At 37.9% G+C, this 72089-nt stretch overlaps 3 long non-coding RNA genes across 3 annotated transcripts; all 3 read right to left on the bottom strand.

The window, feature by feature from the left end:
- Positions 1 to 35833: 35833 nt before the first annotated feature.
- On the bottom strand, positions 35834 to 37565 carry LOC129145041 (uncharacterized). Its single transcript, XR_008550047.1, has 3 exons — positions 37530 to 37565; positions 37234 to 37349; positions 35834 to 35951 (listed from the first exon to the last, which is right to left on the bottom strand). It is a non-coding gene; the product is annotated as an uncharacterized LOC129145041 (long non-coding RNA).
- Positions 37566 to 38117: 552 nt separating this feature from the next.
- LOC129145042 (uncharacterized) lies at positions 38118 to 42938 on the bottom strand. Its single transcript, XR_008550048.1, has 3 exons — positions 42902 to 42938; positions 39887 to 40004; positions 38118 to 38227 (listed from the first exon to the last, which is right to left on the bottom strand). It is a non-coding gene; the product is annotated as an uncharacterized LOC129145042 (long non-coding RNA).
- Positions 42939 to 47535: 4597 nt separating this feature from the next.
- Positions 47536 to 54498, bottom strand: LOC129145031 (uncharacterized). The gene is made up of 3 exons (XR_008550019.1): positions 54367 to 54498; positions 54077 to 54169; positions 47536 to 47822 (listed from the first exon to the last, which is right to left on the bottom strand). It is a non-coding gene; the product is annotated as an uncharacterized LOC129145031 (long non-coding RNA).
- Positions 54499 to 72089: the final 17591 nt, after the last annotated feature.

Below are 72089 nucleotides of genomic sequence, written 5' to 3'. Positions count from 1 at the left end.
AGGCCGCCTGCCTGTGACCATGCAGGCCTTTCTTAGCAAACCTGTCCCTTCAGGGCAGCTCTTTCTGCCCACTTGTGTCCATGCAAGTGTCTTTTACTATCCTATCCCTTTCACCAATAAACCTGCTCTTTAAATATAACTAACGTCTCTGTCTCATGGAGAAACTTGCCTGGGGAACACGCCACGTGTCGCTGAAACAGGGGTCTAGTCAAACCCTTCCCAGACTGAACCCAAGGACCCTGTACTAACTCCAAAAACCACATCAGAGACTATCTGCATAGCTCTCTATTAACTCCCAATATGGCCGCTCAGCTCTGCTCCCTTCCTAGCAGCCCCTTCACTCAGGATCTCAAGGGCAGAGTCCAGAACATGTCACTGCCCAGGCTGGAGTGCCCTCTAGCTTGCATGTTGCCAGACATCAGGGGTGGAGGTCAGTCCCTCCACTGCATGGAGCTGATCTGACAGCAGCACTGAGAGGTCATGCTATATGTGACAGTTCCAACTACCCCAGTTGTAAGCTCCCTTAGGTGTATATCCTGAGGGCCTAGGTGAATAATCATTATCTTTGAAAAGATTTTTCTAGAGACAGCTTACTCTGAACTTCAACTACAACACAAGGTTCAACAATAACCAATTTCTCTCCTGTGACTTGATTCTGATCTGAATCCCTTTGTCTGTTCATATAGAAACCGCCATTCCACAAAGGAATTTACACTCCTGTGTACAGGGATGTACCTGGCTTCGTTTTCAGATTACTTTTAAATCACATAGACTCCCTTACATTTCTCTACCCCATGGATATAAAACCTTTTCTCCTCTTCCACCTCAAAGCCTCACTCTCTCTCTCTCATCTAATCCCTACCCCATCCCTCCTTCCTTTGTTGTAATCACCAGCCTAGGGAATTGTGAAATGTGACTTTGACTCTTGGACTGGAGTGAAGATGGCTGCCCCCCTCCCCCACCCAGTGCATCTGTCACTCAAAGGATTTAGCTATTAAAAATTCTGCTTTCTCAGGAAGGTGATCTCAAATGAAAAGAAATGAATATGGATGTCCAGGTGCTAAATTACAATGTGAACCCTGACCTGTGGAGGTCAGAGCCTTCAAAGGGCAATGATTACTCATCTGTTAGCCCTTAGGGGTAAAGGAAACCTTTTATATGTTGAAAGCACCAAAGGAAGGGAGAAAAGCTTGCAGGTGGGGTCAGGGCAGGATGTCTAGGCATTCAAGTTCTTCCCACCACTCTCTCCTTCAGGCAAGCATCACATAATTACACCAGCTTAAAATACTGATTTGAAGGTGGTTTTGGTTATTTATTCATAAGCCTTTTAGCAAATTGAATTTACATGACAGATTTTTTTTTTTTAATGCATTAGTGGCTAGGAGTCTTCCAGGAAGCTTCAGAAAAAAAGTGAGGCAAGGTATCCCAGCATGTTCTTTCTGTCCCTACCTGAAGACACTGTCATTTCTTAGCAGTCCCAACAACAATTTCAAGGGTCAATACAGAAGGACACTTTCACCTCAGCACCGTCACGTGTCTGTGCTGGGCTGCAGAATAGCAAGGGCTTTGTGGTCTTTTTCATGTTGTTTTCATGTTATATAAAGCATAAAACCAATGAGAAATACCCAAAGTCACTGATTCCTGATTATTTTAATCCTGCTGGAATCCTAGCCAGTCTCGCTTCTCTTGGATAACAAAGGAAACAGAAGCTGAGAAGGAAAATAGTTTAATTTGTCAACAAGTTGAGGAGGGCAACAGACTAGAGTCTGAGAGACTGCTGTCCTGCTCTCTAGCAGAGGGCAGGGGTGTTTATCTAGGGGTACATGGGAATAGAAAGGGGAGTGGGCAGAGGTCAGCTTGTCCATCCTGGAGATACAAGCATGTGGTGATTCTGGTGGACGCCAGCTTTTTTAGCCATCATCTAGTGGTAAGCAATTCTGATGTTATCTTTGTAGTGAAGTTCTTTTCCCTTGGAGTATAAAAAAGCAAGATTTATTAAGCCTAAAAGAAAATAAAAGTAATGGGCGAGCTTATCTAGTGCAACAGAGAGAGACATATACTTTGTTGTTGCATCACTATTGTCTGGAAGGTAAAAAACACACACATACAAGCATAGAAATTCTTAAAGGCAGAAGAATTGATGTCCTACAGCAGAAATAATGACCACAGATTATTTTTGTTTTAATCAGAGAAATGTTAACTAAGGCAGGGAAAACACCTAGCACATCTGGTTTTATCATATGATGTCATCCTGTCCTCCTCAAAAAAAGTATCACTCTTTAACAGGGTAATCTCCACAGAAAGGGGAGGGTCCAGGTTTCCCGCCCACTCCAAGGAGGAAGGAGCTGATCGGCAAGAAGCTAGAAAAGACTGGGAGAAGGACTTAGGAAGAAGGAGACCTGTAGGAGGCACATGGTACAGAGAGACAGGTGAAGAAGTTGCACTTGTTTCCTGGCCTTGCACTTGTAACAGGGACTTGGGGGACAAGGAAGAAGACACTTAAAAGGTACAGAGATGTGGATCAGAGACACATAGGAGGTCAACAATGGCAGGCTTTACCTTGAGTTGTATTTGATTTTGCTTTTTTCCTTCGGCCCCTTCTGCCCTGCTCCTATGGCTCCCTGCCAGAAAGTGACTTAGACTCACGGGAAGTTTTCAGGCCCCAGTAGCCCCACTTTGGGCCAAATGTTTTTGACTGGACATTTATCCATGAGGGATGGGTAAGTTGGGTTTTTCATGGAAAAACTATTTTAACTATATTCTTTCTCTCTATTGCACACTAATTCTCTATTGCACATTGATTGTCTCCATATTGCACACAAGTGTATTACAGGTTTTTTCTTTTGAAGGTCTTATGCACTAAGGTTATGTTTTGCCTGTATGTGGCATATGGCAGAACCCCTATAGAGCAGGCAGGTTTGGAGGTCCTGGGGTGCTCCACATGCTGTCTACAAACTCAGTTTGAGGGACTTCCTATAAAATTGGCCCATGTACATTAAAAAAAAAAATCAAGGTCAAGAAAAGCTCTAGACTGAAAAGACTAAATGAACATGACAACTATATTCAACCCATGAAAATAGATTATATCCTGGACTAGAAATAAAAAATAAATATAAGTACTTTATTGGGATAACTCATACCTACTTTAAATGGACTGTTACTCTTCATTATTAGGTTGTTTAAGTTTTGTATATTTTGTATATTTCTTTTGGAAGAAATATATTTTCAAATACTGTCTCCTTCTCTGCAAAGTTTAACTTATTTCTAGATTGTTTAAACTTCAACATAAATGCTAAAATGACTATGTGAAATACTATTTTTGAAAGTCGCCTGGAAATAAGTTGGGATGGTATTGTCCCAATAATTCTCAGGAAAGTAGGTATCTTACAATATTGAGAACCCCAATCCACAAAATTTCATATTTCTTTTATAAACTTTAGTTACTTATTTTTTTTTCATTTTAACAATATTTAATATTTTTAAGTTTAGAGGTCTTACCCATGTTCTTATATTTATTCTTATTTTATACTTTTGATATTTTGCACTTTAAAAAATATTCCATTTGCTCCTACTTCATAAAAATACACTCAATTTTTGTTGAACTTACATCTTCCATCTCCTTAATACACTTGCTACTTTTAGTAACTTTTTGAAGATTTTCTACATAAACTATTATCATCTACATATAATTATGATGACCACTTCAATATTTATTGCTTTTATTTATGTATTTCCTTGCCTCATTGCCAGACTGTACTCTCTAGTGAAATGTATAATAGGTTGATCAGACATTTTTGATTTTTCCCCACTTAAGTGGAAAGCATTTCATCTTTCACCATTATGTACAATATTCACTGCAGTTTACTTGTTTATTTTTTAGTGGATACACTTACCAATTTCAAGGAGTGCTCTTAAATTCTTATGTTTCTCTGAGCATTTATAATTCATATAAAGATGTTAAATTTTAACAAATGTCTTTTCTGTACTCAAAAAGAAACAAATATTTCTTCCTTTTTCATCTATTGACATAATGAATTAATTTGTTTCATTTTTGCATATTGAATCAATGTTTTATTTCTTGCTTAAGATAAATAAGTATCTTTTATTATAAAAATAATTATATTTTATTTGTTGATATCTTATGGATTTTTCATTTATGTTCATGAAGTATAATGGTCTGTTGTTTTCATTTTATGCAATACCTCTACATGGTTTTACTATGAGAGTATTATTAATGTACTAAAATGAGTAGAAAAATGTCCTCTTATTCTACTTTCTGAAAGTGTTTATGTAGAATTGGAATTATTTCTTTATTTAATGACGGATAGCATTACTCAGTGAAGCCATCTGTTACTGAAGTTTTCCATGTGGGGATGCATAACAATGAATTCATTTTCTTTTTTTCTTTTTTTTTAATAGATTTATTTATTTTTATACAAGAACCAGGGTGCAGAGCAGATGCACGAGAAGGTGAGAGGATTCACCAGAGACACAGTGGAGAGCAGAACAGGGAGACTGACAAAATACACTGCTGAAGGGAGTAGTGGGCGAGGCAGCAGAGGTCTGCTTTGCCATGTGGGATTCTTGCTGGCCAGCAGGGATTGAACCCACGCTGCGGAGGCTGCAGAGAGCGTCACAGTGCGGCACTCAACCGCCTGCACCACCAAGGAGGCCCAAATTCATTTTCTTAATAGATAAAGAACTAGCAATTTTTTTCTTTAGAGTCTTAAAGTTATGGTAAATTTTTATATTTCAAGAAACTTGCCCATTTTATATAAGTTGCCAAATACTTTGCCAAACTATTGTTTATATTTCCTCATTTTTGTTTTAGAATATAAATCATCTGTAGTGATAGTTTCCATTCACTCCTGATATTGGAAATCTCTCTCCCACCCTCTACAGCCCTCCATTTTTAAAGTATAGCTCAGAGTAGAGTATACAATTATTTTTCATGAAAAATGAACATTATGGGCCTCCCCTGGTGGTGCAGCGGTTGAGCGCTGGGCTGTGAGGCTGCGGGCAGCCTCTGCAGTGCCGGTTTATTCCCTGGACACTGGCGAGGGTCCCACAAAAAAAAAAAAAAAAAAAAAAAAACATTATGCTATATTTCTGTGAAGATGTTATTTTAAAATGACCTTTTCCTTTAAAATCAAATAAATATAGTTTATTTCTGTGGATTTCTATAATTGGATGTAAGAAAATCTAAACAAGGGGAAAAAATAACCTGTATTATGAAAAAATTCAACAAATAAGTGAAAAATTAAATCAACAAAGCCTGTATATATTAGAGCTAATCAATGACCAATCTCTGCTTCTAGTCTTTGTGGTATATGTTTAATGTAATAAGAAAGAAGGCGTCATTGGCAGCTTTAAAAACTCATTCTAATAGTTACAAATATAAGACACAAATTACTAGTATCAGAAATAAACGATGAACTATCATCAGTGAGCCCATAAGCATTGAAATAATAACAATGGAGGGTTGTGAGTAATTTTATTCCTGCAAATTTGGTAATAAATTAACTAATTCCTTGAAAGACAAACACCATGGAAATAGGATGATGTGAGGAGGCATATAATTATTAAATAAATTTGATCAGTAATGAGCAATGTCTCACAAAAGAAAGCAACAGTCTAGATGGTTTTACTGATGCATCCCACTGAATCTTATAGAAATAATTCTAATTTGCTGTAACCTCTTCCAAAAATTTAAGCAGAGGTAATACTTGCTAACTTATTCTATGATGACAGCATTAAGCTAACATCCAAAACAGATAAAGACATTACAAGAAAGGAATAATTACTCACTATCATGAAGCATGATTTCAGGTATGCAAGACTTGTTTGAAATTCAAAAATAAGTTATTTTAGTATGTCATACCAACAGTCTAAAGAAGAAAAAAAAGTTAAGGTATATTTGATGCAGGAAAGTCTTTTGCGTATGTTCAGTACCTTCTAATCATAAAAACTATCAACAAGGTAGAAAGAGTACAAATTCCTGTATTTGGTAAATAGCATCTATAGAAACCTCCAGCTAATATCATATCTAATGTTGAGAAACTGAATGTTTTCTCTCTGAGACTGGAAACAAGGCAAAAATTCCCACTACTGATGGACATTAATTGTACTAGAAGTCCTAGCTAATGAATTGAGAAAAGAAAAGGGAAGAAATGGTATACAAATTGGGAAGAAAGGTCTTCAACAGTCTTTGTCTGCCAATGGCATAATCTATGTTGAAAATCCCCCCAAATTAAGGAAAAATGTCTGGAACTAATAAAAAATTATAGTAAGGTCATAGGAGAAAAGGTTAATGTAAAAAAGTCCATTGCTTTCCATTATAGCAGCAAAAATTAATTGAAACTTGAAATTAAAAACACAATATCACTTACATTAGCATAAAATACGAAATACTTAGGTATAAATCTCAAAAAATATTTATAGGATCAATATGTGGGAAACCACAAAACTCTGATGAAAGAAATCAAATAAGAAGTAAATATATGGAGAGGTAGTCCTTGTTCATTCATTGCAAGACTCATTATTTTTTAAGATACAGTTATTACCACCTTTTATTATAAGCCCTCAAAATACCAGCAAGGTATTTTGTAGATATCAACAAATGGTTATTAAAATTTACAGGAAAAGACAAAAACAAAAATACATGGAGGAAGTAAAGCAAAGTTTGAGGATAGATATTACCCACATTCTAGACCAACTGTAAAACTAAATTCATCATGATGGTGTGATATTAATGAAAGAAAAGACTTATAGGTAATGGCACAGAATAAATACCAGAGATAGACTCACAGATCCCTCAAGTACAGACTCCCTCCTCCTGCAGAATAAATGCTGGTGATTGAGGGAAACTGAGTCATGATATAAACTGAGCCTTGTGTGTCCTTCTTGTCCATGAAACTACCACGACAGGAATTACAGAAATCATGGTGAACAAACAATTGTCACCCTGTAGACAAAGAATTAGGGCAATTTTGAAAGTTAGCATAAGAAATGAGATCTATAGAACAGCTGGAGAGAATATGCAGGAGACTAGTATGGAAGTGATTTTATGAAAAAAACAAAGGAGCAAACAAACAAAATTCACCAAAATTACCAAAGAGGATAGTATTAATTGTGAAACAGAAATGCCAGGCTCAATCAATAGAAAAATGGATTTCTAAAGAGACAGATTTGATATAATAAAGTGAATAGAACAGAATGAAAATGTAATACTAATACTCTTACAAGTTGTTCAAAGACAGTGATGGTATAAAATAAAGTGGGTATCTTAAAATTTACCTTTTTTTCTCAGCAATGACAATAAAAGACCCTAGATGAAACAAAAAGTTAACAAATGTAAAAACAAGAAAATAGATCTAAGTGCAAAAATCACAGATAATCAAAATACAGATGAAAAATCATGCTCAAATGCTAAGTGGGTCACAGACTGGATTTAGAATTCCTAATAGTTAAACCAAAAAGGAAACATGATTAGCTACATGAATTATAAGGTTCACAAGTAATGAAATTAAGTATGGACAAAATTCAGAAGCAGGCCTCATAAGGGAAACTGAAAAAAAAAAAAAAAGTCCCAGTGAGTTTTTACAAAGAATTTGTGTTCATCAGCATTCCTTAAATTTATGTATCAAATTTGTTAACTAGATAGCTTTTATCATTTCCTGAGTGGTAGTATTGTAACAATTTTGGAAGGGAATTCATTTTTTCTTTAAATTTCAGTAAAACTAACGAATTTAAATTATAAGCAGTTGTTAGAGGGAGATCTCAGGGGCTTTTATATAAACACATAGTAAAATATTGCTTTAAAGGAGCATTTCATATTTAAGTAAAAAGTGATTCCTTGGAACCTGCAGTTAGGAACATAGGAGGCAACCAAAGATTGTATCTTCATCAAAGAAGATTATTATTACTTTCTTTTCATCAACAAGAGAGAGACAAAGGAAGGGGTTATGGGCATGATGGGAAAATGTTCACTATTTTAAAACCAAGAGTAGCAATAAAGTATAATTCTGATTACCATGTCTATTTTGAAATATGTTGGCACATATTTGACTCCTGAATTCAACATAGTGAAATTTATGATATGGCAATGAAACATAATTACATTTCTTCCAAAGTACTATTACAAGATAGACAAACTTTGTTTAATTTTATCGTGTATTCCCTTTGTATTATATCCCTAGCAAATCAGGATTTGATGAATTATTTAGTGAGAACTGGAAAACCAATCCAGCAATCTCGGCACATAAAGCAATTCTGATTCCAATAAATGTATTTTTGACAAATGACTTGTGCTTACATGATTTATCGGCTTATAGTGGAATGGACCCATAACAGCAGAGCGGTGGGTTTCTTTTGCATTTGGTCCTGTGTTGGCAGACCAAGAAGAGCAACCAGAAAATATGACACATCTAACAAGAGGTTGGAAGAATACTGTTTGTGCTATGTTGATAACATACCGATCAAACAACAGAAATAAAGTGAAAGCAATAAAGACACACAGAGTTTCCTTTTATCTTCAACTATAAGAATTTTTTATGCTTGCAGAAGAAAGGAAAAAGCACCATTTGACTTAACTGAGCATATTAAACTATAAACCACTGAATGACTTTTCATATCATAAGCTTAGTTCCAATGGGTTGTAGTCAATTTAGATTTGGAAGACACAATTACATGAGTATGAATTAATAAAGCATTAGGAAAAGTTTGGGTGAAAATACTACAGCTAAGAGGTATGTGAAGTTATTTTCTTGAGCACACCTTTAATTTTAGGGGTGATGAAATTAGAGATTTACCTGCCTTGAGATCCTTCATCAGCTGATAATCCTCTGTAGCACATGAAGTTGCATGTTTGATTGAAAGCATTTATTCAAAACTTTGTTGATATATGTGAAAAATATGTCAGCCCAAAAAGTTACATAAAAGGGTCTGTTACTATAGTAACCCCAATATCCATACAGAGGTAAGTACTGTAGGACAACAATGAATTAAAAAACAGGCTAGGGCCTCTCCTGGTGGCACAGCAGTTGGGCATTGGGCTGCGAAGCTGCCTGCAGCCTCTGCAGTATCAGTTCGATTCCCAGCCTCTGGGCGAGGGTCCCACATGGCACGATAGACCTCTCCTGCCACGACGACCGCTGCTCCCCTCAGCAGTGTATTTCTTGGTCAGTCTGCCTGTTCTGTTCCCTGCTCTGGCTCTGGTGAATTCTCCCACCCACCCATGCTTCTGACTGTACCCAGTGCTTGTATAAACAAACAAACAAACAAACAAATAAATAAATAAAATAATTTATAAAAAATTTAAAAAAAGGCTATTCTGTCATTCACTCAGTCAATCAAAGATACACTGAACATATTATGTATGTCAGGTATTATACTTTGTGCAAGATAGGAGCATTTTCTCCCTTTGTGGAACATAAAAAGTTCAAATAGGCAATATATTTGCAGTGGAAAATAGCCTAGGACAATGATTGCATAAAGCAATGAAAATTGAGCTCACAGAAAGAGGGGGAAACAGAATAATATACCCACTGATGAAAATGTTTTCCCAAAAATATCAAAACTAAAACCGAGTTCTAACTATAGATGTATACACAAATATAACAAAAAAGCAGAGGAAAGAGTAATATAGTAAATGTCACTGTGAAGGTGCAGTAAAAAATAAATCCAAATGTGGAGAATTTAACAGCATTAAATCCAAGATTCTTCAATAAATAAGTGGCAATATAAAAAGGAAGAAGAATCTGTGTATAAAAACATACTTAAGAAAGGTACTAATCCACTGAGCATATAGCGATGCATAACTATTTTCTTGTTCATTATCTGAATCCTGACTCCAAGAAAGGAACTAGGGTTGGGGAAATAGAAGGGCCAGTTTCAGAGAAATAACTTGAGTAGGTATTCTGTAATGTTATGAAAATTCTAGAAAATACTCGAGACTTTTAGAAGTGAAAACTGATGATTTTTAAAAGAGCCTTGCCTTTAAAGATAACGGATTTGAATGGGACATCAGGGAAGTCTCTGCATGAGAAAAAGCCACACTAAAACATTGACCACACCTTGACCTAGCTCAATCCTTCATTGGTCGAATGTGTCTGTCCCTTGCCTTATCTCATCCTGAAAAACAGAATATATGAGATATAATACTCACTTCATGGATTTAATAGAAAACTTGACAAGCAGAAGATAGGATTAATGAATTTAAGTGCAGATCAATAGAAAATATCTAAACTGAAGCATAGAATGAAAATGAAAGTTTAAACCAAAAAAGTGTAAGAGATATGTCGTATTCATGAACATAAAAGATAAATCACTACACATTTTACACACATTGAAAATATTCTGTGATATTTTAAAAAGCATTGAGAAACATTTTCAAATTAGATAAAATCATCAATCCCTTCCAAAATGCAATTTATTAAAAATGAAAAAAAGAGGAAATGGAAAATCTGAAGTATTATGTCTGATAAATAGATCATTTAAACAGAAAAGTTTTCCATACAGAAAACTCTAGAGAGATGAATTCATTGGTAAGTCTTGTAAACATCTAATGAAGTCAAAACAACAATTTTACATACATCTTTTTTGAGAGAATAGAAAAAGGAAAATAAATCCCTAACTTGTTTTATAAGACAAGTATTATATCTTTATTAAAAAATTGACTAAAGTCTAAGCATTATTATAATAAATCAAGTCTGGAAGTATAGAAAAAATAATGCATAAAGACCAATTGAATTTTATTTTTTTTACCTCTATAATTGACAAATAAAAATTGTTTATATTTAAGATTAACAATGTGGTGATGTATATATTGTGAAATGATTATCACAATGAGCTAATTAACACACATCACCTCATGTATGTGCAATTGTAATGAAAACACTTAAGACCTACTTTGTTAAAAGGTGCAAGATTCTATTTACAAAAGAAATAAATAAGGGCCTCCCTGGTGGTGAAGCGGATTGAGTGCAGCACTGTGAAGCTTTCTACAGCCTCTGTAGTATGGGTTCGATTCCTGGCCGGCCAGGGTGAACACCACATGACAAGGCAGACCTCTCCTGCTTGCCGGCTGCTCCCCTCAGCAGTGTATTTGGTCGGTCTGCCTGTTCTGCTCCCCACTCTGTCTCTGGTGAATTCTCTCACCCTCCCTTGCCTGTGACCTGTACCCTAATTCTTGTATAAATAATATTAAAAAAAAAGAAAGTAATGACATGCAAAGAATAGCATAGTGACGACTCTGTTAGGTTTACTCAGGAACCAGGCCCCTGGGGTCTAAGAGCCAAACATTGAAGCAGGTTCTGGATCAAAGTGATACATGGACCCATGAGCATTGCCTTCTTGGAAGAGAGTTGGGGTGAGACAACTTGCAGGGGGGCTTGGAGGAAGGAGGGAGTCCTAGAAATTAGATATTTTAAAATCTATTCCTAGGTAGCTTTAGGAGGGTGTGGGTTAATTCTTATAGGCAGGTTTGTCAAACTTCTCTTGAAACCTACAATGATATGGGGAGCTGAGTGAAAACTGAGTCAAGATTAACAGTAAATAAATTCATCTTCTGGGAGAACTATACTAATTCTTAGAGGAGGAGGGGAGGAAGATTAGGAGACAGGGAGATGGAGGTGGGGGGTGTGGAGGAAAGGAGAAAGGGATAAAAAAAAAACTAAAAGCATTTTTTTTAATTGTGGGAAAAAGTCATACATCCATCCATATGAATTTTGTCATTTCCAGAGTTTTAATCTATGAATTAACAGAAAAGAATTAATTTTGGATAAAGTAGGGTAAATACTATATAATTTTAAAGTCAGTAGAAATCTCAACCCTTTCCTTATATTACCTTCCAGATCCATTTTTCCCTGCAATGAAATTTTATGCACTTTCAAGAGAATCTTTGGTAAATTTTTATTTTTTATTCCTAAAATTATAGTTTTGTCAATGCTTTTGCTCCATTGCATGTCTTATCAAGTGGGAATCACTAAATTTTTTCATGTTGAGGTCTTGTAGGTGAAAAGAATAACATTGCTTCTTATAATTGTTCTGCAAGAAAAGAGGAACCTAGCAGAGAAAATTGAGGATCCTTCTAAATGATGTTGGGGAATGCCTGGGGAATGCAGGCAGTTAGCACTCACCATGCCAGGTACTGTCACTTTTGTTTTTCAGAAACTTCAGTTGCCTCTTTGTGCTTTTTCCCACTCAGGTCAGATTCCCCTAGAAAAAAACACTAAAAATAGCAATGACAGTAAGTAACCCCTATGGGCATCTTGTCAACCTGGACTGACTCTATAAAGGACAATTTGGCCAAAGCTTTCAATTTTAATGAAAAGAGTCTTTGATCCAGAAAATCTAAAAACAGGTATTTATTCCACAGAAACCCTTCCAGCACCCTTGTGGCGTGAGAAAAATAAAACTATGCTGGTGCATGGACACTCATTGAGTAATTAGAATTGCCAACAACAGGAAACAAATTAATGTGCATATAAGAAGATGAGTAAAATAGATCATATCTTCATAAATGAAATATTTGACAACTGTGGGAAAGAATTGGACAGTTGCTTAGGTCTCCCAGGGGTAATTTATTTATTTATTTATTTATTTATTTGTTTGTTTGTTTGTTTATTTATTTATTTTTTAAATACTCTTTTTTTTTATTTGTTTGTTTGTTTGTTTTGTTTATACATGCACTGGGTACAGTCAGAAGCGCGGGAGGGTGAGAGAATTCACCAGAGCCAGAGCGGGGAGCAGAGCAGGCAGAAGGACCGAAGTACACTGCTGAGGGGAGCAGCGGGCGGCAGGAGAGGTCTGCGCGCCATGTGGGACCCTCCTCTGGTGGCCAGGGAGCAGCCGGGGATCGAACAGATGCCGCAGAGGCCGCGGGCAGCTTCGCAACCCAGCGCTCAACCGCTGTGCCACCGGGGAGGCCCTCCCAGGGGTAATTTAAATGAAAACATCAGCTACAAAGCAAAGTAAGTAAAGGGAAAAAAAAAAAAAACAACAGGGAGATACATGCACACAAGTGTATTTGTATATAGACATGCATTTTGCTTGCTTTTAAGAAGAACTGGTTAAACTGGGGAAAAGTAGGGAAGAAGCACAGCTCACTATATTTACAAAATGAATTTGAATTTTGGTGAATGTATATGCTATTTTTCATCTGGTCACAGACTATTTAAGGTTGGGCAAAATATCTACCACTCAGATAAATACGGATGATTGTATTGGCCTATTACCTTATTTGGTTCCATCTCTCTCTCTCTCTCTCTCTCTCTCACACACACACACACACACACACACACACACAGACACACACATCCATATGTGTGTGCACATGTATTACTACATGTAGATACACATTAAAATACACATTTTAGTAGCAGTGACAATGTTACAGAAATATTGAATATGAAATATTCATAATGGGTTATTTGTACAGGCTTCATGAGAAATATGATTATATTGTTGAAAAGAGAAAAAGAAACCAGATACTATGAGCTGATCACTAACATTCATTTTATTTATTGTTTCAGGACTCATTAATGAGGGCATGCCAGTTTAGAATGAACATATATGTCTGTTGGATTGATATTTTTTATCATCATGAAAAGTTCTCTTTAACTCTTGAAATATTTCTGAACATAAATATTTCCATTTTTAGTAGCACTAGGCAGTACCAGCTTATTTTCTTTTTTAAAAGAAGATTTTATTTATTTTTGCATTGAAGAACTGGGGTGCTGGCCAGAGATGCTGGGAATGAGAGGATTCACCATAGACAGAGAGGGGAGCAGAACAGTCTGATCTACTGAAATACACTGGTGAGGGAAGCAGCGGATGAGACAGGAGATAGTTAGCTCTCTGGTGGGGGATGGAACTCAGGCTGTAGGGGTGATAGCAAGGAGACTTAACCCCTATGCCACTAAGGAGGCCCCCAGCTTTCTTTTTGGTTAGTATTTGCTGAGGTAACTTTTATCTTTCTACATTCTTCTATTTTCAACTTCTTGATGTTCTCATAATCAGAAGTATCTCATATAATTAAAATTTAGCTAGTTTTGTTTATTTTTAATGTCTATCATTTTAATGTCTATCATTCTAATTTAGAGAATGTCATCTATTTTAATTTAATTAGTGATATTTTGAACTTAAATATACCATCTTTGTTCTCCATGCTTATAACTATTTTTTCAGTTTTACCATTTTTTAAATAATGATGATTTTTATAAGTCATTCAATTTCACCTATAATAATTATTTTTAATTTGTCTGTTAGATACTTCTTTCATTTGCTACTATATTTAGTCTCATCTTATTAATCAATGAGTAAATTATTACTTCCCCAATAATGAAAATATTTTATCACCATCAATTACAACATCTATTAAAACTCAAAACATATTGCTATTGCTTTAGAACTTGCTTATATTTAGATCTACTTACTTACATTACAAGGTACTTTTTTTTTTTTCTTGCTTCATCTTTCATCTGGGATTATTTTTCTCCTGATTTTCCTTTCTATTTCTGTTAATGTGCTTTTTTTCTGATACAGGTTACTAGATCATAGCCAGAGGCTTAGCCATTGTTCCTTCATTCTGAGTTCAATAAATATTCATTGGGTATGGCTCTTTCTCTGTGAGGGAGGCTAGGGAGATGAGAAAGAACTAATTATAGCAAAGCAAGGAAAATAGTCCTGCAACCCATTCACTATATTTAAAGTGAAATACATACTAAGTAGAAGCACAAGTACTTTGGGGGAAGCAAAAATAGAAAGGGGTAATAAGGTGGATAGAAGAAAACAATGGCAAGTGTTGACTGTTGTGTCTGTACCTCAATATAAAGTCCAAATCATCCCTTATAAACCTGGTGACATTAAAGGGTAAATGAATAAAACTTGTTGAAGCTTCACTTAATGGGATGGATATGAGGATTAAGATAATTTTAGTACTAGCACAATTATAAGACATACAATTATTACAAATTTAAGAACAGCTTCATAGACATTTTGTTAATGGGGTTGATTTTGAAAAATAAGTTGACTTTTGATGAAGGAGTAATCTGCCTAGTAAAAAAATCAGCAAACACCAGTTCCCTGGGATATAAAGGACACTATTATTAATATTTCAGGGAAAAGCAAAGAGCTGCCATTGCTGAGGTGCACAGCACTGACAACTATTAGGTGGCGGTTCTTAGTCTTGGTTGGGAACTTCGAAAGTCAACAGCTAAGCAAAGTCTGAAAACAAATAGTTAAATCAGAAAATTTCCAGGACTGAAGACATGTCATTTTCTTTCTTAGAAGGACCAATTTAAGCATCACAACTTTTGAACTCCCATTGTACTTTGTAAGGAATATTGTGTTTGTACTGTTCATAGATTTTTGTAATTATTTATGTACTAATGTCCTCATCCCACTTCTTCATGAGTACTTCCAGTGATTGTACACAGTGGGCACCCAGATACAGGAATATTTAACAGTAAATAAAATATTATAGAAAAGCTTTGAAGCCACATGCTTTTGAATAATCTGTGGAATATCCGTTTACTTTATGCCTCCTAGGAGGAAATTTCTGAACATATTTTGCAAGTCTCTCCATTTCTGAAGCTAAAAAATTATGCTAGTGTATTTTAGTTACAACTCTGATGCAGTCTTTTGATTAAACATTAATAAAATCTGTAAGTTATAAACAAACTAAGATTTATCACATGTCCTAAGGTTGACACTGTCATTATTCTTAATTACTCCTAAACTCTTGCACATTATTCACTGTGTCCCCAGAGAAAGGAAATGAGCAGAGAGTTCTGCTTTAAGAAAGAAGGAATTCTTCTTGAGGTTACCTCTTGTATACTCAAAATATATCTTTCGGTTGGTTATTTATATCTACAGCCTTCCCTGGGAAAGGTAATGGCATGTTCTTGTAGGCAGTGCAATTAAAAGAAGAAAAAATGTTTGGGATTTTTTTTGAGGGGCACCATACCTTTAAAATGGCAAATGAAAAAAGAAAATTGCTCTCAATTTAGTCTGGTCCTTAGCTGCAGGCAGGGAAGGAGTGTGGTGAATAGGATACAGAAAATCCCTCCACCAGGTACAAGTTGCTGTTACCAGGTAGGTTGGGAGAGATGACATAGATATTCTAGTTCAGAATGGAAGTCTGCTGCACCAGAAATATGGCTTTGGTAATGTAAAGGCAGTCCCATAGTTGTAAGGTGTCTTGTTAATATCATCATTCTCCCGAGAAACCATAACTCAGATGCCTGTTTGTTTTTAATAATTGCAATTTCTTTAGATTATATTTATTGGATATCTCCTTTATACCAGGAATGGTTCTAAGTATCTTAGCATACTGACTCATAATAAACCCAACCAATCTCGAGAGGTTAACTATTATCTCAATTTTACAGGTGAAGAGGCTGAAGCTTAGGAAATTGAAGGTTGTGAATACCCTATAGATTGCACAACTTGTGTTTTATTACATACATTGTACATGTAAAATAAGGTGGTCTAATTAACTTGTTGGAGCACATGGTAGCATGCACCAGACATGTTTTAACAGGGATATTGCCAATGAATAAAATTGGCTCTATAATGACAGACCGTTGAGAACTGACCCATGAGGCAGGCCAAAGGTTTTAAAACAGATTTCTGGTGCCCAGTGAGTTATGAGACCTCCCCATAACTTACCTACAGGAGGTACTGGTTAATTTTCAGACCATGGACTAGTAGAGACTAGATCTATCAAAGAAACATCCCAGGGTCAAATGGAGATTGACTTGGAGATTTAACTGATCACTTCCCAAGGGAAAGAGTCTCTCTCCTGTGTCACCCCACACATCCCTTCTGCTTATTACAGACCAGGAGCTCAGCTGTCCTGCTCCTGTTGAGAGCTGGAGCAGGTTCACTCACATGGACAGGAGAGGAAGCTCAAGTCCTACAACAAGAGTATGACAATCTCTTGGAAGGTATGTCAGGATGGTAGTACATTGAGGGAAGAAACAATTCTGAGTGACCATAGGATACAGGACATTAGTCAACTGTGTTGAGGAAATTTAATGACTTCTGAATAATTTTTGGAATGAAGATGAAGCTGCTCTATTCCAAAAGATTAGGTAGAAGGGGCAGAAAGTCTGGAGTCAAAGAATCTGGTTGTGGTGGATGGGGGTGGGGCTGCAGGTTGTTGAAGCAGGCAGTCAGAAACCATTCAGATGCCAGTGTCTCCCACCAGGCCCACAGACAGTACAGACATGTCTAAAACTGCAGAGGAAACACCAGACTTTCACCTTCAAGATAAAATAAAGCCCCCTCAGTGCAGAGTCTGGCATCTTTTCTACATCATTCCAGAGCTCAACAGAGTGAGGGAGTTTGGATGAATGGACTTTCCCTTACATTAGACTGACATGACTTTTGAGCAAGAACCCCATGGGTTTATTGGCTATTGCATGCCACACTTCACACCTCACCTGGTGGGCAGGGTTGCAGATATTGTTCAGTATTTATTATTATTTTTTAAAGATTTATTTATTTACTTATACAAGAGCCAGGGTACAGACCAGATGTGTGGGAGGGTGAGAGGATTCACCAGAGACAGAGCGGGGAACAGAACAGGCAGACTGACAAAATGCATTGCTGAGGGGAGCAGCGGGCGAGACAGGAGAGGTCTGCCACGCCATGTGGGATTCTCTCCTGCCAGCCGGGATCGAACCAGCACTGCAGAGGCTGCAGACAGCTCCACAGTGCTGAACTCAACCGCCTGCACCACCAGGGAGGCCCCAATATTTATTATTGACTGACTGAAGTCATGCTCACATATTGCTGCAACTGACCTTCCAGATTGACACTCAGAATTCTGTCCAATAAGAAAGTGAAAATGGAACCTAAAACTGATTGGTTCCTAGAAGTTGTTAAAAGTTTGCATTAGAGTTTACTTCACAAATAAAATACAATCCACAGACTTATGATAAAGAATGAGCAAAAACTCCTGACAAAAAAAAAAATGTTAAAACCTAGTCATTTCACATCCCACAATGAATGTGGCAGCAAAGAAGCTCCTTAAAATAATCTTAAAAGCTTTATAACAGGACTGGAGAAAAAAACTATTAGAAAGTAATTTTTGATGGCTTAGAGTTACCAATTTTCTAGCAATAAGAAAGTAGGTGCAGAATTATTTCCATATTATCTGCCATTAAACTATTTCAGCCCAATATTCTCAACAGAAGACACATACTAAGCATGAGAGATAAGCCTTCTTACATTTTATATTTGTAAGACATTGACCTCGGGAACAATTCTTACATGCCATATAGGGGAAGAGATTACAGTTTGCAGAAATGGTTGCTAGAGCACAGGAAAGAAATTTTCTTTGGCTGAAAATTGCATGTAACCTTGGTGGGGGGAGAGGGGCATGCATCTCTAATTGCAACGTTTAACATGATTTACATGATGGAAAGCATATTGATAAGAGACAGTCTACATTTTCATGCTTTTGACTTTGGGTAATTATTTTTATAGCTGAAGGATTTTTAATGCCTTTCATTAACTTTTGGGCATAAACAGAAAACCATTTGATTTTTAGCTTTTCTTTGCATAATACAAAAGAAAAAGTGATGTTCCCCCCAAAAATTATTTTCATGGCAAAAATGATTGCTCTAAGAAAATTAGGAGAGGAGATGGTTAATTAACCAGCCAGAGAAAGTAACACTTAGCCAGGACATGAGAGTTACTTAGACCCATAGCCCATCTCCCGTGATCTCCCAGTGGTTGGCTGAGTGTGTTCACTGAGGCAGATCACTCTGCGGGCTGGTTGCCTGGCTCCCACTCATGTGCACTAAATCTTCCCTCCACTTATCAGCTGGAGTGGTCTTTTAAAATAACTACATCTCCAGCCTCCCTAGTGGCTCAGGGGTTAACGTCTCAGCACTATCAAGCTTTCACCAGCCACTGTACCATGAGTTTGATCCTGGTCCATGAAGCTGACCCACATTGTGCAGGAGACCTCTCCTGACTCACCGCTGCTCCCCTCAGCAGTATATTTCAGTCAGTCCACATGCTCTGCTCCACACTCTGTCTCTGATGAATCCTCTCACCCCCTGCACCTCTGGCCTATACCCCAGTTCTTGTATTCATGGATAAATAAATTTAAAATCGAAAAATAAAAGAACGTCCTTCCAATGATTTTCCTTGATGTTTTGTATGCAACCAAAATTACATCCTATGATCTACATGATCTCTAAGATGTAGTTAGGGTTGCTTTGGTCAGGAACATTTAGGAACATTTTGAAAGAGAAATAGTGTCACCTAATTAAAAGCATCTGTGTCTAATATGGTAGTAAATTTTGGTTTCAGTTGTTGTGTTTCCTATGTGCAATTCCCATTTGTTTGATTCAAAGTTTTTACTGTTTCACTAAAAATTTCAATGCCTTTTAAAGTTCCATAAATACATTCATGCTTGGTTTCTTTTTAAAAATACGTATTCTAATGACTGTTATATGGAGTCCCTGTGGACCTGGATTTGCTTCTTTTGTCGATTTTATTTCCTCCTCCCTTTCCTTTCCTTTGTCTTGTCTTCTCACGTGGCTGAGTTGTTTTTCCTCCTTGCTATCTGGAAGTTGTGTTGAAAACTGATAGTGATGCTATGAGGCATTCAATAGGACTTTATTCCTCCAGAAAGAATTTACTGCGCTTCTGATATGCAGGTAGACTAGTGGTAGGAGATACCCCAGCTAAGCTACATCCAGCTGCGGAATGGGACCACTTAACACTGGGCTTGTTCATGCAGGGAGCAGTCTGTTTCCTTCTTTTATCATGGCCATGACCACGACTCCAAAGTGTTTTTCAAGTTTTCCTTTTGGTGTCCCAATGTGCCCACAAACACGTTCGCAGTTTTATTCAACTCCTCAGTACTGATTTAGGAATGAGAAATTGGGAGCCCAAAATATCTGGCTAATGCCACTGGGTTTTTTCTTCCTATAGAACTTTGTTCTTTAACTCCTTATTGTCTTGGCATTGAAGCATTTAAATATTTTTTGTATCTATTTTCTATCTATCTATCTATCTATCTATCTATCTATCTATCTATCTATTCTATCTATGTATCTATGTATCTATCTATCATCTATCATGAATTTCTTCCAGCATTTTTAGTTGTTGTTAGAAGATGCTTTGGTCAAAAACAATGAACGAAGCTGTATTAGAAGAGGAGACCATAATAACAATCTTATTAAATACAGTAATATGTCCATTCGACTACTATATTTCCAGTCTCCTATAAGTTAGGGTTTTGATCAATGAACTGTTTTGTGGAACATCCAGAAAAACTTTTTAAAACACTTGAGTTGGTTCCTTTCATCCTGCTCTCTAATACTAACACAGAGGTATGGTGTCCCTAGTCCCAGAAATCTTTTTTTTTAAAGATTTATTTATTTATGCATACGAGAACTGGGGTATAGGCCAGATGTGCAGGAGGGTGAAAGGATTCACCATAGACAGAGTGGGGAACAGAACAGGCAGACCAACCAAAATACACTGCTGAGGGGAGCAGCAGGCGAGACGGGAGAGGTCTGCCACAAATTGTGGGTATCTCCCTGGCCTGCCAGAACAGAACCCGTGCTGCAGAGGCTGTGGACAGCTTCACAGCACTGTGCTCAACAACCTGCACCTCCAGGGAGGCCTCCCAGAAATCGTTTTGAAACAAGGCATACTTGAAGATGTGTGATATATGATATGAGTGTCAGGAAAGACAATATAAGACTGGATTTCCAGTGACTATGAGTCAATGTGAGTGACTCTTCACTTCCATTACCTTAAAGTTACTATTGTTTCTAGATACTGTTATGAAAAGCTTTGAGTAAAAGTTATATCTAATTCCAATTTCACAAAATTATTACTTAACTAAATATTTTATTCTTATTGTTGCATAAACAGACTTCTGTACATTAGCCTAGCAACAGACACTAGAATTCAGTTCATATTTTTTTCATCAAAGCATCTAATCAAGTATAAAAGCGAGTTCTCAGGCATCAACTCTTAAGTTGATGGGAAGAATGTTTGTACAAATTCAGGTTGGATATTATTGTATTTATTCTACTCTATTGCTATTTCTCCTGCTGATAATTTGATCCTTGGCTTTTCTGTCTTCTTTTCATCCTTTTTTAGTTATATTAGGTTTGCTTGAGGTTCTATAAATATCCCTTCTACTAATGATATCAGTTGTGAGATAGTCAACAGCTTACATTATTTATAGTCTTTGCTTTTTTAGAGTAAAATAGGAAACCATCAAGCACAGTGATTTACTCAGCTGCAGTACACAAGGTACTCTTGTCCTATTGAAGAAGAATAATTGTTATGATTATTTAATGATATATGCAATGCCTGCTATTAGCTATTTATTGATATATGAATGCTTGAGTTCTGCAGCTTCCAGTCCCAGTGAGAACAACTCATTTTTCAATCACCCTAATTGTCAGTGCTGGTAGATGGAGAGAAATTTAGCTCATCTCATCAGAATTATCGTAGTGCACCATTCTTGCTGGCTCTTATGTTGTCCATTCATCCCTATCAATGTGTTATGTTAATAGTTGTGAAATAGTCCAAAGTCTAACATGACATTCTACAGGAGCAAGAACATGACAGGAAAAGAGATATTTTGAAAAATAATTTACATATTATTTTGGAATCACACTTTGAAGAACAGTAAGCTGAGGGGTATTGCTACTTGTAGTCTGTCTCGAGTGGTCTTATGGGAGGAACAGTCATAGATACAATACAAAACATACAACTCTGGGGCCTCCCTGGTGTTGCAGGTAGTTGAGCACAGTGCTGTGAAGCTGTCCACAACCTCTGCGGTGTGGGTTCGATCCCTGCCAGCCACAGAGTTACCCACATGTTGCGGCAGACCTCTCCTGTCTTGCCTGCTGCTCCCCTCAGCAGTGATTTTCAGTTGGTCTGCCTGTTCTGTTCCTTGCTCTGTCTCTGGTGAATCCTCTCACCCTTCCACACATCTGGCCTGTACCCCAGTACTTGTATGGATGAATAAATAAATCATTAAAAAAAATCATACAACTCTGAAGGTCGGCATGCTGTCTTCACTGTAATGTCATCAAATGAGTAAGTAAAAAAAGGAAAGAAGTAGTTGAGAAGAGTGTTAAAGCTATTCATCCTTGATTACTGGAATTTACATATATACTGAATCTCTAACTGAAGCAGAACAACTCCTTTCATTCCTCACATCCTTAACTTTGAAATTAGCATGCTGTTTGTTCCAAAGTAAAATGTTGGGCCAATGATAAAGAAACTAATTTATAATATTGAATTTTTTTAGAAAAATAATTACAATAGCAAATGAGTTATGCTAAGTGATATCCAACTTCCTCTATTTATTTACATGAAAGACACTTAGAACCATGCTTGACACATAGTAAGCGCTTCATAATGCTAGTTGTGGTGGTATTACTGTTACTACTAATTTTACTACTACTGAAATCCACCCAAGTAAAATTTAATTATTATTCATTATATACTAAGCTTGCTGTGAGCACTGGATAAAAAATCAGTTGATAAGTTCTATCTTTGCTCTTGAGGAGCTCAGAATCTAGTAAAGATAAAATGATTGCATTTTGTCTGAACTGTGCTCTTCTTATACATCTCTCTATATATTCACAACTTTATTCATGAAAATAACCATATTATCCCTACTTAAGAGTTGCAGAAACTGAGGCAGAAAGAGATTAAACACAATGCCCAATGCTGCCAACTTACCATTGGAAAGGCCTACATTTACATTGAGGATTCTAACTTTGGTGCCTTTGTTTTTATCGGCCATGCCACACTGCCCATGAGAATTATGTGAATGATGGAACTGTGTACGGAATGTGAAGACACTTCATTGAGCAGGTGGCACTAGAACAAAGTTTGACAGATGAGTAGAAGTTTACCAGATGCAATATGATGCTAATGATATGATATATGATTAATAAATTCTTTCTCATGGATGGACTGATTAATACAGTTAATTTTAGGAAACATTGGGTTAGGAAGTTCAAAAGCTCTAAATTAGTAATGACTCATGGTTATAAAGGGGAGAAATCCAGCTTAGCCTGTACTTAGCAAAAAGAAGTGCTTACTTATGACATCCTGTGCAAGGTTTGAATGCCACACTCAGGACAGTGCCTCTCTCTGTGAGCTTTCATGCCTGTGAAGGCATTTTTATTCCAGATTAGTTTAAAAACAGGATATTCAAGGCTTGTATTCTGTTAGACTATTAACTTATATAGAAAAAGTACTGTCAGAGACATTTTCACCACCTCTATTCCTCCCTGATACTCACAGGAAGACTCATTGTCTTGTGTTGTCTTCACATTGTTGGAGTTGGGAGACCAAGCCCCAGTAATGAGTAGCAAGAGGAAATAGTCTCACTCCATTCAGGTCTGGGTCATAAAAATATATTTTTCTGTGCCTGTCAGCCCTCTTTCCCCCTGATACAGTGACCTTGTGGGCCACAAGTTTCATATGGTGATTTACAAGGAGGACTATGACCCAAACCAAATTGGACTTCCCTTAACCTATAAATATATCTTTTTTTTTAAACTACTGAAAGGCCAGGACAAATTTGTTGCTATAGCTTATCCTGGCATATTCAACTACAAGATTAATGGAAGTGCCAGGATAAATCTTAGTAGACTGACTTGTCTTGCTCTCAAATCTCTGAGGTAAGTACAATAGTTAGAGTTTAAGATGATCTGATTGGCAATGTCCAATCTGCAACTGCACAAAAATGAATCGTATAAAATATTGGAGGAACTGGAATGCAAAGAAATAGAGATGGGAAAAAATTAAGTGTCTGTTATATTTTCAATGCCTTTATTTGTCTTAAGGTAAATCATGTTAATCACAGATACCTGTTTCCTAGACTATTGGTCACATACAGCCATGTACACCAGCAGCTGAAAGGACTGTCTTTTCTTTTTAAAAAGGTTTATTTATTTATGCATACAAGAACCAGGGTGTAGGCCAGATGTGCAGGGGATGAGAGGATCCATCAGACAGAATGGGGAACAGAACAAGAGATCTACTGAAGTACACTGCAGAGGGGGGCTGTGGGCAAGACACGTCTGCTGCGCCATGTGGGTCAGCAACCTGGCCAGCCTGGGACTGAACTCATAGGGCAGTGGCTGGTGATAGTGCTGAGACTCTAACCCCTGCATCACCAGGGAGACCCATCAAAGGACAGTCTTTCTGAGAATAGATTTATGGTCTATTTCCATGACATAAATCCACTCAACATTTTATCTCAATAACCAGATGGTTTTTCTGCTTTAAATTTTTCTTCTCATTCATATCTTATTTCATGTCTAGGAGTAGATGCTACTCAGTTGTCTTATTCAAATATAGAAAGGCTTTATGTACATTTCTTTTTTTTTTACTAATACTGTCATCTGACTTTGATTTTATTAAATATTAATACATTTGTCTTCAGGAAAAATTAAATTTATGTCCTTGCAAATCCCTTGGAGGCAGAAAGTTAAATTGAAAGGATCATGGTTGGTATTGTATTTGCGGGAACCTCATCTATATTAATCCTATTCTGGGCCAAATTTTTATTACAGAAAATATCTATACTTGAGAAGTAGGCAGGAAATGTTAGAATTCAAAGTACACAGAGAAATCCAGTCCTTTCTTCATGAAGTAGGTTGTATAATGCAACCAGAAAAATCTTTAAGAGCATTTTAGTGCTCTCATTTTAAATATCTGATATTTTAGGAAAACTCTACCTTTCACATAGGACACAGTCTTAAAAGGCAATTCCAGTCGCAGTATAGAATATTCCCCTATCTCCAGCTGTGTTTTTCCTTATGCTCTAAAATTGGATTGGCATGACTCCATGGCATGTACCGAATGCTGTGAATTATTTCAGAGCAGTGAGAGGCAGGGAAAACCAGAGGTGCACATCTAAATGTCCAGATCTGTGATATAAGCTATAAGTTAGCTCTGAGAGACTCAGCAGAAAAAGATCATCTCAGTTATCAAGAATGCTCTTGATAAACCTCATAAAACAAAAGGCATTTAAGATGGCATGAAAAATGAGTTTGTTCAAGAATAACAATTAAAAGGTAATAAAGTACTCATACTTGAGGCATTTAAGAACAAGCGAATAAACCATTTGACAGGGCTGGCTTAGAAAAATATAAACATTACTTGGAAGATTGGATAAATAATCATCATCATGATCACCAGCATCCATTGGAAAATTCATTCTTAGTACTTTTGTACCAAATTTCTCTATGACTTAACATCAATTAACATGTTTTTAATAGTAATATAGATCTTCCTGAACTTGCCTGGGATTGTGTCTCAATAAATCTCATTGTAAGTTAAGAATATCACAAGTCAAGAAATGCATTTAATACTCATAAACTATAAAACATCTTAGTTTAACTTAGCTTACCTTAAATGTTCTCAAAACACTTGAATTAGCCTACACTGGGAAAAATCATCTAATACAAAGCCTACTTTATAATAAAGTGTTGAAGATCTCATGCAATTTATTAAATACTGTACTGGAAGTGAATAACTGTTGGTATGTATAGTATCCTTTGTTTACTCTGATGATCAGATGATTGACTCAGTGCTGTGGTTCTCTGCCACTACCTAGGATCAGGGTATCTAAGTACATATAACTAGCTCAGGAAAATATCAAGATTCAAACTTCAATATATGGTTTCTACTGAATGTATGTTGCTCATAAGTTGAACTACTGTAATTGGATTTAGTTCAATGCTTAACAGAATAAAGGTTATATAAAAATATAACCAGCTCAGTTAATGTTGAAAAGCACTTGACAGCATTACCACATTTACACACAAAAATCTCAACAAACTAGGAATAAAAAAAAAAAAAACCCTTGCTAGTCTTATAAAGCACATTTAGGTAAGATTTACAATCTACATAATATTTAATGGTAAAATAGTAAAAGTTTGGATGTTTTCTCCTACGATTAGGGAAGGACGTTAATTTTCTTTTTTTAAGAGGTTTTTTTTTAAGATTTATTTATTTATAGAAGAACTGGGGTACAGGCCAGAGGCATGGGAGGGTGAGAATTCACCAGAGACAGAGCAGGGAGCAGAACAGGCAGATGGACCAAAGACACTGCTGAGGGGAACAGCGGGCAAGGCAGGAGAGGTCCTCCATACCATGTGGGTTTCTCCCTGGCTGGCCGGGAATTGAACCCACGCTGCAGAGGCTGCAGACAGCCTCACAGGGCTACACTCAACGCGCTGTGCCACCAGGGAGGCCAGGATAATTTTCATCATGTCCTTTAAACATTGTATCTGCAACAACATGAATAAGCATACATATTGGAAAATAAAAAGTCAAATGTATTTTTCAGATGCAGTTATGGATGTGTAAGACCTTAAGGAATATACACAAAACTTTATAGCTTAATAAGTGATTTTAATAAAGTCACAAGAAAAATGTTATTAATCAATATAAATTTGTCTCTATTGACTGGTAATAAGAATTGGGATAGCAAATTGAAATGCATGATTTATCATTATTTAGAAAACATAAACTACTTAGAGAGATAATTGTAATAAAAGATGTGCTAAAATTATAGAGTGGAGAAAAGGAAAAACATTGCTAAAAGAAAATTAAGTGGGTAAGAATAAATGGAGAGCAAATTCATGTATTGCAACAGAGGGTTCCATGCTGTTAAGATGTCAATTCTCTTCTATTTGATCTCATTCTTATTCAAAATCCCAGAAGACACTTTTTTTGTAGAAATTGACAAGTTTATTATAAATATAAATAGAAATTTAAAGGATTTAGAACTCCCGAATTAACCTTGAAAAAGAAGTACAAAGGAAGAGACATAGAGTATTTAGTTTCAAGATTTTTGACAGTGAAATGATTAGTTTGTGATGTAAGGATATAAAATATATTAATGGAATACTGGGTATAAGTGATTTCCATTTGATTTTACACATATGCCAAACCATTTTTTTTAAAAGCATTCTTAGGACCTCCCCAGTGGTGCAGTGGTTGAGCGCTGGGTTGCGAAGCTGCCCGTGGCCTCTGCAGCGCTGGTTCATCCCCAGTCACCAGGTGAGGGTCCCACATGGCACGCAGACCTCTCCTGCCGCCCGCAGCTCCCCTCAGCAGTGTACTTCGTTACTCTGCCTGTTCTACTCTCCTCTCTGGCTCTGGTGAATTCTCTCACTCTCCCATGCCTCTGACTGTACCCAGTGCTTATATAAATAAATAAATCTTTAAAAAAAAAAAAAAGCATTTTTAACATACACTGCCAGAATAACTGAACATTCATATGGATATAAAGACAACCTTTGGGCCTCCCTGGTGGCACAAGGGGTTAAGACACAACCTATGAAGCTATCAGCAGCCACTGCAGCACGAATTCCAACCCCGGCCAAGGAGCTGACCCACATGGTGCAGCAGACATCTCCTGACTTGCCTGCTGTTCCCCTCAGCAGTGTGTTTCAGTCAATCTGCCTGTTCTGTTCCTCACTCTGTCTCTGGTGAATCCTCTTATGCCCCCACACCTCTGGCCTGCATCCCAGTTCTTGTATGCATAAATAAAAATAAATCTTAAAATAAAAATAAAGTCTACCTTAGTCACTAACTTATATTACATACAAAAATTAATGTTATGTATCAGATATAAATATGATTGCTAACATTTTTAAATTTCTAGAAAATATAGGAACCTAACTTTGAAACACTGAGATATGTTTATTTAATCAGACACTGACAGAACTATCACAAATTTAAATAATATGATAAATTGGTTTTCATTAAAATTAAGCTTTATAAAAGACACCATTAAAAATGAATAGGTAAGGCACTACTAGAAAGGAAGTTACATGTCTATTAAAAGATTGTCATCCTAGGGCTTCCCTGGTGGCACAAGGGGTTAAGACATAGCATTGTGAAGCAATCCATAGCCACTGCAGCACAAGCTCAATCCTCAGCCAGAGAGCTGACCCACATGGCACGGCAGACCTCTCCTGTCTCATCCACTGTTCCCTTCAATAGTGTATTTCAGTACATCTACCTGTTCTGTTCCCCACTCTGTCTTTGGTGAATCCTCTCACCCACTGCATCTCTTACCCATATCCCAGCTCTTGTATGCATAAATAAATAAATCTTCTTTTAAAAAAAGATTGTCATCCAGAACACACATAATACACCTCTATATAGCAATGAGGAAAAAACAAACCACACAATATGAATAGGTTAAAAGTGTTGAAAAGACCATGCAAAGAGGAACATTTATACATACCTAAAACTAGCAAAGAAGCACATGAAAACGTACTGGAAAATATTAATAATCACCAAGAAAACAAGATTCTACAATGCACATTCCTATCAGAAGCCTCTCCACATCTTTCATAGGCCCACAACAGCCTTCTGGAAGACTGGCATGATGGGGGCAGAAATGGCTAACCCCGGAATCACTGAAGATCCAAAAATGCTAAAATCATCAATGCTGAATCCCAAACACTGAGTCCCAGGGGCTGCTTCTGAAGTGTCATATATTATTAGTGTCTCCACCCCCACCGTACTTTGCTCATATTTCCCCTGGGGTTATCCATCCTCACCAGCAACCCCTTCCAGGGGACGCCACCTGTAACAGTCTTTGGTTTCAGCCCCTGGTTACATTGCCTACTTTCAGTTTTTAATCACCATATCTATGGTGAATAGTGGACGAGTCCTCTCCATTGGCACAACCACAAGTAACAACATTATATCATACTATTACAAAAACATGATAGCTGGGATTTGCAGGTGGGTGGAGATAACGGCAGTCATTGAAGACGGCAGGCCATTGTCCTTCAAACTGGTAAATAACGACAAGGATGGGAAAGCCTATTTTAAAAACTGGGATACTGATCTTTACCCTGTGGAAAAAAAGAGGTTAATATTCTCCCTGCAAACAGCAGGCTTTCTAACTTGAGATGGAAGTACATGTTTGTAAATGGAGACAAATTGTTCTCACTTGATTTAAGTCCATCATCAGCCTGGCTACTACTCAATTTGAGAGACAGCAACGGGATACCTTATCTAGACAAATATAAGGCAAGATGGATGAATTGCATCATTGTTCTCAGGTACATAGAAAGTACTCGCATTTAAACAAACAGGAACTATTGGGAGTCAGCACAAGCCCTCATTAATAAGGCGGGTACTGGAACCCAATTTCCTAAGTTCAGATCCCAGATTTGTCACTTTTCTTATCTGTAAATTTGTACCTATTACTTACTTGCAATTTACTTATCTGAAAAGTGGGATTAAAAACACTTACTGGAATGTTTAGAGAATCAAAAAACAGGCGGATCATTTAGAATACTACCTGGCATCAAATATTCATGATACTTATGATGGTAAAAATGCTGATCTGAATATAGCAAACTATGAACAGATGAAAGAGGAGATGCAACTCCAGATCTCTGAATTCATGTTTTCTGTTTACAGCTAATTCTGGAAACACATGGTTGCCTTTAAGAAGACAAGAACGACCTCGCGAGCTTCCCAGACCAACAATGAGAACTCATCCACATCTCTATTCTGCCCTATTCAGAAATTGTTGAAAATTCATTCTAGCATTTTGTTCCTTCTAAAAATCTTAAGACTTCAATCTCTGAATTTAATGGAAAAAGTACCAATAGACCTCTGTATCTGATCTAAAATTTCACACTTAGAAGCAAGAATTTCCCATGATGCTTGCACCACTTTGTTTCTCTTCCATATCCAAGAGAAGCCTGCCTTATTAAATGTAAGAAAAAGTTCCACTGTATTTGTCACAGACCCTGTAGTGACTGCCTGAGTATTAACAGTGTTTAAAATAACTCTCCAAAGAGTGAATAGCTATCCCTTTTAAGTGATTCTTGGTCTATCTGGAAGAATTGTCAATTTCTATAGTAAAGTCTGAGTTATTCTAGTTCTTACTTTATACTCAAAAGGTTGAAAGATTTGTCTGAATTGATTCCCTCTGCCTTAACAGACTGTGATGCATATATAGTTAACAATAATAATAACAAAGCAACTCTCACTGTCTCTGATTTCCAATCCCTCTAAAGTCATTTCCCCCTCTCAAGCTAAACATAACCGAGATACCCAAGGAGATGAATGACGTACTCACAAACATGCCAATTTTCTGCTGGCTCCCACTGCTATGGCTCCATGGAATTCCTAAGTGTCTAGAGGCCCTGATGAGTAATCACTTGCCCAGCAGGTGCTGCTGTTGCCCCTAAGAACACCATGGCCTCTGTTTCTGCCACAGCTGTAGGAGGTACTACAGTTAGGAGGAGGAAGTACAATATTTCCTCCCTTTGGGTCACAGTCAGAAGAGAGCTCAGAAAAAAACTGCAATGCCTCAAAGCATTTCAGAGATATCAGTGTGATAATCCCTCCTGTTTTATCTTTTAAAAATTATTTTGGGAAATAATTGTTTCACTTCAATTTAGACATGAACTGTGCAGGAGGAGAAGCAGGAACACAATCACGTGATGGATTCCATGTTGCATATAAACTATCCCTCCTCTCACAGAACAGGTTATCCCCTGGGGGGCCTCTGGAATCTTCATGGAAGTGTTGATTGTTGCTATCAGGGGTTGGAAGGCACAAATGATTCTCACTTAGCTGTAAGATGTCACTCTTCTTTCCTTCCTCCTGCTGCCTAATCACCAAACGCCATTTTCTTATTGTAGTTTTGTTTCATAGACCCTATCTACGATATTTTAAATATGACTAGTTGTTACTATGTGGAGACACCCACAAAATGAACATTTTAAGTTCAGTTGCAAATATTTCAGTCTTGTCTGACCATGGCCTATAAATTAAGTCACACTCCCCATTCTGAGGCCTCGTCTTTCATTGAAGCCAATTTCACTCATCACGTGATATTACTTCTCTCCACTATTGAGTAGTTCTTAGTTTATTAGGGAGGATAAATTGTTCCCCATGAGGTTCCAAGCAAAAACTGTGGGTAGTACAAAATCAAGAGCATGATTTGTTAAACAGAATCTACCATCTAAATGCACTGGGAATAAAAAGAGCCATGTAAAAAGTCACAGAAAGGAAGCAATATAGCTGAATCTTAAAATATTAATAAAGGTGGCCATTTTGAATAAGGAAGTGATACTTTTCTATTACAAATCTTTTTCATTGATTCGTATTCTACTGATGGGTTCTCATTATCGGTGATGACTTTTACATAGCACAAAGAACAGCTTTAAATGGGGATCCAATGTTCATTAAGAAAATGTTTATCAGCCAATGATGTTGAAACGGCATCCAACTTAGAAAAAAAGGGCTATCAACAAGAGACCCATCTCCTCTGATGCTATTTCGGCTACTGAGAATGACCCCCTACCTTCCCCATCTCCCCCCAATTCAAACCAAATTTTCTCAACAAAATGGGATATTTCCACATTGAGTGCTAAGAATTCCACATTGTGCTAAGAATTCTAAGAGTGAAGCTAAAGCTTTGCTAATTTTAAATCAAATTAGCTTTACTTTAACTAGAAACTTAAGCTTAGGATCTTTTATTTAACATTTTATAGTCTTAAGTACATTCCTCTCTAACCTTGATGCGTTGGCAAAACTAAGGGGAAAAAACAGTTTATTTTAATAAATTATTGATGTAGCAGTCCAATAAACTCACTAATAACTTGCAGTAGTAAGTCATTGCTGGACTAAAACCAAAAAGGTAATTAGCCTGGTATACCCCTGGCTTCCTCGTCATATCACTCATATGGCTTGAGTGAATTTAATATTTTAAAAACTAGAAAATATTTTCTGTGGAAGAACAGGATTTTTTTTACTTTATCTTCAGTTTTATAATTTTCATAAACAATATAAATAGGACTTTTTGTGACTAAGTACAATATGGTGACATTTTGAGTTTAATATAATCATGGTGCAATTTTTTTCTCTCTTGTGACTCATTCCCTTTTATACTCTCAATGTTATCCAATAGAAAAAGATGGCATAAATCATGAGGGATTTAGTAGGCTCCCATTATACAGTCCTATCTATCTATCTATCTATCTATCTATCTATCTATCTATCTATCTATCTGTCTGTATCTATCTGTAATTTCCTCAATATTTACTTCATGAATTCTATGAAGGTACTGTGGATGACAGATATAATCACAATCAGTGAAAAACAGAAAGTCTTATCTTTAGAATTTGTTTTTATTAAGATCAAAATGAAAAAAAGTAAAATAATAAAATACACCTGGGGTCTAAAAGCCTAACTCTAACAGTAGATGCTTCCTGAGATCTAGAAAAGGAATTCAGTTAACAAATTTGAACACTGGATGGGAATCATTCCACAAGTGGCTGTAAGCATATTGTATGATGTCAACATGCCCTTGGAGGAGTGTCAAAACGTACAAAAAAAGCCCCAACCTGCTCACCCAGGGATGTCCTAATGCTTTTCATTTAGAGTCTATACTAAGTCAGGGGAGGGGTCAGGGGAGTACATGGCCTCACGGTGAACTCAGGTGCAGGTGCTGTGGCCCTTGTGAGCACACCGGAAGGAAGATGAGCTTACAGACAAAAAGATTCCTACTTGAAACAGTTCATAAAAGCCAAAGATAGGCCTAAGCAATCAGGTGGCTTTTAAGCCCTTTAACATTATTTCACAATTGAGCCTCCAGCAGGCTGAACAATCATATAGGCCACACTCTTCATGAGGCTTTCCTTGTTTATGTCATTGCCTTGTCATATTTTAATCCACCTGAGCATCTAAGTGCCCCCATTTAAGCTTCCTGAAGCCAGACGTCATGCTTAGGGGAAAGGCAATTCACCATGAATATAGGGCCCTTTTCATAGTCTAGCCAAGGGAGTCTGGCCAAGGGGTTAAGTGTCAGAACCCTTCATTCACTTAGTAGATAAAGTTTTCCAAGAAGACAGATTCACAGAAGGCCCCTTCCTAGCCAGAATTTTTTCTCAATTCAAGACACCAGTACATTGGTAAAGGAATGTCTTACAGGTATAGCCCATCAGGAAGCAACTCATTCAATAGAGAAGTAATTTGATCCTGGATTTTCCCAGGTAAACACACAAAGACCAAAACACATGCATTTTTTTTTATAATCCAGTACTTATTATAGTGCTGATGCAGAGGTAGCACTCATTGAAATGATACTATTAACATCTGACAACAAAAATTAATCACACTTTTGCAAGTGCTTTATGTTTGTTTCTTAATACTCACTGCATTCTGCTAATGTTGATACTATTCTTATTCACATTTTTAAGAAAAATGAGGTACAGGAGCCTCCCTGGTGGTGCAAGGGGTTAAGTCGCAGCCTATGAAGCTATCTGAAACCACTGAAGTACGAGTTCCATCCCTGGCCAGGGAGGAGACCTATTTGGCGCGGCAGACCTCTCCTGTCTCACCCACTGCTCCCCTCAGCAGTGTATTTCAGTCAGTCTGCCTGTTCTGTTCCCAGCTCTGTCTCTGGTGAATCCTCTCACCTCCACACTTCTGGCCTATACTCCAGTTCTTGTACGCATACATATTTAAAAAAAAAAAAAATGAAAAATGAGGTACAGAAAATATAACAATTTGCTCATATACATAACACTAGATGGTGATTGAGTGTTTTAAGTAGTTTGATTCCAGAGTCCTTAAATACTAAGCTGATTTGTTTTCCTCCTATAACCCTAAACCCTAAGAGTCATGCAAATTCTGGTGCATAATTAGGACCCAATAATTTACTTCTGGAGATGGGCCAAATATAGAGAAGGTATCAGAGAAAGAAAATATTGCTGGGAAGATGTCACCAGGACTAGCTGCTACTGCTATAGAGACTTTGGGTTCAGTCTTCAAGGCCACCCACTTGAGAGGTAGAGACAGCAGCAATGGAAACACTTTCTTTTCCTGTGCCACAATAACAGTAGCTTTCATCTTTTTATCCCATCCTTGTCCTCAGCTACTTCTAAGCACTGAAACCCAAATAAGGAGTCTTGGGGACCTTGGCAGTAATACCCTGGAAGGAGCCCGGCATGATGAGCTGAAGGCAACTGCACGAACCCAAGCTAAGAGCCCCACCAAGCCTGCGAGTCCTGGAACTGGACCTACCTGCTTTATTAGAAATTAACGAGGCATTTCATGTTCTCCAATTTTCCTGTACTAATTGTCTGCCTCAGGGTTCTCATAGAAAATTAGAGAGAACCACCAAGGTAGCACAACACTCTCCTCTCATCATCTTGAGCATCATCAAGGAAATTAAATATCATCTTTAGGAAGGGACTGCAGATGACACTAAAGTCTTAGAGCATCTGAAAGACTATGTCTTATTTTCCTTGATTTTATTTTTATCTTACTGTCTGACAGGTCACCAGTTCCAGGAAGCGCAAGCAAGATGCTTAATTCTTGCTGCCATCCATTTCAAGTGTCATAAAATATTTGTGAAATAAGAAATGACAAAATAATCAAATCTTTAGAACATCACCTCCATCCATCATGTACAGTGGGCTTGGCCCCAAAAGAACTTTGCTTATAATATTATTAGACAAATTGTATATCATCCTGTAGGACACATTATTCCTCTGCAAAAAAAAAAAAAAAAAAAAAAAGCAACATCATTTTTTGACAGAAAGGTAAATCTCCTGTTTTTGCTACCAACCAATATCTGACAATTTATCCCATAAATATCATTTATTGTGCTTATAAGCACAATTATAGATTTTGGTATATCTGGCAGTCAGTAAAAGTAAGTGACAAAAAATACACACGTGCTTAACTTTGAAATATATATTTACCAAGGACTATGACGTTAGTGACCCTAAAAACTCTTTTACGCTTATCCACAAATCATAAATGGCGATGAGTAGATGTTCCAGTAAGTCCTCCGATTTGATTTCTCCTAACTACTCCTAAGCATGCTCTTTTTTTTGCAATTTATTTATATCAGGCTACCTGTCCTAATGCATTTTAGCAGCCCATACTCCTAAACTTTCTACTAGGACGGAGCTAGTTTTGAACTCATACAAGGTTTTGGACAGGCAAAGAAATTAAAAATAGCCTAGACATTGCCTTCAAAAATACTACTACCCAGTTATAAAACCAAGTGCACAAGCATTAATAGAAGAGCAATGATAAAACCACTATAAACAATTTACAAGACCCTGCAATTCAAATATATCAGTGCACTGTTAATTACTTTTTTATGGAGACTGTAATTTAGTTCTACCAGCTAGCTAGCTCATTCAAAATTTACAGAAAACTTCAAGGAGAGTGACTAAATATAACGTATCAAAAACACATGCAACTTTATCAATAATGAGAATTTCACTGCTTCTCTCATTTTATTTGTGCAGCAGGCAATCATTAAAATGAAGCCCTTGATAAAGTGAAATTCAAGGGTATTCATCTTGGGCTACATGATGAAAATCACTCAGAAATAGGGCTCAAGATTTTGGGATAAAATATAATATTAACAGGAAGCTCATAAAAATTAAGTGGAAGCCAAGCTTGGATATCAATAGATATAGCCTCCTTGGCAAAGGTGATGAAGGAATTATGGCTTTCCTGAAAATTCTATATTAGGCTTCAATTACCAGGGCAGGTGCCTTAGCCTTGATGATTTGTTTATGAATGATGGTTGATTTCCTAAGTTAGTCTGTTTCATTTTAAAAACTTAGTAGCACACACATACACACAAAATACATGGAGACATGTTTGTTTGACTGCCATAATCATTTCTCCATGTGTATATATCAAAACAATATATTGTATACTTTAATACATACATATTTTATTTAAAAATTAACAGATAATAAAAAACTTAGAAAATGAATATTTACTCTATCTTCAGTAGTTTTCCTTATTTTCAATGTTCTGTAACTATCAAACCTTTATTTTGTCAGAAAGAAAGAAGGACTCGTTGTTACTTGGTATCATGGCCATTTTGGATGCTGCAAAATAAAGAATACCTGCAGGGGAGAAAGCAGGTAGAAGTTGGTTAATTGCCTGCAGGACCTCAAAAAATCCTCCTTTTACCCTAACACATCCCCATGCCACTCAAGCTTTGAAATAGTCACTCACAGCGGCAAAGAACCAAAGCTGTTCAAAGTCCCACAAATCCACCCAGATTTCAGCAGATGGGTAACTAGCACATGGGAACAAAGTTCTTGTTGGTCTTATAATAACAATATAGACTGAATCTAGCAAGGGAGAAGCATGAGTTACTGTCAAGAGAAGCAAATGTTTGCCAGGAGCTGATATTTAGTCAGTATATTTGGGGGAAGTGCTACCCCTTTTTAAACCTTTCTCTGAAACTTGCAGTCAGCACTAGATTTTTAAATTACATTAGTGTGGACTTTCATTCTTCATGGTGAATGCATTAAAGGTAGCCACTATTAAAGTTTCTTTTCATATATATTGAAAAGGAAATGAATTGCTACCCCATTAGACCTGCTTTAATGTTCCCTAAGCATATTATTTGCACATTTGATTGTACGCCATCAATAAGTAACTTCTGGATTGATTTTTTTTCAGCTTGAATAAGAGCAGTAGGTGTGTATTTTTAATTATGGTGACATGCACCCTCGATATCAAACACCCAGGAGAAACATAATTTCACAATTCCATGTGATAAGGAGAATGTGGGCATAAGTGTTCTTTTCTTATTAATAATTTCTATTTCTATAAGGGAGATAAATTGAGTATCTTATCTTGAGGTTATACTTTTAAATAGTCAGATTAAAAACAGTTATGAAATAGCTTTTGAAGTTTGGATGCAATTGGATCTCATTTGAAGCACATTTCCATCACAATAGAATCTTAGAAGTGAGCACAGGGGAAAAAAGGGCTGATTCAGCCCTTAACACAATGTGGTATTGTTCTCTACGGTAATATCTGCAAGGTTTTGTCCAGACTGGTAAGATACCCAGATCACATGGCCTCATTATTTTTAACTTGAAAATCTGTTTCCTAATAGTAGTAATGACCATTCTGCCTAACCTTTTCTCTCTCATTAAAGAAAAACGAAAGCAGTATTACAGGAAACAGAGCCTGCGAGAGAAGTGCACATGGGTCCTGGCTAGATCAAGGCTTACCTGCTGCTGTTATCCCAACTCAGTGCTGTCTGGTGGAATAAGCACATTTAAAGTGGTATTGAGACAATGAGAGGGAAGCAAGGAGGAATTTGTAACATGGCTTGTAAGGTGTGAAAGGTCCAGAAGGTACATTAGAATTACAATGATGTAAATCTACCTGTAATGTCGGTGCTCCAGGCCACGGACACAATGCAGAGCCTTGAAACTGCAGAGAGGAATTACACTTTTGCCTCAGCTCCTGCAATCAGAGCCTCCATCCGACACAAATAGGACCTGATAGTGATCAACCAGAAACCACCAAAAACACCAACTTTGGTTCCACCCATACCCAGTCTCCCTGCGTAACCTTTCCTCACCTATAAAAGGACATCCCCCCCCACCCCAACGGGTGCAACTTCTCTGACCCCCATGGGGGTCGGCGAACCTCACCCAGGGGCACAATAAAGTTTCCACCTGTTAGAAACTTGGCCTGGCTCTCCTTCTTTTTACCGAGGCAATCCTTTCACTACATGAGGTTTACCTGTGAAAAAGATGTTGGAGAAGAAATGGAAGAGCTATCAGTTCTCCACTGTTACCTCTGTATATTTGTCAGACAGGACTTAGATTCACCACCATATAACAGTCTGCTTTGGAAATTAAATCATTGGGGGGAAAAATTCCAGAAATGAATGAACAAAAGACTTATTTTAAAATGGTGGTCATGGCCACAGAAACTTTTTTTAAAGATTTATTTATGCATACAAGAGCTGGGGTACAGACCAGAGGTGTGGGGGGGTGGGATGAGAGGATTCACCAGAGACTGTGGGGAACAGAACAGGCAGATTGACAGAAGTACACTGCTGAGGGGAGCAGCAGGCGAGACAGGAGAGGTCTGCTGCACCATGTGGGTTGCTCCCTGGCTGGCAAGGGGATTGAAATCATGCTGCAGAGGCTGCAGACAGCTTCATAGGTTGCTTCTTAACCCCTTGTGCCACTAGGGAGGACCCCCACAGAAACTTCTGTGAATATTTTCTCACCTCATTTAGTAACTTGCAGGTGCTACTTCCAGAAAGTTCAATTGCTTCCATAGAAGGCAACAAATTTTAAACTGCTGCTTTCTACAATGATGTTGGGGCTGCTGTGTAGATGGGAGACCTGTGGCTTCCAATGTGCTGTGGAGGACACCGAAGAAGGAACAAAAAGAATGAGAGATTCAGTCTTTTGAATGAAATGTTTGAATTGTGCTAAAATTCAGTGTATTTTATAGAAACACCCAAGTGCTTTGATGGCATGTGATTAACCCCAATAAGGGATGCTAAAATTATCAAGGAGATCAAGACAGGCGTCTCTGGGAGGAGAAATAGAAAGTTGGTGGGAGGAGGTCATCACTGCGACTTCAGGATTAATTATTATAAGGATGGTGTTTATCTTCAGAGATTGTCTTATGACTAACAGAACAAATACACATCTCCGTTACTAGATAGTAAGTCAATAGCAACAACTCTGGCATCTTCTCTAGTATCCCCACACCCAGCATAGTAATTAGTGCAAAGTCAGAATTCTGGGTCAGGTGAATTAATAAATGAACAAAAGACTAACTGAGAAATGTATATGAGCTGTGTATACTTTCCCACCATGAGATTCAACTGTAGAAATGGAGTTGAGCCATTTTTTTCAAAGTAACAGTGTCTTCCTTCCACTCTGCTAACAACTATTCCAGTAAAAATCACCAACTTATCAATGTTTATCAAATTCAGGCTAAAAAGGGCACATCTGAAAGAACAACCGAAATGAAACTATTCAAATCAAAGGAGAGAACATCAAGTGAATTAAATAAATGTGATTTGCCATCAATAAAATTGTCTTGGAGTTGAGTCAGTCCTAAAAGCAAAGTCAGCCGTTTTCTAAACTATATTGCATATAAGGGTCTTTACAGTTTTACCTGAATGATAAAATATCATTGAAAATATAACAAGATGGGCCTCCCCGGTGGCGCAGCGGTTGAGCGCTGGGTTGCGAAGCTGCCCGCAGCCACTGCGGCGCCAGTTCGATCCCCGGCTGCTCCCCGGCCACCGGAGGAGGGTCCCACATGGCGCGCAGACCTCTCCTGCCGCCCGCTGCTCCCCTCAGCAGTGTACTTCGGTCCTTCTGCCTGCTCTGCTCCCCGCTCTGGCTCTGGTGAGTTCTCTCACCCTCCCGCGCTTCTGACTGTACCCAGTGCTTGTATAAATAAATAAATAAATAAATAAATAAATAAATAAATCTTTAAAAAAAAAAGAAAATATAACAAGATGAATAAAACTGAGTTTCTTTGAAATTAACCCAAGGAGAGGACTGGGAATAGTTTAAAAGAATTCATGTGTAGAACTTTTACTATTATTACTATAATAATAAAAACATATTTTAATATTATAATTTTTATAATAATAAAAATTATTACTACCATCATGAGTTAAGACCTGTGAATCCCAGGGAATAAGCTCATGTACCAACAAGGGTCATTCAACAGCCTTCTATGGAGGGTATGTGTGGAGAACCCTCCATGGAGGGTATATTTCCTTTTACTGAGAAGGGACTGCTCCCTTGGGACAGTGCTGGAGTTCAGGACAATGAGGATGGCCAGTTCTGAGGTCAGGCTCTCTCTCCACATGCCTGCCCACACAGCACTCCATCTCTCTCATAAATAAATTAAACAAATGTTGAAGAAGGTACCATCTCAAATTACTGATGCATATATATATCAATTCTTTTCTTCCCAGAGGTTCATAAATTATAGCCAGAGGAACAAGGCTAATAAATTGATGGCCACCAGGCATGAATTTCATACTTACAGGTTTAATAGAACAATCAAGGAGACTTGTGCTTTGCAGTTCTGTTTTGAGACAGGGTGAGTAAAAATGAAGTTATCCCACTTCAACTCAGGCCTGCTTCAAGGAGTTCCTCTTCTCTCTTCAACAAAAGTTTTTAAGTTGAAGTAAGTCTTGGTATTCTCTGCTTCTTTTCCCCAGGATAATCAAGAAAAGAACAATGATAAATATAGAAATGCATTCTCCAGTAATCTTTCATTATTGTATTTATTGAAGGAAACAGCTTAGGGACAGAGGCTGGTAGAGCTGCTGCTTCATAACCCAGAGTGACAGATGAGGGAGTTTTCAGCAGAGAGCTTTGTGTGTGTATTGAGGGTGGAGGTGGTAGTAACTATGACTGAAAATAGCTGTCTGAAGTAGAGAGGTTGCTGATAATTTTACCAAATGATCAAGACTTTCAGTTATATTTAAAGCAGGGCCCAAGAAAATGAATCATTTTGATGATAAGGTAGCAACAACATATTTTTAAAAACTGAGTTAATAAGGGATAACAAAATATGCCAAGTGCTAATTAGTATTTCCAATTTATTTTCAGAATCTTGACAATTTTATTCTTCCCATTTAAGACAATATAATCAGGAGTGAATGTCTAATATTTAAAATTCAAATTATTTGTGTACTGATCATTCAGAAAGGATGCTAGCTCATGGGACTTTCGTGGACTCTTAGGGGATCCTTAGGTAAGCAGATGACAACACTGCCCACAACATAGAAGAAAGCAATGTCAACAACAAATAATGTATTGCATCTCCCTGGTGGCCTAGGGGTTAAGTCTCAGCACTATCTCTGCTAAGCCTGAGTTTCTGAGTTCTATCCCTGGCCAGGGAGCTAACCCACATATGGTGCAACAGACCGCTCCTGTCTTGCCTTCTGCTCCCCTTACCAGTGTATTTCAGTAAATTCACCTGTTCTCCCCACTCTGTCTCTGGTGAATCCTCTCAGGCCCTCCCATGCCTCTGGTCTACACCCCACTTTTTCTGCACACTCACCCCCCCCCAAATAATGTATTACATGATTCCTATATGCTAAGAACTTTTCTAGCAGAGGAAGAAAACACTTGCCTTCATAGAGCTCAAATTGTGGTAGATGAAAAATATAATAAATAAGAAAATACATAATGTATTGAACAACAGAGACTGCAAACACAGGAAACTTCCATTTTTAGAGATAGAATAACAGAACTGAATGTTTCTTCCTGAAATTAGTGGCTGGAGAACAGTGCAAATTATACAAAACAACTTTTTCAGATATCATAAAACAGGAATCCCAGGACTACAGCTCCTGGAGGAGTAATATATGAGGGGGGTGAGCTGGTCTTAATGGGATTACACTGAAATAGAACTAGAATTATATGAATATATGATGATAATAAATAAACATAAAGGGATTATATTACACATCAGATATTGATTTGTTAAAGCAAAGGACTCCAGATGAGTTCGTGGATTTTGGCATGAGTACTGGGCTGATGCTTTTGCCATTAATTTAAAAGTGGACTATTTCAGAAGGACTAGATCTGGGGTGGGGGTGTAAAGAAGTTCACACTTCTTAGAGAAGTATGAACAAGTTAGGACTGAGATAACTATTACACATTCAACTGGAAATCTTAAGTAAAAAACATTCATTATACAAGTCTTTCTTTCAGGGGAGATGTCAAAACTGGAGAAAATTTTGTGAATCATCAGCATATAGATGATATAAAAAGGCTAGAACTGGGTGAGATCACCAAGGGAGTGGGTGTGGAAAGGAAAGAAGATCCAAAAGAGACCCAAAGGTTAAGACCTAACTCATTTAAGAAGTGATATAATGAAGTGCAAATGTGCTCCAAACAGCATAATTCCTCAAATGGGATTATAAGAAGGAATAATGACTCCAGTCTGGCATGTCAAGGAAGTTCCATACAGATATCTCTTAAAATGGATCTAAATATAGGTAAATGTGAATCAAACAAAGGGAAGGGTGAAGGCACTCCCAGAGACAGGTCTGCAATGAACAAAGACACAGACTATAAACAGCTAGTTCAGCAGTGCAAGAGTGCCTGTTTACATAGGTAAATGTAAGGGACAATAGAACAAACCACCACAGACTTATTTGCATAGTTAAGAAAACATCCTTTATCAGAAGAGTTTGCATTTTCAGCTACTTCTGAAGGTAGGATATTTTATTTGAGCAAGCTGAAGGAAAATTTAAATGCACAAAATAAAAAGGAGTTTCTCTGTTGAAATTAGTGCATTCAGGGAAGGAGAAGAGAGGGGACAATCCCAAAGACACCTTCAAAATATCTTTAGGATGCGTATTTTGGAATACAGGGAGCTAGAGAGGCAGCCATGTCAATACACAACTAAGCTTCCCTTTTAAATAGTGTATGATTATTCATGTGGGATGGATTTGAGAAATAACACTGCAAATCCAGAGAAAGAAGAGGAGGTCACATAATAGTCCATATAAAAAAAATGACAACCAGTAGAAGTAGCTTCTCACAGAAAATTCTCTGAAGTTGTTGAGAGTTAATGAGATCCTGGCATATTGGTAAACTGAGTCTGCTCTCTTATAAACTATAATCTAATACATACCAATGTACTGTCATTTAAGTTAGATTTTTTTTTTAAAAAGAACGCTAGTTTATAAAACAGACACAAAGGGATTTTCTTTGTTGAATTAATATGTATTGGAGGCGGGGCCTTCCTGGTGGCACAAGGGGTTAAGATGCAACCTATGAAGCTATCCGCAGCCACTGCAGCACGAGTTCAATCCCCAGCCAGGGAGCTACCCACATGATGCACCAGACCTCTCCTGTCTTGTGTGCTGCTCCCCTTAGCAGTGTATTTCAGTAGGTCTGCCTGTTTTGCTCCCTACTCTGTCTCTGGTGAATCCTTTCACCCACTGCATCTCTGGCCTGCACCCCAACTCTTGTATGCATAAATAAATCTTTAAAAAAATTTAAAAAATGTATTGAAGGTGGATAGAAAGGCAACTCACAATTTCCTCACTCACGATGCCAGTCCTTATGTTCTTCTCAGGGAAACTCTAGAAGAAAACAGCATTTATATCAGTAAAGTTTACTGAGAAATAGCATTTAGGTCTAATGAGTTTTAAAAACAAATTCACTGATATAATGATATACTCACTGGCACCACAAAGATAGAAAACAGTTCTATTACTGCTCCAATGGCCCTTTGTACCTGACCATCCCCCACACCCAGCCCTTGGTTGTCATGGACTTGACATCAGTCCCCAGGGTGCTGTCTTTTCCGGAATGTGATGTACATGCAATCACATTGCATGTGACATATTTTAAGTTTGTGCCTTTCAGCTTAGCACAGCGTGTTTATGACTCATTCATGTGTTATCTGTAATGGCAGTTTGTTCCTTCTCTTTGTTGTGGTCTCCCGCATGACGGGACATGTCATAGCGTGTTAACTCATTCCCTACTTGTGATATCTGGATTTTTTTCCAGCTTTAGTGATTATACAGAAATAAAGTATTAATATTTGAGTACAGATTTGTGTGCAAACATAACTTATTTCATGTGAATAAATATCTAGGAGGATGTGAGATTATTGCATTTATAACAAGCATATGCTCAACTTCATAAAAAATTAATAGTTTCTGTGCTCTCCAGAGGCGCTTTAATATGACATTAGAAAGATGAGTTGTGGTAAGAAAGATGCTATGACTCACAGACTAAAGTATCTATTCTTTTGCTTTGTATAGAAAAAATTGCTGAATTTTTGCCCCAATAATATCTATCGTGGTGAATTTTCCTTGTGTACTTCAACAAAATGAGTGTTTTACTCTTGGATGAAAAATTCTATAAACGTCTATGAATTCACATTCATTGATAATGGTGCTGAAGTCTTCTATATTCTTAGTAGTTTTCTATTTGTTTCATTGATCATTGAATATATAGTGTTGAGGGCCTCCCCGGTGGCGCAGCGGTTGAGCGCTGGGTTGCGAAGCTGCCCACAGCCTCTGCAGCGCCGGTTCCATCCCCGGCTGCTCCCCGGCCACTGGAGGAGGATCCCACATGGCGCGCAGACCTCTCCTGCCGCCCGCTGCTCCCCTCAGCAGTGTACTTCGGTCCTTCTGCCTGCTCTGCTCCCCGCTCTGGCTCTGGTGAATTCTCTCACCCTCCCGCGCTTCTGACTGTACCCAGTGCATGTATAAACAAAACAAAACAAACAAACAAATAAATAAAACATGCCTCTATAATAAAAAAAAAAGGAATATATAGTGTTGAGTGTTGAAATTTCCAACTAAATTTTGCATCTGCCATTTTTTTCCTTTCAGATTTATTTTTGCTTCATGCATTTTGAAATTCTGTTGTTAGGTGTATACCTATTTAGGATTATTATGTCAGGTTACTGGACTCAAATTGTTATTATATGACACCCCTTTAATCCTTGGTTATATGTTTTGTTCTGACTTCAGTCTCGGCTGCTATCTGTATAGACACACCAGTTTTCTTTTGATTAGTGCTTTCATCATGGTGTATCTAATTCCAGCATTTTTATTTTTAGTCTGTTTATGCCTTCATATTCAATCCAGGTATCTTGTAACTAACATATAGTTAGATTTGCTTTTGTTAAAAAAAAATAATAGACTACTGCTAGAGCAGATTTAAGATTACAGAAAAAAATATTTATTCAAAATTAGAGTTTTCATGCAAACCCTCTTTCCTTAATCCTTCCCCATCTCCCCTATTATTAAAATCTGACAGCAGTGATTTTAGGAGCTACTACTGATGCATTTTTATTACCTAATCCCATAGTTTGTATTAGTGATCACTGTTTGTATTACACTATCTATGAATTTTGACAAAGGTATAATGACGTAGCCACAATTACACCATCACACAGAGGAGATTCACTGTGGTAAATGTCCCCTTGTTTCATATAATCATGATATTGGCTTACATTTATATCTCTCTGCCACCCAATCTTTGGAAATCACTATTTTTTAATGGTATGTATAAAAATGACATTTCCTTTTCTAGAATGTCATATAATTTAAGCCATATATTATACAACCTTTTCATATTGACTTATTTTACTTAATAATGCATATTTTGGTGTTCTCCATATCTTTCCCTAACTCGACAGCTATTTCTTTCTCCGAAATTATATTATTTTCTATTTATTGTTCAATAATAGTCCATTTTACAGATGTACCACAGTTCGCTTACCCACTCATCTTAGGACATCTTGATTGCCTCCAACATTGAGAAGCTATGAGTAAATCTGCTATAAATATTCATGTGCAGGATTGTGTGTGTGTGTGTGTGTGTGTGTGTACATACAAAGGAGTGTGATTGCTGGATCAAGTGGTCAGTTGTTTAGTTTTGTAAGAAGCAACCAAACTGTTATTGAGAGTGGCTGCACTGTTTCATATTTTGAAAGTTCTCTTTATTTGACATTCTTATCAGCATTTGGTGGTTTCCATTTTTGATACTAGTCATTCTGACAGGTTTACAGAGGTATCTCATTGTGGTTAGTGCTTGCTTTTTCAACCCACTTTGACAATCTCTGTCTTTTAAACAGAGTTTTAAACCATTGATGGTTAACATAATTTTAAAATTGATTATTTTATTAGCTACTTTCATTTAGCTTGTTTTTTTGGTTTGTTGATTTTTTTAAATTATTCATATATATTTTACAATTTCATAAAACCCTGATATTGGCTTACATTTATACCTCTTTGATTTTTTGAATATGTTCCCTAGGTTTTATAACCTATGCTGCTAATTATCTACTATTACCTATTATATTACTACTATAATATTCAAGTATTATCTGGTTTTATGTTTATTATATGGACCTTATAGTATTATACTTGCAATTTCTCCATTTTGTTCTCTGTTGTATTTTGGTCATACACTTTAGTTTGGTATAAACACATAATCTACTACTGCCATTGTTTTTATTTTAGACATTAATGAGAAAATAAAAAAAATTATGTGTTCGGGCCTCCCTGTCAGTGCAAGGGGTTAAGCACAGCACTATGAAGCAATCTGCAGCCTCTACAGCATGAGTTGGATCTCCAGCCAGCCAGGGAGTAACCCACATGGTGCAGCAGGCTGCTCCTGTCTTGCCCACTGCTCCCCTTAACAGTGTGTTTCAGTCAGTCTGCCTGTTCTACTTCCGACTCTGTCTGGTGAATCCTCTCACCCTCCACATCTCTGCCCTGTACCCCAGTCCTTGTATGCATAAATAAATAAACCTTTAAAAAATTATGTTTGCAATTACATCCTTCCTTACATCTCTTTATTTCATTAATTAGTTATGCTCCTTTATGGTTATTTTAATATTTATTACAGTACAATTCTGTGGGCATTTACTTATTCCAACCTTAGTCTGAAAAGGTCTTTAGTTACCCTTCATTTTTGAAAAATATTTCCCTAGGCATAAAAATCCAAGTATACAGATACCACTTCATTATCCTCAGATGAAAAGTATTCTGGGAATATTTATCATTGGTTTTCAGTAAATAATTTATTTCTGGCTCCCTTCAAGATTTCTCTGTCTTTCATTTTTAGCAATTTCAATAAAAATATGTCTAGTTTTTTTTGTTGTTGTTTGTTTAATTTTGTTTGGTAAGCTTTGACTTGGTTTGGGTACCATGAATATTGGCTTCAGGTAGTGGGCCTCAGGTAGCGGGCCCTGGTAGAACAACGAATTACATGGACTGAAGTCCTGATTAATGTAGGCGGTCCCCCATGCTCATTCCTTGATTTTGGCAAGACAAGCCTTTTACTTTGAGTAAAAGTTTAGGGCCTCCCCTGGTGGTGCAGGCGGTTGAGCACAGCACTGTGAAGCTGTCAGTAGCCTCTGCAGTGCCCATTTGATCCTGGCTGGCCGGAGAGAATCCCACGTGGCACGGCAGACCTCTCCTATCTCGCCCACTGCTCCCCTCAGCAGTGTATTTCATCAGTCTGCTTTTTCTGTTCCCCGCTCCATCTCTGGTGAATCCTCTCACCCTCCCGCGCATCTGGCCTACACCCCAGTTCTTGTATGCATGAATAAATCTTTAAAAAAAAGGTTTAACAAAACCACACTAAGTGGAAGATTTTTAAGGAAATTAAAATAATTATTACCAAAGTAGGAGGAGGAAGCTTAGGTGGCAAATCAACAGATGGCTATCAAATACATAAAGGCAGGATATCAATAATAGCTGACACTGTGATTAAGTGACCCTTAAATACACTTTTCTTCTCATTGAACCCTAACAACAATCCTTTAAGCAAGTACTGTCTTCAGTCTACATTTAATGGCAATAAGACACAGACAACACTTAGAAGCAGATTTGGGATTTAAACAGATGACCTGTCTCGAGAGTTTGCATTAGGAATACCTGTGCTGGGCAGCCTCTCAAGTGTGCCTGATGGTGTTGAAGTAGACCAACCAGTGTGGAGCCCAGGGAAGTGGAAAAAAGAAAAGATATGGGTGAATTAAACTATTTTACTATTCTATTTTATTTTGGTTATGGAAAAGGTTTTGAAACCTTCATTTGATAAATCAGAAACAGATTTATGGCTGCAAAGCCTGGAAAATTATAAACATGCATAATGGTTTCATTTTTAATGACTTTTCACATATAATTGGAAATTGGAAGTCTTTGTATTTTCTAAAGCTCAGTATCTTTCAAAAAGAGAGGCCTCAATGTTTGTCTTACCAAAAGATTCATTTTATGGTTCATTCAAAGATTATAACTTCTACTTGGAAGTGGAGAGATAGCTGAAGAAAATTTCATTCAGGTCCCTCATCATAATTTTGAATAGGGTCACATAATTGGAAAGTTACTTAAGCATAGCAGGTGTTATCGGGTGACAGTCCCATCAGATGCCTTGGTTATCTTCATGCTTGCAAACCCAGGCTTTTCACTGTGGAATGGATACTGGTCTCTAAAGGAACAAAGAAAAAGAAGTCTTGTGAAAGAAATCATTCTGCAGTGGCAAGTATACCAATGCCCTCAGGAAATTGTAGCAACAATCAGGGTTTAATCCAACTAAAGCAAATACTGCAGGACATAGGAAGGTAATGTCAAGTGAGAGACTTTATTAGATTGGCCTCTGAAACAGATAAATGTGCAAATGCAAAGCTGATGAAAAGAAATAAGTTTGCTACTACCCATTAAATGGATCAATATCAATCTGCTAACTCTAATCTTTTTATGGTAGTTTTCATTATAAATCATGACCTGCATTTTTGAACAACCAGCCATCGAAATTCTCCCTTAGAGTAAAATTAAAGGGTTACCTTTATACATTTTCAGTGTGTTCTCCCCTGAATATTAATTCAAGACAAAATTGTCATTTCCCTCAAAGGTTGCTTATATTCCTAACCTTTCCAGATGCTTATATTTGTACCAGTCTAATCATTCTATTTAACAAAATATTCCTTTTATTTTACTTACTAGATTGATTTATTATAAAAGGCCGGATGTCAGCAATAGTAAGATGGAAAAGCACTGGGCAGGTTCAGGGGAAAGGGTTAGGAGCCTTCATAGCCTCTCAGGTGAGTGTGCCACTCTCTAAACCTCCATGTGTTCATCATCCTGTAATTCTGCACATGGAGATTTTGGCTGTTTTGGGGGATTTCATTTCATAGGCATGATTTACTAAATCCCTGTTCAATGGTGACGGAACACAGCCTCCAACTGTTTTGTCTACCAGGAAGTTGGGAGTGGGGGAAAAAGTTAAAGTTTTACCCTTCTAATCACTGGCTGGTCCCTGTGATGATCACCCCTACCCCACCTGCATCCTAGAGGCATTCACTCATTACCATATGAAGAGACATCTTTATGGGTCACTTAGGAAATTCTGAGGGGTTAGGATGCTTTTCTAGAAACAGGAACTAAGACTAAATATTATTTACCATTAATCACAATATCACAAACTGCCTTTGCCTTATGCTGCTGTACAGATGAAAATTTTGTGACGTTCATTCATTCAACAAACTTTTCTTGAGCACCTACTTTTTTTCCAAGCAGCATAAGCTTTTTTTTTAAGAGGCATGTATTTATTTATTTATTTGTTTGTTTGTTTGTTTGTTTATACATGCACTGGGTACAGTCAGAAGCGCGGGAGGGTAAGAGAATTTACCAGAGCCGAGCGGGGAGCAGAGCAGGCAGAAGGACCAAAGGACACTGCTGAGGGGAGCAGCGGGCGGCAGGAGGGGTCTGTGCACCATGTGGGACTCTCCTCTGGTGGCTGGGGAGCAGCCGAGGATCGAACCATTGCTGCAGAGGCTGCAGGCATCTTCGCAACCCAGCACTCAACCGCTGTGCCACCGGGGAGACCCCAGCTTTGATTTTTTTTAAATGTGCAGAAACCACAGCAGAATTTCATGAGCTTTAGCAACTGTTTATAACTTAGATGAACTCTGTGCTTTCCTTTATGGGAAAATGCTTCTTAAAGTAACTTCCATTTCTGGAAACACCTGTCAATAAACAATGTCTGGTGATCACATTTGATTTTTTTGACTTCATTATCTTGGACCCATCTGTGAGAATGGCAGCCCTGAAGCAAGGTGGCAGCAATCTGACAAGGTAGGGGAAGCAGGGCTAGTTGAGACACCTAAGAGAACATGCCTAGAATACCTGATAACACAGCAGCAGGCTGACCACCTCACAATGCTCCCAACAGCCATTCATGGTCATCATAAAAAGGAAATGCAAAAGAAAAATCAAACAAAGAGCAAAACCAGAGATATTAAGGGTAGTATAAATATGTTGTGAGTTGGTGGTAAAAACCAAGAAGAGGCATAACCTATGTGGGTACTTTATGGACAGAGACTGCTTTAGTTTATAGAGTCCTTGGCACATAAGCTTTCATTATACATATAAATAAACCAAGACTCAAAGCATGAATTTCTCTATTTCTCATTCAACATCATAAATCCCAGGGCTGAAGGCACATGAAAATATGCATCTCTTTATCTTTATTTAGACAATATGCTCTATTAATGTAGGATTTTTTTATTTGCTCTTCTCATTTGAAAATATCTGTGACTTTGAGTAACGAAACATCTCGAAGTCTCAAATGGGAGGCTAACTGCAGAATCTCTTATGCAGCCTGGCACATAGGAATTAATAAATATTCAGCATGAATGATGAGCACCATCATGCTGTATTTCCTCCCAGATATAGGTTGCATTATGACAAGAATAGTTTTCTTGTGACTCTGACACAAACTTTAACAGTGAGTCAGAACAACATGATGGATCACAAAACTCATCTTCAGAAGTAAATGATTTGTCCAGATGCATACAATTCAGTGAGACAGAAGAGCTCATTAGTCAATAAATATGAATTTCATCAGAGCCCTCTCTCCTACAAATCTTTACAATATTAATTGCTGAAGAAGGACAATGGGCTCCATATGAAAAATAAGTCTCATAATGTCATTATGTAACTGTATCCTTTAATAACTCAAAGTGATTAAATGAGAATGTGAAAGGCAAATTATACAAATTGATTCTAAGTTCTGACTAGGATATCCCATGGGCCAAGAAAATCAAATATCCAAGTGCCTAATTACAGAATAATTAGTCATTACAATTTAGATGATGAACATTAAAAAGTACAGAAAAAAAAACAGCAAATGGGAAAAAGAGCATGATGCTTGGATGGAGATATATACAAAAAGAGGAGAAAGTAGGGGGCCTTCAAAATAATCCATTAAGAGCAGGAAATGTTTTTCTGCAAGTCATAATTGAGAGATGGGAAATGCACTGGGGAAGATGGAGAGGAAGACATGAGTGCTATGAAAACAAAGTTGCAGCACTGAAAGTGAGTGAGAACAATCCCAATTTGCTACCAATAACAGCCATTGTATCTCAGTCCGCAGGGCTCAGCTTATTTGTCATCACCATCTGAAGGTGAGGACTCAGAATCTCTGTTTTCCACCTCCACAAAAACCAGAGTTATGCTTGCTTCTTATAGGACAGTAAGTGGGGTTTATTAGGAAAAGACTTACAGCATAATGGTTAGGTGAATGGACCTGGCAGCCAGACAGACATGAGTTTCAGTCTTGCCACTACATCTTCTAACTCTATGTCCTGGAATAAGTTTCTCTAGAACTTCTCTCTTGTAAACAGTAATGATAAAATCACCTATTGTGGAAATGAACTGAGACATCTATGAAGGAACCCATACCTGTCATGCAATAAGTGCACACTAAAAGTTATCTTCTTATTACCAAGTCAAAGCTCTTTCATTAGTTTGAAAAGGATTGTAGCACACAAAATTGAAGAGTGTTGTGTCCCATCACACGCTGTTACTTTTGCAACTGCCAACTGCTCAGCCTTAAAGTGTTGAGGGAATGCTGATTAACAGTATGACCTTGGACAAATCATTTAACCTTTTCTGAGATATTCTTCCTTTATCGATCCATTTAGTCTCAAAAGACTGTAGTGAGATTATAATATGAAGATGCATTGGGTTATTATTCGGCTATAATTGAAAACCTATAAAGAAAAATGGTTGCTAAGACCATCAGTCCAGATCACACCAGGACAAAGTGGACACAGTCTCACATTCCAGAAATTTCAATTACCAAAGATGCTTCCAACACAGGGCAGACTGAGAAATGCTGGGTCTGGGCTACACACGGTGGGGACCAAGAAGCTTAGGACTTAGAAGGGGATATAAACTAGAGACCAAAGAAAATTACTAATATTCAAAAAATGCATCATAAATATCAAGCATTAGTAAGGATTTTGAATGTTAAAGGAGTTCAGATGTATGGTCACTGAAGCCATCTTGTTCAAACAAACTGCAGAATTGCTAACTTACTGGAAGAAGACTCAACGTTCAGATACAAACCGGATTCAATTTAATTCTTATCCTCTTCCCTCCAATGATTTTATTGAGACTCAATATTTCTGCTACAAGCTAGGTCACTAGTAACACTTTTTGGTTTACTGGTTGAGAAAGTTTTTATGTTCTTTTAGATACACTATACCCCTGGCCATTGTTCTTCACCTTTGAACAATTTCTCAGTTTGTACTTGGCAGCCTTCTTCCCATATTATGCATCTTAGCTTCAAAGGCAGTCATCTCAGTCATCTCTGATCACTGTTGAATTAAATCAGCTACCGAAATGTCCTGCTCCACAACACACATTTTATTTTCTCTCTTAACACCTTGATTTTTCCTGTTAGGTTTCTTTGAAGATTATCGTTATCTATAAAGCAGTTAACTTATATTAAAATTCAAAACAGGGGCTTCCCTGGTGGCGCAAAGGGTTAAGATGCAGAACTATGAAGCTATCCACAGCCACTGCAGCATGATTTCAATCCCCGGCCAGGGAGATGACCCAAAGGGCACAGTAGGCATCTTCTGTCTCGCCCACTGCTCCCCTCAGCAGTGTATTTCAGTAGATCTGCCTGTTCTGCTCCCCACTCTGTCTCTGGTGAATCCTCTCAACCCCCACATTTCTGGCCTGCACCCTAGCTCTTGTAAGCATAAATAAATAAATCTTTTGAAAAAGAAAATAAAATCCAAAATGGCCTCTCCTGCAGGGGTCTGTAGCTAAAATTCTCACTTTCATGAGCTTCCAGCTTTTGTATCAGAGCCTCTAGAATCTAATTGGTTGCATCTATAGTTTAATGGTCAGGCATGTTTTTGTGAGTATATTATACGCACGTTTGAGGGGTCCACTCCTCTGTGGATCCCTTCTTTCCAGGAATTTTCCTTTAATTTGCTGCTATCCTTATAAATCTTGTATCTGTCCTAGTTTCCAGTGGATCTGTGAATGCCCAGCAGGCAGTGTTACAAATCTCATCCTTTGCAGTTTGTTTTCCAAGTGTTGTTTTCTCTCCACTGTATCCCGAATTTTGATCTCCAGAAATTCCATATTTTTTATATCTAGTTTTACAATAGTATCGACAGGAAGTTTAGTATACCCAAGCTATGTCATAACTAAAATTCAGTTTCCTGAAATGTTTCCATAAGAGTTGGGAAAACTTTTTTTTTTAACCACATCTAATTAAGTCTTTGAGATATATATATATATATATATATATATATATATATATACACACACACAGAGAGAGAGAGAGAGAGAGAGAGAGAGAGAGAGAGAGAGAGAGAGAGAGAGATAGATAGATAGATAGATAGATAGAGATAGATAGAGATATATGAAAAACATACATTGGAACAGAGGAGCAAGGTCCAGGGAACTCCAAGAGAAGATGAGAAGCAACGTCAGGAAAGATGAAGCACAGTAAAAGCAATAGAAACAGGCAGATGAGCACACAAAATGATGCAATTTGTTGCATTCCTAATTTAGTGAAGACTAGTCCTGGACAAGTCTTTGTGCAGGGAAACTCCTTCACCCATTAGACCATCTGGAACCTCTTACGTTTTCTGATCTCTTCCCCTAGCATCTGCCTGCAGAACTGCAGCACCAACATGGTGTTCACCTCTTTTTTTTTCTTTTGTTTCCAAACTGGGGTCATCCCATTAAGGGTCTGATTCAGGTGAGACTGAAGCCAGTCCCTCAGGCATCCTCCCAGTTAAAGAGACCATTTGGGATCTGAGGTTCATGCTCCCATTTCTACATTGAGGGGTAAGCTACAGAATGGAATTTCCTCCTTATTGTTTTGCACTGTGTTGCAGAAGGGGAAGGCATGGTTACGGGTGCCAAAAACAGCATGTTTTTCTACCCCTTTCACTGGAATACCTTCTTAGTCTTACAATGGCTTGGGTGTTACCAGCTTCTTAGTTCACCTGTAGAGCTTTAACAGATGCTTTACTTCATATAATGTCGCTAACTGGGTTTCTCTTTTGGAGAAGAAAAGGTTATAGCTTCCTAGTTCACCATCTTGCTGATGTCTGCTCAGTATAATGTATTTTTAGGGCTTATTTTTTTTGTTTCTTTGTTTTTAAGTCATTGATTTACTCAACTAATTACAGTTGATTTAAGCTAATATTAAATTTCTTTTATGTATCCTAAGAACTCATTAAAATAGGACAAGATTACCTAAACATAGATGAGGTATCAAAAAGAGCTTAACCTGCCATTAATTTTACCATGTGTATTTGAGAAGTAACAGTACATTGCATTCAAATCAAGCTTTTATTCTCAGCCCCACAAAGCAGAGTTCTCATTAGCATAGTAGCTGCATTCAGATTTCTAGGAATTGACTCTTACCTTCAATGCATCATAACAATATTCCCTTGGACAGGTTATTTAAGTGCTCTTGGTCTTAGTTCCTCATAAAATGTGTAGGGATGATTGCAGGTTCTACCAGGTAAAATTTTTGCCGAGATTAAATGAGGTAATGCATCTGAAACCTTAGTATATTACTTGACACATAGTAAATATTTGAATAAATTCTCAAACCATTTCCTGCTTTTGTGGTGGGTAAAGGTATGGGAACTACATCTGAAAAGGTATGAATCTACACATTTAAATCAGACAGTTCTGTAAAACACCATTACCTCAATTAAAAATACAATAAAAATCAACGATGTGATCTTCTAATTTTGACCAAAAAAATCATAAAGTAAAACCCTTTCTTTTTTGATAATTTTAGAACTACAGGTAATACAGCTGAGGACTGTGAGAGTATTATAATGCATAAAATAAAAATGGCTTGCGGTTACTATTGAATAGAATCTGGTTTATGACCTCACTAATTCCAACGGTGTTCTGATGAAATTCAAAACATAGTTCAATATTGTCACCATATTTATCCCCAGTAGCACAATCAAAGCACAAAGATAAAGAAAAAACTTGACCCAATTTATACAAAAATTATGTACTTTTTGTTAGAATTGAATCCAGACTTCTGGTCAGAGGGGTAGAACTGGAAATATAAGGAAATTCCATGGGGACTACACCTGAGGGGGTGGGGGAAAGCAAATGTTGTATAAAAATGAACAACGATGTAAAAAAATTTTTAAAAATTTTTAAAATATATATGGTATTTTTAAAATAAAGGAACCTGAAAAAAGAACAACAGGAAAAAATACTGTTACTAGTAGTCATAATAAAAGCAAGATCAAATGTCATCCAAGAGCTGGTTCAACTTCCTTCTAGACTGGCACAAATCTCTACACTATACTTTTTGTTTTTTTGCTAGAAGAACTGGGTTATAAGCCAGAGATGCAGGGGGTGAGAAGATTCACCAGAGACAGAGTAGGGAGCAGAACAGGCAGATCTATTGAAATATACTGCTAAGGGGAGCAGCGGACAAGACAGGAGAGGTCTATTGTACCATATGTGTATTAGCAACCTTGCAGGGATGGAACTCAGGCTATGGAGGTAATAGCACTGGGACTTAAACCCTAGGCCACCAGGGAGGCCCTGAACACTAATATATATATTTTTTAAGATTTATTTATACAAGCACTGGGTATGGTCAGAAGCACGGGAGGGTGAGAGAATTCACCAGAGCCAAAGTGGGGAGCAGAACAGGCAGACTGACAAAGTACACTGCTGAGGGGAGCAGCAGGCACAGCAGGAGAGGTCTGCGCGCCATGTGGGACCCTCGCCAGCGGCCTGGGAGCGAGCTGGCACTGCAGAGGCTGCAGGCACCTTCGCAGCCCAGCGCTCAACTGCTGCGCCACTGAGGAGGCCCCACTAACATTTTTATGGAAAAAGAATGGTGTGCACAAATATTATTGACATTGTTTCTACTGTTCTTCTTGGTTCATTGTCCAGAACTAATCAAATATGCTAAAACACCAAAAAGCGAGGAGACAAAATGAAACATCATCAGCAAATAGAGCAATTCATAAAATCAGAATCAAAGATGGCTTTTAGGTTGTGAGGATTAAATGGGATTTTAAAATAATTATTATCAATGCATTTAAAGATCTTGAGAAAATGGTGTACACCATTCATAAACAAATGCGAAATTTCAACAGAAACATGGATAGTCTAAAATAGAGTCAAAGTGAATTAATATAATTTTAAAAATTATAGGCAATGAAGAAATCTTTCAATGAATTCATCAGCAGATTGGACATGACAATGGAAATGATCTGTGAAATTGGAGAGAGATTAGTACAAATTATCAAATCTAAAACAGTCTTAAAAATATGACAAATTGTAAGAACTATGAGACAATATCAAAAGTTCTAACACAAATGTCATTGAAATCACAGGAGGAGGAGGGAGAGAACTAGGTCAGGAAAAAAAATGAGATGGATAATAGCTGAGAATTTCTACAAATTATTGAAAGATAATGAAATATAGACAAAGAAGTCTTGATAACGCAAATAAGAGTTGATAAAAATGACACAAAACATACAATTAGGTAATAGTCAACATGATAAAAAATAAGATACAGAAAACAAAAACTTGGGAATATTTGAAGAAAATAAAAAATAATATGCATGGAGAAACATGTTTTGTTGGTTGGCTGACACATAGACCAAAAGATGGTCTTCCACATGTACATTGGGAAATGCCAGAAATACTTTAGTTTCATGAAGAGTAAGGGATTCAAAGGCTTAAAAATATTGGAATGTTAGAATGATGTTATCATCTACTGACAAATGGGAAAGACACTGGAATGTTTCAGAAGATATCTTTAACAAGACTGTGAGAAGTAAATTTGTGAGAGCAGCCCCAGTGTCCTCAAAGAACACTGGGAGTGCACTTCTCTGTAAACCTGACCTCATCTCAGGAACACTTAATCTGAGCACCCGGTGGCCAGGCAAATTGACACACAAATTAATTGTCACACTGGTTTAAAACAATATATCATGGGATATATAACAAGTGAAGGTAAAAAGTCTGGCAAAAGTGTGCAAAGACTATTATACAACTGCAGTAACTAAGACTGTGTGTCATTGACAGAGGGTGGACACACACATGTGGATGGAACAGAAAGTCCACCCCCAAACAAACGTGCATTTCTCTGGAGAATACAACTCATCACTGATCCTTTAAAGAGATTTAGAAATTAGGAACAAATGTATTTCTGCTTCTGAACTATCAAAAGTCTCCCCTAAATTGTGTTAGGTCACACATTGTACCTCACTGATAAGGCCTTATAGGGAGTTGAGTCTAAATGTAGGTCAAGAAGCAAAGAGGTGTCTGGGCTGGGTCTTGAAGAGACCAGCATTGTCTTGCAGAGCAAGTGCCTCAGTGGAGGCTTTTACAGTTTCCTGGGGCAATGCTAATAGAGTTGGAAAGGATGACATGAATTGAAGTGGAAAGGTCAATACCACTGAGAGAGGAAGTTTACTTCTGTTGGGCATGAGGAGGCCACTTCCCATAGGGGTGGGAAATCATCTTCCATGGGTAAAGAAGTCTCATGAAAATTTAGAGACGTAATGTCCCCAGCTTCACCAGGGTCTTTCCACAGCTCCCTATACTAACTACAGTTAGGATAGCTGACGGCCTCAGTCTCTCATTGATGTAGGGTCATCCAAAAAAGAAATGTACAAAGATAAATACCTTTGATTTTCTGCTAGATCTTAGGTTGGAAAGGGTCCTACATGGGAAAAGAAATATCCATTTCCTGTACATCAGTCACAGATTCTGCATCCATGAGAGGAAACATAATAAATAAGTAAATAAGCACAATACATAATAAAAGGCACTAGACAGGATTGCCAGATCCAGGTTCTTCCATCACTGGAGAGCTGTCCTGAGCAGTCACATTGCTTCACTTCAGGCTCAGCTTACTAAGCAGAAATATGGGCATATTGTTAGCTGTTTCTATTTCCTCTCAGGAATGTTGCCAAAACACTAATAGATGGGGAAAATGGTATAAAAATACAGGGGATTTTAATTTTAATTACACAAATTTTCTCTAGAGAATCTGAAAGGAAGATCTGATTTTTGACTAGTAAATCCATTACTTACAAGTTCTAGTCTACTAAGAGATAGCATTACTTGATCTTACTGACCAGCTTCTTAAAATATCAGATCCTCTGGGCTCAAGATCCATATTGCCAGCATTGACATGCATAATATAGATGTTTTCTTACAGTAAATAATCCATTTCAAAAGCTTTCTTTCATTAGTTGCTGTGATCCATTATTGGCTTATGTCCTAAAATTTTCCTACAACATCTGCAAAGTTAATAAAACAATTATGGAAGCCATCTGGAACCAGAAGAGAGAAGGGAAAAAACTCCATCCTGAATAACTGGTTCTGTAATACACGGCATGTCACAAAACAGTGATGTCCAAAACCCACTGTCATTAAAGGAGAGAGAGAGAGTCTTATATAAAGGAAATACTGATGGTTTATCATCAGTCATGGTGGAAGGCCATGGTAATTCACTTTTGGAAGACTGAACATCTATATATCATTGCTTCTCTGTCCAAAGGCATGAGCTAATTCATCATGAAAGAGCAGAACTCAATTGTCTGCATGAATGGGGACACATTTAGTGACCTTAGATGTTATTCAAACTCCCAGGGCACTAGACTCACTGATAAAAATGGGAACTTTTGCCATTAATCCAACCTATGAAATAGGTGGATTACTGGAAAAAAAAACATGGTGGTTATTCTAATTTTTCATGTAGAGTTGAGAAGAAAAGACAAAAGCTAAGATCACAACTCACAATGTATGCTATTAATAATTCTGGAATTTTTTTTAACTGACCAGTGCCGCTTTATAGTGGTAGGGAAATGTTAGTAGTGGGTTGTTAAGTCAAATGCTTTGATGTCTCAACAATCCTGTTTTAAGTCCTAATTCTGCAAACTACTAACTGGTTTTGGAAAAGCAAACCACTTCTCCAGGTTTCTTTCCCTCAAATCTTACAATGAAACGTCATATGATTTTTGTTAGAATTCAGCCATATAATTCGGAAAGCTCTCAACATTATCATTACATTTTATTCTTATTATAAAAAATGTATATTCAAACTACTGAATGGATTTCTGCTGTCTTCTCTTGACATATTGCCCTCAAATATTATAATTAACCATTAAATAATATAAAAACTAAAAAATAATCAATAACTATCAATAAAACAAAAACAAAAGATGAAATATAGGTGCAGTGGTTGAGAGCTGGGCTGCGAAGCTGTCACCCGCTGCTCCCCTCAGCAGTGTGCTTCGTCAGTCTGCCTGTTCTGCTCTCCGCTCTGACTCTGGTGAATTCTCTCACCTTCCCGCGCTTCTGACTGTACCCAGTGCTTGTATAAATAAATAAATCTTAAAAAATAAAGATTGTTAAATTGAGATTTAAAAATAAAAAAGAAGATAGACCCCAGATGATTTCACACATATGAAGATAAGAAATAAAACAAAGAAATAGAGGAAACAAAACAACAATAAACCCTTGGATTACGACTATAGTACTGTGGTTATGAGTCAAGGGAATGAGAGCAAAGGGTAGAGGGTGTCCAATGGATCGTAGTGGTTTATTAATACTTTGGTGGTGGCATGGGGTGGTATCACACATTTAAAGAAGTGTAAACCTGTACTTGAAATTTTGGCTCTTCTCAGACTCACTCACAACTGCTGCTTTCACCCTGAAATGAATGACCTCTGATTCCCCAGATTGTTCAGAATTCCAGGAGGCTTGACTGTGCCATTTACATTCTGTTCAGAGGATTTATGCACTCAGGGTCTTCATCTACATTCCCAACCTCACATTCCAATGTGACACCTTTTCCTCACTAATCTGTTCAGAGTTGAGAGCCAGGCACTCAAATCTGCAGATGCAGTTTTATCGTTGGAGTCTTGAATCCAACGGAATGCCTCACTTCACACACACCCATCTTCAAATGAGGTATTTGAATTGTTTAGCTCTGTAAACTGATTGTAAAGAAGAATAAGAAAAAAAATTGAATCTGATCTAAAAGAAAAGGAGCAATGTTCTCAGCATCCTGTATAATCAAGGAGTTTTGTAACTTTGGGAGTTTTAAATATATTCAACAAAATAAAGGTGCCTTTGAATTTTTCTTTTTCTCCAGACAAAATAAAAATGAAATATTTGTTAGGTCTTCATCTAAGAGGTTCCTCTTCCTCATTTTTGACTACAGAATGAAAGCATATCCTAGTCACCATGCTTGAGGGACAAACCAGCATGGAACTAGACTGAAACAATGGTGCCCTTAGGGGCATTTCTATGACTCAAGTTATATAAGATTTATCATTTCAGAAGATATATTGCTTTTTGGGTAGTAACTTACAGAGTGTAAATTGGAATGAGAACATGTATCCATAAAATTGATACACAATATCAATTTATATCTGCATATCTACATATATAAAAATGGCTATAAAATGTAGTTGATATACTACAAATATATAATCAATTCACTCAATTTACAAAATGAGCCTCACTTGTAAATAAAATTCTTATGTGAAAATAAAAAATACCTATACTGGATAATATCAAACATATATTGTGCCTGCTGCTAATTATATATTTTTATAGTGTATTTAAGCATCACAATAATCTAGAGGTGGGATAGCACTGGTATTCTATTTACTAATGAAAAAGGTGAGATTCAGTGTGGCCAAGTGACTAACTGAAGATTGCATAGCTAGTTCATTATCTTACCAAGTGCTGTTTTGATTTCCATCTAACTTGACTCTTCCAATGTGACTGAGCTGTGAAGATACATCAGTAACTTTAAATGTTTGGTCAATAATTCAAGGAGCTACTAATTGAATGGGGCAACTTTTATGGATGCAGTAAAAGGAAACACTTCCCTAAGGACTACCAAAGGTCACGTGATAACTGCAAGTCAACCCACCTGGTCATAATCATCCTTCGAAATAAATTATTCAGATTAGGGATTACGTGCCCATTAGCCTCAGGTGAAAAGCTGATAAGCACATTTATTCTGGAGCTGCTCACTCAGTACATTAATATGTATGTTCTCAAATATAATAAACAAATATAGTTGGACCATGAGCAGGTGAAGGCATCAAAGAGCCTATTCAGGAATAGACTTGCAGGTTTTAGCAAACCTCCATGGTTTGAGCTTCTTGCAGGTTATTTCAGAATAAACATCTGGGAGGCAACAACACAGACACGCATGTGGCAGAGTGAGGGCATCCGGCTGTGCTATCAATGAGCAGCAGATGTTTGCTGGCAAGCTGGAATCAGTGACTTCAATTCCAAAAATAAAATGATCTTTGAAAAAGGAAAAAGGTCAATATTACCAGTCACTTTTGTGGAATCCCTGCCGACTGCATAACTAATTGTGTGCGAGAGCCAGCTTCACTCTGAAGGATGTGGTGCAGAAGAGCCTCTCATTTATCCTCTTGTGCTGTTCAGATAACTGTACCTTCTAGAAAACTTCAGCCAAAGAAAAGCCTACAGTCCTCAAGAAAATCTTTTGAACTTGCAACTGAGCAGTGAATTTCTTATCCTTAAAACTGCTTTAAATGTATGAAGAAATAATTCCAAGAAATCTTGGGGTCATCACATCTGGTTTAAATCTCTAGCAGCTGCTAAAAAACTGTGCTTTTAGACATATATTAAGTTCTTTTGGCTGCAAAAGATACCATCCTAAGTAATAGGGAAATGCACTGAGGCACATTTTTAATTTCAGTAAAACAATGAACAAATCTTGCTCTGTCATTAAATGTCCAATTTCTGTTGAAGGTTAAAGCTATGTTGATGTGAAAGAGAGGCTGTTATCCTGGCCCTCTTGTTTAGTTGAATATATTGAGATGAAACTTACTTTACTGATGCCTGTGACCTTGGGGCACACATCCAGAAAAGTCCTCCAGTAGAAAGGGAAACATACCCACATGATTGATTCTCTTCTTTCCTTCTACAGCTGACAGGTTTCCTTCTGCCATTGCAGGTCTTCAGATACCCACTGAGCCCTTTTTATAAACCACTGATAATCATCTCCCCCACACTCTTCACTGATTTTTGTCCTGATTGAGACTAAATACCACGTCTTTCCAAGTTATCTGATTCCTTCCTTCCATTTCTGTGCACAGAAAGAGCCAACTACAAGACAGCTCCTCTCTCAAGGGTTCAGCTTGGGAAACTTTCAGATAGAAGCCAGAATAAGTGTATGTTACAAAAAGAAACAAACATACAAAAATCCAGATACCTATACAACAGAGATTGCTCCCATTGGTTTGTAGTTTCCAATGTGACCAGGGACATATTTGGGTTACTACGAGTTTGTATGAGTTAAGCCCACATTGTGCTCTCCGTGGTACCTACTCATCTCCAACCCAAAAAGAGTTTTCTTTATCTGTAAAGTATGAAGGAATGTGTAACAGGCAGTCCCTTCCTCCACATGAGGCGCAGAGAGAACATACTGAGGTACACAGCTGGGGACACATTGATACTCTTCCATGGATCATAAAACAGCATTATTTATATCAACAGAGGAAAAAGTCACCAACACTGTTCTTTCCACAATGGCCAGGTATTCTTGCCAAGTGGCAATCTCAGGTTGTTGGTGAAAGCCTGGTGTGAACTGTTATTATTGCCGGTCATAGGCCTTTGAGTACATCTTGCATTCTATCACTCCCAGAATATTTCTATCATTTTAATAGCATAATAGCAGACCCTGAGTCAGGGCAAGTTCAAGCTTAAGCAAACAAAAAACTCCAAATAAATCCATTAAAAAACATATACATATATTTTTTTTTTTTTACTCAGCATTCAAAAAAGATAAACACATGCCATTTGCAGCAACATGGATGGCGCTGGAAGGGATCATGCTCAGCGAAATAAGCCAGAAAGAAAAAGAAAATTACCGGATGGTCTCACTCATAGCAGGAATCTAGAAAACTTAAATAAGGGGCCAGGAAAATGAATAACTGTAAGAAAGTGAAAATCAAAATCAACAAACAACTATGAACCAGATACACGCTATGGGGGGTGGGGGGCGGGAGGGGAGGGATTGGGGTCAAAATAAGGGGGTTGCAGTTGTATGGGGAATATAAAAATAAAATTTATTTAAAAAATAATAAAGGGATGTACAAACCCAAAAAAATATATATATAATTTTAATTTGCGAGCAATATTTTTATCCTTCTCTTTGATTGTGATGTTTAGTTACTAGTGCTGAAAGTCTATTATTTCTCCACATGGCTACGTATAGGAAAGCAAGACATTTAAAAGGATTATTAGCATGCTTCTGATTTAAGAGTTACACAGACTGATTGGGGTCCCTGTGCATTCTTTTCCTCCGGTTGATACCTAATACCACCTCCCTGCAGTCTTCAGAAAGAAGAATGTAAGTCAAAGTGCTGCCACATTAAGTGCTTTCAGGTAAAGAGAAAGAATCAGACACCTTGAAACCAATCAAATGAGGAGATTCAGGGGAAATGAGAGAATATCTATGGAACCAGAAAATCAAGCTTAATGATGCCAGCTCTTGCTACTTTAAAGGAGTTGGGATGTGAACTAGCACCTCACATGTTCTGAGTTTTAATTGTGGACCAACTATTTTAAAAGCTATAACTACCTTATTGGTGAAACAAAATACAACTTTGATCTGAATTAAAGTAAAAGGCTGCTACTTTGTTTGCTTGAGCCAGGAACTCTGTAAATATAGGTAAGTGACTTCTGCTTTCTTTTTCTTACCAGGCAGCCTCCACCAGAGTGTGGGTTCACAGTTGTTCTTGGGGAGAAATTGATCAAGAGGTGGGCAGAAATTCCAACCTAGGAACAGATCAAAGCAAGATGAAAACAAGCCATTATTAGTGTCTCCTGGTCCATTCCTTGCCTGGGGGTCAACTGGCATTTGTCCCCCACCAGCTCAAGCGTGGGTACTTCACCTGCCATTTTCCTCTAGGGTCTGTACAAGAGCAGGTTCAGAACCCTCCTCCATACTCTGCTCAGGTGTGAGTTACCCTGTCTCCCCCACCAGAAAGGGGGCATTTATTTCTTGCCTCAAAAAAATATTTTATTTGCCAGCCCTATCCATTTCACCTCCAATCCACTTCTCTATAGATTGGGCTTTCAGAAACAAATGTCAGGATCTACAGAGTCCTCTTGTTTCCACCATTCCAAAGACCCTTCAGAAAGAAGATGGGATAGAAGTTGCCATAAGCATGAATGAGAAGAATAAAGGGAAAAACAAAAAGTATATAATTGATATTGTACCACCTCCCTGATGGGGCAAGGGGTTAAGGCAAGACACAACCCATGAAGCTATCTGAAGTCACTGCAGCATGAGTTTGATCCCTAGCCAGGGAGGTGACACACATGGCACAGCAGACCTCTCCTGACTCACCTGCTGCTCCCCTCAGCAGTGTGTTTCAGTACATCTGCCTGTTCTGCTCCCCACTCTGTCTCTGGTGAATCTTCTCACCCCCACACACACCTCTGGCTTGTACCCCAGTTCTTGTATGAATAAATCTTTTAAGAAAATAATTGATAAAAACAGTGGTATGCAGACATAGATGGACATTTACAAATACATACACACACACACACACACACACACATATTTTCCTTTAGTAATTCTGAAATCATTTCATTCACTTGCTTGTAATATTTCAGTGTTTTCTTTTTATGATTAATACAAGTGCTTATTTTTAAATGGTAACATTTCATTACTTACAAAATTTTCAACAATTTATTTTGTGACATAGAATTAAGAGATAAAACACAATTGAATGTTTTCTTTTTGAGTCCAAATGCTCATTTCCCAGATTAATGATGATTTTGCACTTTTCAGTGTGTACTGGGTAAATATTCAAGAAAGTTAATCCCTTTCATAGCTTTCTCAAATTTATTTACTTGTTGATTTAGTGAAGGTATCTTAATTATATATCTTAGAGCATTACATTAACTACTTTATTTTGGCATGAAGAAGATATATTCAGAGAAAATAAGTGATTTGCCTGAAGTCACACAACAATGAACCTGCAGAACTGTTGAAATATCTATACACATGTGCATACACACATGCACAATAACCCTTTTTTCCTTGTATTTAGCAATCTTAGGTAAATGATAGCACTTAAGGGATTGGACTAGATACCTCAATAGATATAATTTCAGGAACCCCAAGCAAATACTTGCTACACTCAAATTAACATTCTTGCTAGCTTGATATTTACAGTGTCTTTAATACAACATAGCATTTTCATCCCATTATAAGAGACAAGGATTTAAATGCAATGTAAATCCACCAGAAAAATCTACACTGGTATATTAACCACAGGGCTTTTAACTTGGTATGATGGAAACCTAATTTCAAGCTTGTTGAAGGATATAAAATGAGTTCATTTGATCATGTTACTATAAATTAAAAAATATCAGAAATAACTTGATCCAGGAGGTCAAATTATGCTTTCAGGAAGTACAGAATTACATCTCAATACTTCTCCATTTCTTATTTCCCTCCCCCTCGATCTCCCCTGCTCCCTCTGGGACACTTGCTCTCTGCTTCCCATGCTGCTCATGACCTCAGTCGGAAACAAGTCCCGCCACTCCTGGAATCTGAAGCAAACTCCTAAAAGGGGCCTCTAATTGCCCTCATTGGGAAGCAAGGGCCTTTGATTACTACACCCCTTATCATACTGAGTCTGAGAAGCATTGTTCCCAAACTAAAGGGAGGCAGGAAAGACCAAATGAGTCACATGTCTCCAACAATGATTGACATTCAACAAGAGTTTGAATGACATTCTGATTCCTTGCTGGGAACAGGTTTGGATTTCCAAGCAAGAAAAAAGAAAAAAATAGTAAGATAAAGAATGCAGTTCACTTGAAAATAATGAGGTTTATAATGGAGTCAGGGCAGGACTAAGTCAGAAAAGGAGGAAACTTGAGCATTCAGTGAAGTGAATGTAACCAGATAAGCCCTTCCGGTCCTACACTCTTCAATCTCAAGATAACACTGTGACATTTATTTTAATACAAGGAAAACAGCCTCAGAAAATGTGTTTATGGTTCTTAATTCTTTTTTGCTTGCTTGCTTGTTGCATCCCTTGACTTAAATATGTCCACACAATGGAAACCATATCTGACAGAATCAATGAATAAGTAGCAGTGAATCTCAGTGTTGTGTGTGCATATGTATTTCTGTGTATGTGTGTGCATGTGAGTGTGTGTGTGCAAATTTAAGGAGTGGGGTTGTAACGGCAGGAAGGGACAGAGCAGGATCTCTATGATCCGAGAAGACAGGGTAAGGAGGAGTGAGTCCTGGAGCCCTCAGTGGCTTCTCAGGCTTTTATTGGGATTTACCAGGTACATGGCGGGCAGGGGAGCTGGGGGGGCGGGAGGCTGGCAGGCCTCCCAGCCCCCAGCAAGTCTTCACTTTACCTGGGCTCTCCGGCCTTCTCTTGCGTTCTCTCCGCTTCTTCTCGTGGTTCTTCTCTGCTCTTCTTGGGGTTCCCGTGATGCTGCCCTTATAAGCTCAGTCTCTCAGCACAGGTGTATCCTCTTACGCATGCCCACACCCCACTCCAGGTGCCCGCCATCAGGCATGCATTCAGGACCTCAGGGATCCATCATCAATCCTAACGGCGGGAGGGCAGAAAAGCCTGAAGCTTTTTCACTTACCCTACAGGGCTCATTTGTTTTTTTTGTGTGTGTGTTTGTGTATAACAAATGACTGGAAGTCAATGGGTTATATGATGATGATTTATTATTATTTATATAAATAATAAATGGTACTTACTTTTTATAATTCTGTGGGTTGGTTGAGTGATCTTTGTGCTGCTTTCCAGGTCTCACTGACGTGGCTTCCTGAGCAGAAGGGTTGGGGCAGCTGTACAGCTCACACTTGTTGCAGGTGGTTACTGGGAATCACCCTTCTTTCCCTGGCCTCTCATTCTGCGGGGCCAGCCCAGCCTCTGTGTGCACTGGTCTCAGTGAAGTATCCAAGAGTGTGAAGATGGATGCTACAAGTCCTTTAAGACTTAGTTTTGGAAGTTTCTTAGGAGAATTTAAGGCAAAGTGTGTTGGTCAACACAAATTATAAGACTGGTATAGATTCAAGGCCAACTGGACTACAAGGCTGAAGGAAGGATTGATAATTCACACTGATCACTGGGGTACATACTGATGGGAAGTATCTGTGGCAGTATTTTTTTGTGATCTATCAAATACCCTGAATTTCAAGATTCAGGCACAAAATTGTTGCAAAAGTCTCCTAATGATTGCTATATCTTAGATCTCCCCTAGATTTTGATACCCAGGTACTTAAACTCTGGTTGGTAAAAAGCAGTCTGTTGTTTTCCTTAGCTTTGGTGCCCAGGTAATGGTTGTTTAGAATACCAGGTTCACTTTTAGGCTTACAAATAACTGGCTCCTCTATGAGGAGACAGAGGTGATCTGACCTCTCTCCTCCCCCCAGCTCAGGCTACAGGTGTTTTACATCGGGAGTCTCAGGTTCAAGCCAGTCATCACCACCCTGTACCCCTTCTCCCATAGTCTTCCAAAAGTGCACCCTCTATCCTGGACACCAACTTTGTGCACACCCTTACCTGGTACTGGGCTATGTCTTCAGAGTCCCCCAATATGGGTATGTGCCCCTGAGTCACTGACAGTATGGGGGATCCATAAAGCACCCACTGCCCGCTCTTGTGAGATGCACTACCCCCGTGTCACTACAGACACAGTTCTATTCTATTCTTCCTACCCTTTCCACAGAGGCCTTTGTTTCTGATACTTGCTGGGTGGTCCATTTATCCTCAGGGGTTATTGACCGCTCTGTTGCCATTTATTTGGGAGATTATGGAGGCGGCGAGGTCAGCAGCCTCAACCTGCCGCCATCTTGCTGGACTCTCCTAAACTCAGCCTTAAAGGGGCTCTTCAAGATCTTTAAACCTCAAATTTTTCTGAGCAAAATGCCTGTTCTAGTCATCAGATGACACTGATTCCCAGTCAGTGACCATCAACGAGCCATCTACTGTCAGCAACTCAGTAAACTCTGTTTGCAAACACTCAGCTTTTGACTTAATACTGATTTTTTTTTAAATCCATCTTAATTTAAACTCTTGGCACATCAGTTAGAGTTGGGGATGAAAGAGTAAACATAACCATAATGTGTTACTTTGTCAAGTCTATGTTGATGTGCTCAGAACCCTGACTGTAGATTCATGAATTCGCATAACTCATAATTACTTATTAAGCCTCTTTGCTAGCCTGGCTGAATGACTTGTGCTGGAGACTTTATGGTGAATAAGACAGAGATCTTGTTCTCTTGTTGATCTAGTGATGAAGCTGAGATAAAGGTATTTGTAAAACACTATGGGGATTGGGTTTACCATGCCAGATGTTTTCCAGAGGATTAAATAAGGAAATGTTTCATTTTTTATAGTGCATGAAGCCCAGGTTAGGCTTAGAGACATCAGATAAGTTTCTAAAGGCTGCAGCTAATACTCCAAATCAGCAAGATGTGACAGCAAACTCCTTTTATACAAATTGTAACCAGCTATTCCTAATTTGCTGTCTTTGCAACAGTTGTCTATTGCTACACAATTAATGCTAACTGGCTTCAAATAAGAGTTGTCTGTCTCTCAGATTCTAAGGGCCAGAATTTCGGGCACATCTAAGCAGCTCCCAGAGTTCAGGGCCCTTCCCGCTGCAGTCGACATGCCGGCCCCAGCTGTGATGCCTGACCTGAGAAGAAAGCAGTTTCAAGATCACTCGGAGTTTTGCCATATTTCATCCTGGTGGTTGTAGTACTGAGAACTTTGGTTTCTTGCTGAGTTTCAGCTGGAGGCCAAGCTCAGCCCCAAGGCTTGCCCACTGCCTCCTCCCTCCCATGACATGCTCTATAGGCAACCCACGAGGCCAGCAGAGCAAGAGCAAATCAACAAAAGAAAGTCACATACAGTGTAATGGCGCATCATCAGGATGAACTCCCGCTGCCCTGGCCTTACTCTGTCAGTCACAGGTCCTGTCATACTTGAGAGAAGGGGGCTATACCAGGCATGAACACCAAGATAGAAGTGCATGGGAGCCCTAAAGTCTGACCAACTCCCTGATGGCAGACACTAAAGTGGATTGGGGGTTTGCTCATGAAGTCTAACCTTAGAGTTTTCAGTGGCCACAGAATACATACACACACACACACACACACACACACACGACACCCCCTCATTCTCATGTAAATGCACAAAATTTCAGTCTTGGCATTAAACTGTGTTCTTTGACTCTAGTGAAACCACCTCTCCCTTCAGCATCTCTTAGCACAGAGCTGTAGGGCAGGGGACTGCTGAGAAAAGACACTTCAAGATGGTGAAGCAGAAGACACATTTTCTACCAAGGACCTCTGCAGGCCACGGACAGCCCCAGACACTCACAGGAAACAGCCCTGGATAGAATTCTGTCAGGAAGACAGACCTGTAACCCACGAGGAGTCCCATAACCTACTGGAGTCCTGTAACCCACTGGGAGCTTACTCATGTGAACAATACTGCTCATTACAGAAAGCTGCTGTCATATTAATCCTTTTGACCTGAGTGTGGTGACAAACTCAGGAGCCTGGTAGAATGGACAAGTTTTATGGATGGAGAACCTCCACGAAGACACCTGGCTGGGCCCCTCCCAGGTCCAGCCACTAAACCACAGGTCACTTTGGACTTAAAATCTTTTTTTCCACCTAAAAGAAAGCTGATTTGGGGAGTCCAGAAAGTCTATTCCTTTTTAGTGATGGGGCCACACTAGCCTTGGTCTCTCTTAAGAATAATAATAAAAATGATGGGACAATGGGGAAAGGAAAAGGTTGCTCCACTATGTACCTAATAACACTTCAGATGACAGAAAAATCAATAAAGTAGCAAAGCAATGCTTTGGAATGTGGGCCTTGGAGTCCAGCAGACCTGAATTAAAAGGCCAGCTTGCCACATTCCAGCTGTTTGACCTCGGGCTGTTACTTAGTGTCTCTGAGCCTCAATAAAAACAATATTAAAAGTAATAGAGAAGCGTGTTCTGTGAGTTTGTGCTAAGCATTTTCATTTATTACCTCATTTATTACTCACTATAACCCTCTCAAGTTGTGCTTAATCAGAACGCCTTCAATTACAAGTAAAAAAATACTTCACTCTAACTTCATTGAAGTAAGCAGATTAAGCCAAAGTGAAATATTAGTATCAAAAGTCATTAAGTGAAGGCTTCAACAGGTTAAGATTCTGCTTTGAAATGGGTAGATTATGCATTATTAAATCTACTTGCATACTCTCCTCTCACTTAGGTTGATTTATCCTCACTCTTTCATCCCATGGATATAGTCCCTCCTGTGATAAGGAAGATGGACAGGGCAGCGCCAGAGGATAGCAAGGAGACTTGGCCTCTCATGGACCAACCTCCTTCCTTGTACCTTACACCCAGAACCACGGGGGTCAGGTCCCTGGCTGTCTTATACTAGGTTACATCAAACCTTAAGGTGGTAATGGGCTTAGTAGAGCCATCATCATAAATCTTATTGGTAAAGGTTGCAGATAAAAAAAAAATCAGAATACCACTACACAGAGGTATATTTAGTTAATCATATTTTTTAGATAAGAAAGCTGAAGTTTATAGCAATTAAGTAAACTGTGGAAATCATCCGGATATAAGTGGGACAGCAGGATTTGATTGTGGCCTGATGATGTTTACGACCCATTGTAAGGGTTATTAATATTATATTCTGTGCTCAATTCAGGCTGCAAGACTATTCTCATTGATACCAGGAGTGAAATACATAGGGAATATTTGAATGAAATAAGAATTAACAAGATTCTCGTAGGAAAGGTCTTACATGGATTTAAAACAGAAAGCAAGCAAAATGCTACTTTTTGTTATTAGGTTTAACCAAAAATTTATTTTCAAAGGTGAAGTTTTATGAAATTGAAATTTATGGACTTAATGAGTAATTGGCTTGCTCCCCCTCTCTTGGAATTAGAAGGCTGAGCCCACATGAAGTGTGTGGAGTCAGGCCCACTGCCGGCCTCACCTCTGATTTTGGACAAGCCACACACATCCCACGAGTCTCAGGTTTCTCCTCATCTAGAAAGAACACCAGCGCCTGCTACTTTACTTCACAGACTCCCTTGATACTCAAATTGGGGAGAACATTTCAAAGTGTATTGAAACCTAAAAACACAATCTAAATGGAAGGTGGCATTTCATTATTATTTCTTAAGATGTACTTTCTTCTGGGTATGTTAAGTGTTTTTGTTTACTGAGAATGTTCCCCATATCAGAGTGAAAGTGGGTCTTTATAGTAGTATTGTAATTTGGTAACTAAAGAGGAAAAAATTTCACCAATGAATTACCTATCAATTTATTTTATTTTTTTCCTACATATAATAATTATTGTTATTTGTTCTGGTGAAGAAAGCTTTTGTAACTAGTCCTAGGGAACAGGATTCTTATAGATGAAGTAATGTACCCAACAAAAGGCTTTGCTTTAATCCAAAAGAAATGTATTTGTCTTTTTTTTTACTTATGCTCTTCCACAAACAGGAAAATCTTACTGGCTTTCCTCATCCTGGCCCTTCATTAATAGCCCTTGGCATCATTTCTCCTGGATCCTTTCCACTCCTCACTATGCATTCCTTTTTTACTTTCCCTTGTGAGAAATCTCTCCTCCCAAACATCTCGAATCATCTTTCAGCCTCTCTTTCTGTGTACGTCTAGATAAGAATAGGGGGTTGATTTACAGTGAGTCTCCATCAGCTGCCACAGAGAAACAAAGCAAAGTGGGGCTTCTTGTGAATAATTACTTTAGGAAACAAACCTCAAATGCAGCAGGATAAAGCCATGGAATTCATGCTTCATCTCATTCATCTTGACACTTGCAGGAATCCAGGTCCAATTGTGCTACTATTAAAACTACAGGCAGAAGCTGGCAAAAAAGAAAAGACATGTGATTGTCAAAGCAACTCTCATTGCAGTTGAAAGACTGTTAAATTTTGCCTGCAAAGGGCACTGAGCTACTTTCTGTGCTCCTGGAAAATGACTGATCAGAAAGGGGGTTCTGAATGATTTTCCATTTGCCATGTGCCCAATCACTCAATAACATGCTATTTGGGTTCCAGGATGATCTCTCCTCAGGCCAGGAGCTAGAGGATACAGTTAGGAGAAAGGGTCTCCTTACCTTCTCACTTGGTTTGAATTTTGGGCTCAAATTTTGGTATAGAAAAGCAATTAGAAATGTTCTGAGAAGGTGAGTTAGGATAATATAAAAAACAAAGACAAACATGTCTACATTTAACAAGCTAACATAGTTTTAAGAATATTGTTTAAGACCTATCAGTTAATAACCAAAACACTTCAAGACAGGGATTATTGAAATTTAAAACCAGAAAGTATTAAA

This window comes from Talpa occidentalis, unplaced genomic scaffold (genome assembly GCF_014898055.3).
Source record: "Talpa occidentalis isolate TD23 unplaced genomic scaffold, MPIMG_talOcc4v2.1 talOcc4.8, whole genome shotgun sequence".
In the NCBI taxonomy this organism is placed as follows: Eukaryota; Metazoa; Chordata; class Mammalia; order Eulipotyphla; family Talpidae; genus Talpa; species Talpa occidentalis.
This window is presented reverse-complemented; position numbering and strand designations above follow the sequence as displayed.